The following is a 72,089-nucleotide window of genomic DNA, read 5'->3' on the forward strand; positions in this document are numbered from 1 at the left end:
AATGCAGTGCAGAAGATAGTTGGAGGATTTTTGAATCCTTGAGGCAGTCTAGTCCATGCCAGCTGGTCCTTGTCACAATTTTCTGGATTTTCCCATTGGAAGGCAAAGATTGGTTGACTCAGAGGGGCCAGGCAGATTCAGAAGGAGTCTTTGAGATCCAGGCATGTGAAGAAGGCAGCTTCATTGGGGATAAGGCTCAGAAGAGTGCAGAGTTTAGGGACGACTAGGTGCAGGGTAACGGTGGTTTGGTTTACTGCTCCCAGGTTCTGAACTCACCAGTAGGCATCTGTTTCTTGGTTTCTGAACTGGCAGAAGAGGCATGATCCAAGACAACTGGCAGAGTCAGAGGATTTCATACTTTAGAAGTCTCTCCAAGTGTTTCTGGATCCCAGTTTGTGCCTTGAGAGGAATGCAATATTGTTTATGGTGGGAAATTTTGACCTCTGGACTTAGTTCTACTATAATTTAGGGTATGTTTTAGGCCAGTCTGGGGGAGTTGTCTTCAGCCCTTACTCCAGGGAGCTTGAAGGGAAGCTCAGGTCCCTGTTGTGTCCTCCCTATAAGACTGTAGTGGTGCCATTCTTTTCCTTGGGTTACCATGGGAGTCATGATTTTTGCTCCTGGTTTCCATAGGGTAAGGGCTGCTTGGCCATGGGAGTTGAAAGTTACCTGGGTCTGCAGCTTTCCCAATAAGTCCCAACCAATCAAAGCCACGGGACAGTTGGGGAAGTATAGGAATTCCTGAATGACTTCATGGCCACCTAAATTGTATTATCAAGGCAGTAAGAAAGGACAACAGGTGCAGTCACCATTGGCTCCCACAACAGTGGCTTGTCTTTGTGAGGGGAGCCCAGTTTGGGTCACCACAGAATGTTCTGCCCCATTGTCTACCATAAAGTCAGTGGGCCAGTGCCCTGCTGTCATTCGGACCATGGGTTCATGGGAGCCTAACAAAATGGATCCCAGTCTGTTCTAGTCTTTCTCATAGTTTCCCATGGCAGCCAGACCAACACAACTGTCGTCAGGGACCTTATATGGTCACTGCACTGGTTGGTACCATTCTTGAAAATCACCCAGCCCCTCCCCCTCTGTCCAGGAGTTGGGTAATAATTTTCTGACCCCTGAGGGCACTCATTCTTCCAGTGCCCTTCCTGGAGGCAGTTAGTGCATTGATTTCATCACAATCTCATCTCTGGGTGAGGCAATCCTGTTTGTTGTGTCCTTCTCTGACCTCAGCCCCTGCCCAGTGGGGCACCTCTCCAGGAGTGTCCAGATTGATCCACCACCAGAGCAGCAGGAAGCAGATCTGCCTTCTTCTTCACTTTTGGATCTGCTTCTTGTTGTGCCTCTGGATCTCCGTTGCCAAATGACTTTGATGCAAACTCCAACTTTTGGCTGGCACTCATTTCAGTGAAGTCCTCTACCTTTTATAGCTTACATTGGATATCTCCCTGGGCCTGACCAACAAAGGCTTCCTTAACCATCCATTGATTTTTTGAGGCTTCTGAGTCAAAGGGCATGTAAAGGCAGAATGCTTTGCATAGCCTCTCATAAAATTGGCTTGGCTCTCTTCAGGTCCCTAGAGCACCTCTGAGGTTTTGCTCGTGTCCATAGCCTTTTTCCTTGCATCCTTCATGTCACTTAAAAGAGCCTCTTGGTAGCACTCAAGCATTTTAAATCCCTGGGCATCAATAGGGTTCCATCAGAGATTTTTCTCAGGGAACTCATCCTGGATTTAAGCCTGTGCATTCATTATTCCTGTTGGGGCATGTTCCTCCCACCATTTTAAAGTGCCTTGAGTAATTTGGTGGCACCCTTCAGTGCTGAACAGAGTCAAGATTAGCTGGCAGCAATCAGTAAAGGTGGGCTTATGGGTCTGGATGATGGATTGTGTTAGATCAATCATTGCCTGAGGTTTCTCAGTGAATGAGGGAGTATGGTTCTTCCAGTTCAGGAGATCAGTAGTGGTAAAAGGCTGATATATGAATGTACAGTGGCACCCTTGTACCTGACCATCCTGATCATATTAGCAGGGACCCCAAGTTTCCTCAGTGGCATTTGTGAATCACCTTGGTGTCTATGAGAAAGGAGACTGCCAGAAGAGTCCTCCTGGCACCTCCTGGCCAGAGTATATGGGCTTATGACTGGCTGCTATGGAGTGGCTATGTTTAGGGGCATCTTGGGTGGTTTTGTGGGATCAGTGGCTTCTGGGGTGTGGGTGGCCTCTGGTGGGGTTTTAGTTGTGGCAGGTGCAAGGATTGCCAGCACTAGTGGGGGATACAGTGGTGCATTGGGGAACTTCCTCTGACTCCCCAGGAAGAATGTTCTTCTAGGGCTTTGGTTGGCATTTTGAAAAAACTGTCATTTGGGCCGTCATGATTTTATAATTCTCTTCTATACAGGATTTTAGCCAAGGTGGCTGAGAGAAGACTATGTCTTGCCAACAGTCGATGCAAGGGAATTGGTCAGGGGGGCCTGGTTCCTTCATGATGAATCTAAACACTTTGTGGGGGCCACCCATTTCTTCCTCCAAAAGATGAGAGTCACACACAAGGGAAAAGGAATCAGTAAACAATTGCTTCATCTGTCTCTAGCTCTCCTTACAGAGTTATTTCAGGTGCCTCTTAGCATTGGTGGGACTCTACAAACACCAACATCAGGATCTCTCTGAATATAGCCACCATAATCAGTATGAGGATTGCTACAGAATGTCAGATCGGGACTCCACACTTGCTTCAGCCCTTGGTAGAGTCAGAATTCTCCCATTGTCTGTCTCATTCACTCATATTCACACAACATCTCCAACTCACCACCCAGCACCTTAGAGTCATGGTTTCATCTGCCATGATTACTCAGGCAACTCTGGGAGGTTATCAGACTCCCCTTCTGCCTCTTAGGGGCAGACTTACCAAACTGAACCTGGATGCTTACCAGTCTCATGTGTGGCACTCCCTTGGCTGGTTCCTGGGCCTCACTGGGTTCCTTTGTGCTCCCAGGGTCCTTGTGCTCACATACCAGGAGGTCTAGTCCCCTGTGAATCAATCAGTCCACTGATGCCATGTGAGGTCACTGGTCTTGGCATTTCATGGTTTGCATCCCAGGGACAAGAGAGGTGAAGTCACTGTCTCTGAATCACAGATGAGCCCCTAAAAGGGTTGCAGGATTCTTATACAGAGAGATGAGACACAAAGCCTTTTTGCCAGGAAGCTGCATTTGTTCATGTTGGCACTGGCACAGCAGAGTCTTATCCAAAGGCTGAGCCCTGAATGCAATGGATCACTGTCTTATATACCCTTTATTTTCTTTTTACATTTTGGTCCTTTTGTCCCCCTTATAAGATAACATACATTATGTAAATTCTAGTTGGATAGTCTATTATAAAGTTGCACATGGATACTGACTATGTCTTGCTGAGTTATACATGAACACACAGATGCTGGTTATGCCACATTGCCTTGCCTTTTTTCTGGGAAGGCCCTTACCACAGTAACATAGAAAAAGCCATCGGATGAGATAAAGAAACTAAGTGCATATGGCATTGGAAAAATCATCTATTTCTGTTGAAACCAACTCAAAGCAAGATAATCTCAAATCAGGTAATAACCATACTGTAACACATTAGGGAGCACTACCTCATCTTTGGAGGCTTTGAGGTGGACTAAGTTGACCATTTGATATTGATGTTGTAGAATGACCTCCAGCATAATAAAAAAATAGTCTGGAGATAATATTAAGTTTATTTCCACCACACATCTCACTAAATATCTCATATTATAAATATACCAAAGAAAGGGTGAAAGCTTTTTACAATTTCAGTAATTAAGTAAACATAACTGATGAAGTATGTTATTTGTCTGCAGGAAATATCTAAAATGTGGGGAGAGAAATGTGTGATTAAGTGTAAGAAGGTAATTGGAACAGAAAATCCAGAAATAGGTATAGCAACAATAGCAAAATAAAAATAGAAAATTTTTGAGTCATTAATTGCATTTTGAGTTCTACATTCTCACAGTTATACAAGTTAGGGAAGAACTTGTAGTATTTATTTATTTATTTATTTATTTATTTATTTGTTTGTTTGTTTATTTATTTATTTATTGCTTTTTAGGGACACACCTGCATCATATGGAGGTTCCCAGGCTAGGGGTCAAATCAGAGCTACTGCTGAAGGCCTATGCCACAGCTACAGCAACCTCAGATCCAAGCCATGTCTGTGACATACACCACAGCTCATAGCAACAACACTGGATCTTTAACCCACTGAGAAAGCCCAGGGATCAAACCCACAACCTCATGGTTCCTAGTTGGATTCATTTCTGTTGTGCCACAACAGGAACTCCAGAACATGTAGGTTCCTAATTGCATATGTTTCCTCAAGAGCAGCATGTTAAATAAAACTATATTTATTGAAAAAGTTAGACTGATCAGTCTCGTGATTCCAACTGCCTCTGAAGATACCGAGTCTCATCCTTTGAGATAGAGCCAACTCCTTTTTTGGTCTTCATAACTCAACTGATTTCTTTTTTTTCAAGTTACACATTTTTCATACTCATTCTAAAATTGTGATATAAGTAAATTCTAACTTTTAAAAATAATGTAAAAAGTAGAAACCAAGTGTTTTTAATAACATTATTTTTAGATATTCACTAAGCCTCTTCACATTTCCTCATTTTAACCTGCCATAACCAAAGTTTACTTCTTATTTCTCCAAATCAACTTTTACACATTGTCCACAGGAACCAAGAAAACCAGAGTGTGAAAGTCACTTTTATTATCTTGGGCTTCTCAAAATATCCAGGACTCCACCTGCCACTCTTCCTGGTCTTCCTCACCTTCTACACAATCACTGTACTGGTGAATCTGAATATGATCCTGATTATTAAGCTCCATCCCAGGCTCAACACCCCTGTGTATTTCTTCCTTAGCCACCTGTCCTTTGTTGATTTCTGTTACTCCACAGCGGTTACACCCAAACTCTTATAAAATTTGGTTATAGAGATAGAACAATTTCCTTCACTGGATGCATCATGTAGTTCTTCTTCACCTGCATATTTGTGGTGACAGAAATATTCATGGGTTAGTGATGACCTGTGGCCTACTTGTTGCAGTTGGTAACCCTCTTCCCTACAGAGTTGTCATGTCCCTGAAGCTTTGATCCTTGATGGTGGATGCATCACACTCTTGGAGAATAGCCTGTTCCTTAATATACACAAAATCTTTATTGACATATCCTTTTGTGGGACCAATTTTATAAAAAACTTTGTGAGTATGCCACCATTGTTGCTCTTTCCTGCTCAGCCAGCAGATCATTTTAGTCCATGCCACATTCAATGAAATAAGCAGCCTGATTTATCATTCTTACTTCCTATGTTTTCAATTTTATCAGTGTCATGAAGACGCCTTCAACTGGGGGGATGCCACAAAACTTTCTCCACCTGTCCCTCCCTCATGACCACAATCACCATCTTCCATGGGACCATTCTTTTGCTCTACTGTGTTCCTATCTCCAAAAGTCCATGGCTCATGGTCAAGGCCTCTAACTTTTATGCAGTGGTAATCCCCATGCTGAACCTACTGATCTACAGCCTCAGGAATAAAGATGTGAAAGAATCAGTGAAGAAGTTAATCAATGTTAAATCATTAAATCAATGGTAAGTTGATAAAATATAAAGCTAGACATAATCATTATTTCTTTTTTTGAGTACCGAATGAATTTTTCAATAACAGCGATAGAGGAATCTATGCTAATCTTGCAATTGGCAGTTCAACATCTGTTTACTCTTTTGCTAAAACAACTTTAAATTACATATAATAATATACATAAAAGACTATTTAAGATTTTTGATTCAGACATTGAAATATAATTTTTTTGTTGTTAGTATTCCTGACCTTGTGATTTGTTCTGGTCAAATTTCATTTTATTTATTATTTTATTTTATTTTATTTTATTTTATTTTATTTTATTTTATTTTATTTTATTTTATTTTATTTTTAGGGCAGTACCTGTGGCATATGGAGGTACTGAGGCTAGGGGTTGAATTGGATTTATAGATGCTAGCCTGCACCACAGTCACAGCAATGCCGGATCTGAGCCATATCTGCAACCTACAACACAGCTCACAGCAACACCAGATCCTTAACCCACTGAGTGAGGCCAAGGGTTCAATCTTTTTCCTCATGGATACTAGTCAAATTTGTTTCCACTGAGCCATGATGGAAACTCCTCAAATTTCATTTTAATTCTAGCTATACAATGTATGGGATTTTTGAAACCATCTGAAGAGTTATAGTTTACGATGGAAGTTTACTTAATATAAAAGTGGTTCATTAAGAGCTGTTTAAAATAAAACCTCAAAAATATATTTTAAAATTATATTTAATTCCTTAAGAAACATTTGGCTTTTAAAGACTCTCAGACAAACAAAATAAAGAAGAAATATATCTGCTTGAAAAGGACCAGAATTATTCCTTGGTGCCTGAGAAGGTTAAGGATCCAGAATTGTCACTGCTGTGGCTTGGTTTGTTGCTATGGTGTGGGTTCTTTCCCTGGCCCAGGAACTTACACATTTCTTGGGAGCAGCCAAAAAAATAGTAAAGAATATGAAATTGTTAAGTTAGAATTAGTGATATAACCAAATATAAAATATTTTCTGTGTGCTAGTTCAAGAAAATGATGGTTTTATCCATTTATATCAATGTGATTGTACATTATTTAATTACTGGAGATTTTATTGGGATGATTATATTACATTTTATTTATTTATTTATTTATTTTGGTGGGCTCATGGCATGTGAAAATTTCTGAGCCAGGGATTTAACCTGTGCCCTGGCAGTAACCCAAGCTGATGTAGTGACAACACCAGATCCTTAACCTGCTGCACAAGAAGACAACTCCTGGAATAATTTTAGATTCATTTTAAGCTGCAATATTTTTTACCCAGTTTTACTCATGATAGTACAACATATCAATAAATTGATAATTACATAATATTCAGATCTTATTAAAGCATCGGTTGTTCATGGATGAAAAATAAACAATTACAAACTCCATTAGGATGCAACAATAAATCATTTTAAATTAGTAGCTTTACTGGGGTAGCACTGTTGATACCCACTAGGTCATTGAGCTTCACAGCTGAGCTAAGCAGATCAGCTAACCTTCAGTCTACACACCTATCTGTATGAAATCTTCCTTGGACCACTTGAGTAATGGTCTTTTTGAAAGCAGACGCACAGTAAAGTGTTCCCAAAAACAAAATCATATTGTAAGTGTGGGTCTCATCAGTTAACATTTTATGAGTCACACACACACACACAAACACAAACACACACACAGCATCTGCAGAAGAGGAAGTTCCCTCTAATAGTTTTTGGTTTTTTTGTGGCCCATGACAATAAACTCTATCAGAATTCTCCAGTGTCTGTTAGATATAAAATAAATGACACCATCACAGAGTATAACTTCTAGTTTTGTGTATTCCTCAAGGGTATCTCCAAGCTCCTGTCACAGTTTCTTGACTGTTGCAAAAATATGCCATTTCTTAGTCATTTATTAATTATATTTTGCATGAATCATCAACTTTCTGATTAAAGGACAGGAAACATTTAAACAAAAATTTCAATTTTGAGAGAGGACATGTATGCAGCTTATTAATACTAGCAAGGAAGCCATAAATATATATAAATTGGGAAAATCTGACTTTTGGTAAGTTGATTCAACCTAGGATCATCTTTTCACTATGATCAGAGGGATATTGGAATCCCGCAAGTTTTTGGAGGCAGAAACCTGTGTATGTAAGCTGAATAATACAAACATTAATTTTGTGGTTTATATTCAATAAGCTAAATTCTACTTTTATTATTCACAGGACCATTGTCCTAAAACTGAAAATATGTCTCTAATCATTATGTTAGCTACTTTAGAGGGTAACAGAAGAAACATTAAGTATAAGTCTTATCCTAAAGAAGTGATATTATTCAAGAAAAATGATAATATGCCAACATGCATGCATACACACAGACACATAAATGCATAATAAATAGTTATATGCTAGGCATTGTACAAATATTATGATGATATAAGCAGAAAGAAAATACAGCAAAAGAAACAACATTTAGACTAAGCAGCAAAGTTTTCTTGAAACAGCTATGTAGTAATTTGTGAAGTGATGATGCAATGTGGGGAAAAAATGACATTTTAGAGGTATAAAAATTTGAAGATTGATTAAATGCAAATAACTTGTGTTTGTACAATAAAGATTTAAAATACATCTATGAACAAAGTAGTGTTCTAGTATGTAGTTACTACAGAAATCTAAGTGGAAAAGTTTCAATTTGATTTATTTAGTATAAAATGCCTTCAGAACCACTTATACTACAACTACATTCCAGGCTAAGTGAAAATCAACAAAGTTAATCTTATAGATTAGACTATAGCTTAATAAAAATATGGAAATCTTAAGCTCAGATGATGAGATAGTTGATAAAAATGAAGGTGGCATATTTTGAATATTTCTCCTTTCAAAATTTTTCTCTGATTGCCTTTCACATGGCCAAAAATATGAGATGACCAAAAAAGAGTCAGAAAGAACAAGATGGGATTTGTGAAAAAAGGGGAAATGACTACATATTGATAAATTAGAAAAAGATAAAATTGTGAATCCCAGAATGAAAATACGTGGAAAATCTAAAATTAAAATGATTCCAGGATATAAAACCCTTTTTAAAATAACTTAGACTTGCCTTGCAAAGACACTTTGAAAACTGGGAACTGATTTTGAGCCTTATATATTACCATATGGTGGGTATGAGAGAACACAGTTATTAGTCAAATTTTTGATGAGACAACTTTCAGATTCTCTTAAGTAGATGTTCTATGAGTCTATAATAATGGGACATGCCTAAAATAGTAAACATTTAATATATCAATACATAATTATGAAGGTATGATAATACATTTTACCCCCAAAGAAATTTTCTTTTTTTATGTATTAAAAGTATTTAACTTCCCCAAAGCCTCTTATGACATTATCATAAGAATGCTATAATCCATTCAATGTTTTTTTTTCTGATTTCCCTATATGTTTCCTTTGTTCTCATGTAATTATATTTTATCATGAGAATATACAGTGCTCAAAGTATCATATGCATTTAGGTATCATTTATATAAAATAATACTATTTATAAGTATTATTTTTTCTTATTTACCAGATGAGGAAACAATTCTGAACTATAAATCTAATTTCCCATAATCAAATTTTATTGGAGTTCCCATCATGGCACAGCAGAAATGAACCCAACTAGGAAACATGAGGTCATGGGTTCGATGCCTGGCCTCATTCAGTGAGTTAAGTGAGCTGTGGTGAAGGTTGCAGATGTGGCTTTGATCTTGCATTGCTGTGACTCTGGCATAGGCTGGCAGCAACAGCTCCAATTAGACACCTAGCCTGGGAACCTCCTTATGCCATGAGTGTGGCCCTAAAAAAGGACAAAAGACAAAAAAAAATTATTAAGTCATCAAGTAAGATGCCAAACTGAAGCTTTAGAACACTCATGGGTACACACAAACAACACTGTCATCACTAGTTTAGGCTGATCTGTCCTGGGTTCCTCTTACCCCACTTTCTCACCTTCATTGTTCAACTTTAATTCTATTTATTATTTTTTAATCCAGAGCCGTGGTGCTGAATGAGGGAAATCAGAGTTCTATGACCATGTTCATCCACTTGGATGAATGGAATACCCATGCCTTCAGGGACCTCTCTTCTTGATCTTCTTGATCATCTACACAGTCACTCTTGTGGGGAACCTGGGTATGATTGTAATCATAAGGATTAATCCCAAACTCCACATGCCCATGTACTTTTTCCTTAACCATCTGTCTATTTTGGATATTTGTTATTCCAGTGTATTTATACACAATCTTATGGAAATCTTGATTGTAGAAGATAGAAGTATTTCTTTCAAAGAATGGAGGGTACAGTTTTTCTTTGTTTATGCTTTTATGATTATAGAAATATTCATGTTATTCATGATGACCTATGACCTGTTGTGTCTGTTTGTAAACCCCTGCTCTACACAGTTGCTATGTCTCCTAAGTTTTGTACCCTTCTGGTAGCTGAAACATACACATGGGGTGGGTTCTGTTCCTGGACACTCACATATTCTCTTATGCATCTATCCGTCTGTGGTTCTTATGTTATTAATCACTTTGGCTGTGAGTATTCTGCCATCATCTCTTCTCCTGTTCTGACACCTACTTCAGTCAGAGGACCTGTTTAGACACTTTATATTCAGTGAGGCATGCATCCTCTTCATCATCCTCTCATCCTATGTGTACATATTGTCACAATCATCGAGATGCCATTACATGGGAACTCCAAAAAGCCTTCTTCATCTGTGCCTTCCACCGGACCACCACCACCATCTTCCATGGGATCATCCTTCTTCTTCTCTACTGTGTGCCTAGCTCCAAAAACTCATGGGTCCTGGTCAAAGTGGCCACTGTGTTTTTCTCTGTCATGATTCCCATGCTGTACCCCCTTATCTACATCCTTAGGAACAAAGATGTGAAAAATATAGGAATTTAATAAACATCAGACTGCTTTCTTACTCAATGTAATTCAAATAAATTAATATGCTTATGTTTGAATGATGGCCAATAAGTTATATATATATATATACATATATATATATATATTTCTCTTATGACAGTTTGTATGTATTTTAAGTAAATATATTATTATGTTTTAAATAAATTAAATATTGCCCTTTCCATGTTCTTCAGTAGTCATGAAGCCTTGCAATTACCTCTGGGTTAATAGAGAAATTGTACCTTCTGACTTATTATTTAGGTCAGTCATAATTTATGTTGTGATTTCCAACACTGCTGCAAATACAGATAGTAACGGTTGTTACTAAATTTGCACTCAACTTTTTTTTCTGTCTTTTTAGGGTTGCATTCATGGTATATGAAAATTCCCAGGCTAGGGGTTGAATCTAAGCAGTATCTGCCAGCCTATGCCACAGCCACAGCAACACCAGATCCTTAACCCACTATGCAAGGCCAGTTATCAAACCCACATCTTCAAAGATACTAGTTGTGTTCCTTATTGCTGAGCCACAATGAGGACTCCTTGCACTCAGGTTTTTATAACCAACAGTTTTTATAACTAACACTTTTGACTCAAATACTTCTATAAAATTCAACCTTTTGTTTTTCTCAAAACTTTATTTCATTCCAAGCAAAGGAAGACCATGGCATTTACATTATGAAAAATATTATCTGATTTTAATTAAGAAGATGTTGAAACTATTAAGTAGTCTCTAATTGCATTGCTCATTTTTTGAGTATCAATGTAATATATGATAATTCAACAAAAGGTGTTGCAAATAATATGGAATACTAAGAAAACATTAAATTTATTTCTAAGGAGACATATCGATTGCTGAATATTACTAAAACTAAGATTAGTAAAATGTATTATTTGATCATCCATTATCACACAAAAAAAATTCCCACCTAGCAGTTTTCTCCATATCAGTAAATGACATCAACATCTACTCAGCTGCTTAAGCAAAATAAAGGAGAGAACATTATTTATGCTTCCCAGTAATCCATATTGTTGTTGATGTATTTATAGTGTGATTAATTTTGATTCAATTTAATATTTCATACAATAAATATTTTAGATTTTTTTCATTAATCTACTATGATGGACATTGGAAAGCTCCAATTTAGGTGCATGCATACTATTAGACTGTGCATATTTACTCATGAAGATGGATTTTATACCTAGAACTATTACACATTTATTTAGTTCTAATTTTTTAAAATGATTGTATCAATTTAGACTCCCTAAAAGCAATGTTGAAAGTTCTAAAGTTGTGAGCCACATCTTCACCCATTTTCAGTATTATCAAAATTTATGATTTTGACTACATAATTAAATTAAATATGAGTTTTAATAAAAGAGGTAAACACTGAGGTAGAAAGAATGTTAAATGCAACGGCCATAATATCAGATCTACATTCAATGTGACAATGAAAGAGTTATTTACAAAAAGATAGATGTCTAAATATGAAAACTAAGTGGAAAGACTGAAATTGAACATAATGCACTAACTGTACTATGGCTGGCTTATTGGATTGTGATTGTGATTTTCTCTTTGTGAATTTTGGAAGTCATGTTTTCCCTGATGAATACAAAATATGTCAGATAATAGGTTGATTGCTACAGTTATTTTTCTAAGATCAGAATATCAGCATAATTTAATGTTCCTATATGATTTAACAATTCAAATAAATTACATTCTAAATTAGAAATAAAGGATTTTCTTTAAATTGTCTTGTTTGTAGTTCAGAACAAACACCTCAGTCAAAATTCTCTGTGGTGTGATTCCCCAAAGTCACTCAGGTAGATGCAAATATACAGCATGATCCCTAAATTTAGTTTGAAAGTCTGGCTCACCCTGGAGAGGATCTCTATATTGTCCAAATTTATTGATTTATGAAAAGTTATAATCACCTTGAAGTCTTTACTGGAATACACTTCGGAAGATATTTGATACCCTAGTATTATAAGCTACAATTTTTTAATGAAAGTTGTGTTTTAGAAATAATTTTCAAGAATCTTATTTAAATCAAATATCTCAGTCAATAAATCTAGAAAGAATATCTGTGTTCTGATGAGTTGTTAATACTTTAATTATGATGTATAAAACTGAAATTATCAATATTTTTGGCAGAGAAACACCTTTGTATAGCCAGTATCAGTACAATGCTATATACTTAATTCAGTTAAGAATAAAAATATGAGTTACAGAATTCTATTTCTTACATCTTTAAGATTCTTGGAATGCATTTGTCTTTGAATATTACTCCTGTAACTTATTTGATTGATATTCAAGTAATATTACCTGTTCTCAAATTTGAAAAATATTTAAGGAAAATATCAAAAAGAAACCATAAAACTGTAGAGAATTATGTCAGACCTTGATTTAAAATTTTGAGTTTAAAACCATGTAGGGGGAAACAAGTTTGAGTAGTAAAGCAACTTGGAGTTATGGATTAATCACCAATGCTGTCTGGAAGTGTTTTGCCAGGAATTTGATGTTAAAAGGTAGTGGTGCTTAAAATCTGATGGGAGTAAAGGACAATGTGGTCAATGTGATGAAGATATGAAGTTATAAAAATGTGTTTTATGCAAAAACAATCAAAACTGCTAGTGCAAGTTAAATGAAAAAGTATCAGTTAAAGTGTCTGGGGGATATATAGTGACCTTTGAGATTATGGAAACCCAGACAGAAGGGTTAAGATTTCAATAATTTGTAAGGAGGTAAGTTTGAAAATGTGTAAGGATTTAAGCACAATTCTACAATAAAATTTAATGAAAGATAGTCCTGAAGGGTAGATGTAGGCAGGCTAAATAAATATGATTGCTACCTAAGTAAGTAGATGGTGGTAGCTAGGAATAAATATGGCAGAACATGTTGGAGAATACTTTCATTTATCCTAACTGCCTTTCTCAAAACTTGAACCTGAGAAGAAAAGCAAATCAAAGAAATCCAGATTAAGATAGGGTAGAAAAATGGAGAAAAAGAAAGTTTATTCATGGCTGTCTTGAAATGATAATTGAAAGGCATATCCAAGAATAAAGCATTAGAAAAGAATCAGTTAAAGACAGCTATTTCCTCTATGCCTCTGCAATATTTTTCCAACGTTATATTCTTTATTTTCACTGCTTCATATTTCTAAAGTTTTAACTGGTGCTGCATTCTAGGGTATTTTGCATTCATATATTTGAAATTCAGAGTATACTTCTTTAAAAGCAGAATTAGAAATATAAGAAGAGAAGAAATTAAATTTGAAGTTACATTTATTACATTTCAATTTAATCTTAGATGTTTAAAAAACAGCTATCTATATTTATGCCTTATATAAAATTGTACAATAAAAATAAATGCTTATACTATTATCTTATTTCTGTAGATAAGTGAATGAGTTGCAAGGCAATTAAATAACTTGTCAGGGACACACATTGATAGGTGTCTGAGGCCAAATTTGAACCCAGGTTGACCATATAAAAAAACATATGGTCTTTACAAGATGCTATTCATATTCACTAGAAGATGCAACAAATGACCTATTAATAAGGTTAAGCCAGTTGAGGAAATATTACAATGATGTAAAACTGGGGCTTGTCTGATGGTTAGAGAGGAAAAGTGACAAGAAAAACAGAAAAGTGAGGAAAAGTGAGAGTGAAAGGGCAAACATCTTGGCCAGTTAAAATGTCCAGAGCAAACAGGAATTTGTAGATGTAGCCAATAGTTTTAATTAAATGAATCTATTTAAAGAAATATTCATGTGGAGGGAAGTGGGAAATATCTAAGATGAGCAAATTCAAATGGGTCCATTCCTTGAGCCACCCTTTAAGCTCAAATCATTCTAGTCCATCCTTGCTCTGACCCTCCATCAGGACCCAAACTTACTCCCCCACAAACACCCAAAGACACAGAGTGCAGCCTTCAGGTTACAACTGTGCCCTGTTTGCCTTCCTGGGAAACCCCAGACTCCACTCACCTGTTCCAGGACCCAGCCCAGCTTGAGGAGAAAAAAAATAGCCACTAGCTCTGTCACATTTTGTTGCTCAAGAGGGACTGTGATTTTCTGCAACAGAAACCATAGTGATGGAAAATGGAAATGAAAGTGTTGGAATCACCCTCATACTCCTGGGCTTCTCCAAAAACCACAACTATGGGTGCCCCTCGTCTTGGTCTTCTTGGCCATTTGCACAGTCTCTGTAGTGCAGAACATGGGTATGATTGTGATCATCAAAATCAATCCCAAGTTCCACACACACATGTACTTTTTTCTCAGCCATCTCTCCTTTCTTGATTTCTGTTACTCTTCTGTAACTACACCCAAACACTTAGAGATCTTGGTTGTGGACATAAAGACCACATCTTACATGGGTTGCATGATGGAGTTTTCCTTTGGGTGTACATTTGTGATTATGGATATATTCATGTTAGCCATGATGGCTTATGACTGGTTTGTGGATATTTGTAACTCCCCGCTCTACATGGTTGCTACATCTCCTAATCCTTGTACCCTCCTGGTAGCCTCAGCTTGCTCATGGGATGAGTTATATTCCTTGACACTCATGTATTCTCTTGTGGAACTCTCCTTCTGTGGTTCTAACTTTATAAACCACATTGGCTGTCAGTATTCTGCCATCATCTCTGCTTCCTGCTCTGACATTTATTTCAACCTGATGCTGAGTTTTATCATTTCCATATTCAATGAGGCTTGTAGCCTCCTGATTATCCTCTCTTCCTGTCTTTTCATCATTGTCACAATTATCAAGATGCCATTGACTGGTTGGCTCCAAAAAGCCTTCTCCACCTGTGCTTCCCCCCTGACCACAATTACCATCTTACATGGGACATTTTTTCTTCTTCTGTACCCAGCTCCAAAAGATCATTTCTCTTCATCAAAATAGCCACTGTGTTTTATACAGTGGTGATCTCCATGCTAAACCCCCTTATCTATAGCCTTAGAAATAATGATGTGAAAGTATCAATCAGAAAGTTAATCAATGCTGAACCACTGTTTTCTCACTCAATGTAATTTTGACAAGAAAGAGTAGTTATTTCTTAAGTGTGTATATACTTTTTTTTAACCATTGGGTATAAAATATCTTTTATTTATTTTTTGAATTTATCACATCTGTAGTTGTATAATGATCATTCACAGGATTTCCATCCCATAACCCAAGCACATCCCCCCACCCCCTAAACTGCCTCTTTTGGAGACCATAGTTTTTCAATGTCTGTGAGTCAGCATCTGTTCTGCAAAGAAGTTCAGTCTGTCCTTTTTTCAAATTCCACATGTCTGTGAAAGCATTTGATGTTGGTGTCTCATTGTATGGCTGACTTCACTTAACATGATAATTTCTAGGTCCATCCATGTTGGTAAAAATGCCAGTATTTCCTTCATTTTAATGGCTGAGTAATATTCCATTGTGTATATGGACCACATCTTCTTGATCCACTCCTCTGTCGATGGACATTTAGGTTGTTTCCATGTCTTGGCTATTGAAGACAGTGCTTAAATGAACATCGCAGTACATGTGTCTTTGCGACTCATGGTTTTCTCTGGGTAGATGCCCAGGAGTGGGATTGCTGGATCAAATGGGAGTTCTATTTTTAGTTTTATGAGGAATCCCCCTCCTTTTCCACAGTGGTTGCACCAATTTACAATCCCACCAACAGTGTACTAGGGTTCCTTTTTCTCCACATCCTCTCCAGCACTTTTGTTTGTAGACTTTTTGATGATGGCCATTCTGGCTGGTGTATGGTGGTTCCTCATAGTGGTTTTGACAATAAAACAAAAATAAATAAATGGTATCTAGTCAAACTTTAAAATTTCTGCACAGCAAAGAAAACCCTAAACAAAACAAAAAGACAACCCACAGAATGGGAGAAAATCTTTGCAAGTGAATCAACTGACAAGGGATTCATTTCCAAAATTTATAAACACCTTCTGCAGCTACATACCAAAAAAAAAAAAAAAAACAAAAAACAAAAAAAAAAAAACAAACAAACCCATTGAAAAATGTGCAGAAGATCTAAACAGACAGTTCTCCAAAGAAGACATACAGATGGCCAGAAAACACATGAAAAGATGTTCAACATCACTCATTATTAGAGAAATGAAAAACAAAACCACTATACATTTTTACTTTTAAGTTTTTCTTCTAGTAATGGTATTACAATTTATTTAGAAAATCAGATAATATATGTGTATATATATGATCATTAAATCTCACTGTGCTTTAAAAAATCATCTTCAGTCCATAAGGGAAAAAAAAAGAAACTTCTGTTTATGTATCATTCCCAGAATGTAAGAGGATTAAAAACATTCCTCTAAAGATGTCCATATCCTAATTTCCAGAAGCCTGTAAATTATTACCCTTCTGTGTTATCTTCCCTTCTTTTCTGCTGCCTTGCCTTTCCTATTTCTCTCTCTTTCACATCAGGAAATATGAAAAACAAGCAGAAAAAATTCTGAATAAGGATTCTGTAGGCTACTTTCTCCAAGAAATTAAAGATAAAACACTATCAGCACTTTACATTTCCATATACACTTTCTAGTCATGGTACCTCTCTAATACCAACAGAAGCAAACTGCTTCAATGACTGTGTCATATACAGAACTTTTTCTTTTCAGTTAAAACCCCTGAGAATAGGTTATGAGAGTCTCAAAGTAATCTTTTTGAATCCTTTTGAATTCCACATAAAGTTTTAGAGTAATATGCCCTCATATCTGGCTTACTTGGTTTAGCACTTTGTATTAAAAGAATATGTAAGTGATTGGAGTTCCCGTCATGGCTCAGTGGTTAATGAATCCGACTAGGAACCATGAGGTTTCGGGTTTGATCCCTAGCCTTGCTCAGTGGGTTAAGGATCTGACATTGCCATGAGCTGTGGTGTAGATTGCAGATGCGGCTCAGATCCTGCGTGGCTATGACTGTGGCGTAGGCCGGCGGCTACATCTCTGATTCGACCCCTAGCCTGGGAACCTTCATATGCCGTGGGAGCGGCCCTAGAAAGGGCAAAATGACAAAAAAAAAAAAAGAATATGTAAGTGATTAACTGTAACAGCAGTTCATTGTGTATTGCTAAAGCATGTTCCATAAAATTAATATATCATAATTTTCTTATTCATACTACTACCAATTGAGTTTGGCTAGTTCCTCTTTTATAGTGAAGTACAGGTTATTTACAGTATTATATTAGTTTTAGGTATACAATATAGTCATTCAGTGTTTTTATAAGTTATCCTCCACCAAATATTATTATTATGAAAGGAGTTCTTGTTGTGGCTCAGTGGGTTTAGAACTTGATGCAGTGTCCTTGAGGATGTGGGTTTGATTGCTTGCTTGGCTTAATGGGTTAAGGTTTTGGCATTGCTGCAAGCTGCATTGTAGGATGCATATGTACCTGGGATCTGGCATTCCTGTGGCTGTGTTGTCACTGACAGGTGCAGCTCTGATTGGACCCCTAGTCTAGGAAATTCCTAATGCTGTGGATACAGCCCTATAATGGAAAACAAACAAAATTATTATAAGATCATAGCTATAATTCCTGTGCTATACAATATATTCTTGTTGCTTATCTATTGCATACACAGTATTTTGTGTATTTTAATTCAATATCCCTAAGTTGCCCCATCTCCCTTCCTTCTACAAAATCTACAAATAACCAGTGTTGGAGAGAATGTGAAGAAAAGAGAACACTTTTATACCATTTGTGGGAATGTAAATTGGTGCAGCCATTTACACCCTGTATGGAAAACATCATGGAGGTGTTCCTCCCAAAATTAAAAATAGAACTACTATATGATCCAGCAATTTCTCTCCTGGATATTTCTCTTCTGTCTCTAATGGAAATGTTGCTATGAACATTCTTAACATGAGGATGTGCTGCATTGCACATAAGCTATCATTCTGTGAGATAAGGCCTATGTTGAATGTTCTGCATCAAAGGGAACTAGCTTCTTTTCTTTTACTAGATACCATCATATAATTTCCCAAGTAGTTGTATTAGTTTGCACTCTACACATCTTGCAGCTGAGTTCTAATTATTGCCCATTCTTGCCAACATTTAATATTGTTGCGGGATATGTCCTATTTTCAAGTTGGTGGGTGAGTAGCAATACCTCACTTTATTTTATAATTTAAAGTCCTCATTATTGATGCAGCCATTAAAAAAATACCATTATAATAATTGCTATGTTTGGAGTACATCCTAAAGTTTCTGTGATTTTGTATTTTTTCTTTCATGAAGATGATGGTATTCACTTTTTAAGGTTGTATCCAGGCATATAGAAGTTCCCAGGCTAGGAGTTGAATCAGAGCTGCAGCTGCTGGCCTGTACCACAGCCACAGAAATAGCAGATTTGAGCTGTATTTGTGACCTATACTGCAGCTCACAGCAATGCCTAATACTTAACTCACTGATCAAGGCCAGGGATCAAATATGCATCCTCATGGATACTAGTCAAGTTCTTAACCCACTGAGACACAACAGAAACTTCTGAATCAATACATTTTAATATCAAATTTCTGGCAAGAAAACCTTCCAGAAGATATTGATGAGTAACCCAGCACTCAAAGTTACTTTACTGCTCCAACTTGCTTCCACCATAGTTTTAAACTAAAATTTTCATGCAAAGTCTGACATATTTCTTTACAGTTGTATGTGTTTCTTTCTAACAGCCACAACAGGAACTCTGAGGATGGTGTTTGAAGCCAGACTTCTCCACATACCAATTCTGTGGTCTAGGGAATTAGAACTTTTGTGTCTTGTTTGTTAAATGTGTGTATTAACAGTTAATAGTATGTAGTTTGGATTCACTAAATTAGTTCTTTTTTAGTTATAAGAATTCAAAAATATTACTATCACCAACCACTAACCTTCAACCTTGCCCCAATACACTCACAGCCACAGATATTAAACAAAAAATCTGACAAGGGGAGTAGCAAAATGATTTAAAGTTGGTGGGAAGTATAGGTTGAGAGGTTGCTTATTATTATTACACTATTTCAGTTCAGAGGGGATGGTGTGTTGGCTTAAAGAAGGACTGTTTGTGTTATTAGAGATGCAATAAAATGGGACTATTAAATTATATATTTTTAGAAATAAATTTTCAAATTTTTAATCATTTTTGATTTACAAAATTAGGTGCAAACATAGTGCAGAGAGTTTTCATCACACTTCACTGTACATTGTTAGTATTAAAGAAAATGTGTACCTACTGTGGAAAACAGTATGGAGGTTCCTGACAAATTAAAAATTGAGTTGTACATGATCCAGTAATCCTATTTCTGGATATTTATCAAAAAAAATTCTAATCAAGTTTTCAAGGAGATCTTGGGCTTGCAATATTCATTGCAGACCTTAACAACAGCCAAGATATGGAAACAATCTAAATATCTGTGGACATTTTGATTTAAAAAATGCATTATTTATAAACAATGGAATACATTTTGGCTTTAAAAAAATTGAAATTCAGTAATATGTGACTACATGGATGAACACTGAAAGCATTTTGGTAAGTGCCAGAGAAAGGTAGGTACTATATGATTCCATTTATAGGGCATATATAATGTAATCAAATTCATAAAATTAAAGAGGGAAATGTTAGTTGCCAGAGGCTAGTGGAGGGGGAAATGGGAAGTTACAAATCAATGGGCACAAATTTTCAGTCAAATAAGATGAATAAGATCTATAGATGTGCTGTAAAAAATTACATCTGTAGTCAACAATGCTTTACTGTACACTTGAATATATCTTAAGGAGTTCCTGTTATGATGCAATAGGATCATTAGCATCCCTGTAGTGCCAGGACACAAGTTTGATCCCCAGCCCTGCAGACTGAGTTAAAGCATCCATTGTTGCCACAGTAGATGGTGACTGTGGCTCAGATTTAATACCCCAGTCCAGGAAATCCATAAAAAGAAAAAACAAAAATACCTTAGATTAGACCTCACATTAAGTGTTTTTACCACAGTAAAATAAAATTTAAAAAAATAATGTTGCATTATGATGGCTAAAATCTAAATTTTATTTTGAGTCTATCAGTTTTTTTTCCTTTAATGCTCTTTTTTTTTTTTTTTTTCTGGGATCCAGTCCAGTGGACCACATTGCATTAAGTTGGCATGTCTCCCAAATCACCTCTGTCTGTGATGGGTTTCACTCTTTCCTTGTTTTTCTTGGCTTTGAGGATTCTAAAGAGTATGGTGAGGTCTCCTATAGGATGTTTCCAAATATGGGCTTGTCTAATAATTTATCTCGTAGTAGTCTGGGATTATGCATTTGAGGAAAGCATACCACAGAGGTATAATTTCTGTCCTCACATCATATTAGGGGGAAATTATAAGCACATTATATGACTTGTGAGGGTAAACTTCATCCTTTGATTCCAGTCATGATGGCCAAGTTTCTCTACTCTATTTCTGAATATAGGGTTGGAAGTTCAGTTGCATTCATAACAATTATTACTAAATTGTTCTTTTTTCCTTATTTAAAATGCTTCAGTTCATGTTTTGTCATGTGACATGTTTCTACAATATTTTCTTAGCCTCTTTGCTGAAAACTATCTTCTTCTGCTTTACTTTACCCCATCTTCCTGCTTGAAAAAACAGTCCCAGTGATGGTGAATGACTTAAGCTTAAGAACAAAGACCTAAAGGCATAAGTTATTCATAGGTCAGCTGAATAGGACTTAATGCATTGGTCTAGGCACCCTGCACCTGTGCAGATTGGCATGCCCTTTACACAGCATGATATGTCCTCTTAAGAATAAAAGAGGAGCCCCATAGCCCCAAGGGGTTTATGAGGGGTCTTTAGCTGGATATGCATTAGCAAAGAAGAACAGAGGTGCAAACCTAGGCATGCCATCTGCAGAAGCACAATGGTGATTCTCTAGATGTTATAGATAGCTGATGCCAAGCTTCTTCATATGCTAATGATTGTTCAATGCCTAAAGGTCAGAGTAAAAGCTTAATCAGCAACTGATTATGTGACTTTTAAAATAACTTAAAAAAACCCTATATCCTGCACCTACAACCCTCTTCTCACGTTACATAATCCTAAAAAACACAATAAAAGCAGTGTGGTTTCTTAAGGCAGTGTGCTTGGTCCCTGAGACCCTGAGTCCCCTGGTTCCCATCTTTACTTAAGATAAATGACTCTGTGCCTTGCTTTATCTTAACTTTTTTCCTTAAGTTTCACAGCACCCTTTGTTCACCCCATCCTGCTGAGCTGGTCTCAGCAATGTTTACTTCTTTGACTGTATATTATTTCAATAATTCAAAATCTAAAAGTAGGTAATGAAATAGATGTGGTGGTATAATTGTCTTTAATGATTTAGAAGAAAATGTATCTACCATAGTGACACAAGAGTCAGTGTATCAAATAAGTATATGGTTTTGTGGTCCACTGAGTAGTACTCCAATTATAATTCTCTGTAGTTTTATATAAACTTTATTGTCATGGAGGCAAATATAAGACCCACAATTTATCAAAGTTTAGAAAGAGACCTCCACTTTTAGTTTTTTTCTTTGTCCTGCATATAAAATGCCATTTTACTTGAATTCTCATTGAAATATAATGCCACTATTGTTATAAGCATAAGTCTGTTGATACTTTTTTTTTTTTTTTTGTCTTTTCTGGGGCTGCACCCATGGCATATAGAGGTTCCCAGCTAGGGATCTAATCAGAGTTGTAGCTGCTGGCCTACACCACAGCCACAGCAACACCAGATCCAGGCTGAGTCTGCAACCTACCCCACAGCTCGTGGCAATGCTGGATCCTTAACCCACTGAGCAAGGCCAGGGATCAAACCCCCAACCTCATTGTTCCTAGTCAGATTCATTAACCACTGAGCCAGGGCAGGAACTCCCCTGTTTACATCTTAAAGAATGTTTGATTACTGAGAAGGAAAGTGCCTTCCTAAACCAATCAAGATCTTCTGGGTTCAGGTCAGTTCATGCCTTTTTTGGTTTCTTTCAATTTAGATGAGAAAGATGGAGCTCCAGCTCATATAGCTTATTCCAAAAATTATAGACAGCACTTTTATATGATCAGAGACTATTTTTTCTTTTTAAAGCCACATCTGTAATACATGTAAGTTATGAGGCTAGAGTCAAATCAGAACTGTAACTATGCCACAGCCACAGCAACACCAGGTCTGAGCCACATCTGCAACCTATTCTGGCACTTGTGGTAATGCTAGATCCTTAACCCCCCTAAGCAAGGCCAGGGATTTCACCCACATCCTCAAGGGCACTATGTCAGGTTGTTAACTCACTGAATTACAATGGAAACTCCTGGTCAGAGACATTTTAATTTTCACTAAGACAGCATGAAGTGTTTCTGATAATTAAGTTTTGTATTAAAGAAACCTGCAGTGGTGAGTAATGGAGAAGCTGCAAAAAATTTATAGGATATTTGATTTTTAAATCTCATAGGCCTTGTTTCAATTTGAGAAGAAACCTAATCCTAATGCAGATATTTTTGCCAAAATCATTTGAAAGTGCTAGGGTTGAATACCAAGTCACTTTCTGAGTATCTATTGTTATTAACATAATTGTTCCAATAAATCAGAACAGTAGTATCACTCACCCTAATATACCAGGATTTTTCTAATATTTTCAGATGTTGAATGGGACTAATTTATTTAAATATCCTGAACAGGAAGTTTTTCCATGGTACAGTGGGTTAAAATTCTGTCATTTTCACTGCAGCCGTGGCACAGGTGGTAACTGCAATGCTGGTTGGATCCCTGGCCCAGGAACTTCCACATATCAGCAGGTGCAACTGGATAAATAAATAAATAAATAAGCCTGAATAATAATGGATATCTGCAATTTATCTGCCCAGTCCCATTTGCTATTTAGAAGAATATTCTGAAGGCATATGCTTTATGTCTGGGGTTGTTTATAATGCATGTCAAGTAAGCATTCATGGAGCTGTATCTAGAGACCAACACTTGATCCAAAAAAAAAAAAAACTAGTAAGATGGAATAGAATCATCCATATAATTTTGTGGCAGTTTTATGTTCATATCTTGCAGTCATTTATTCTATGTCCTAACTGCTTTCACCTCCTCATCTTCCTTAAATTTGTTTCATCATAAAGTGGTCTTATTTCTTACTAGCTGAAAAAAATGTAATGTTCATTGTATCGTAGGACATATCTTGTATGAAAACATTGTTGGTAAATTAATACATGTCTGTTCTATTGCTCAAAAGATTACATATATTTTATATTGTATATATTTATTAATATTAAAATATATATCAGAATCGATGACCTAAAAACACATTAATAGTAATTAGTGCAATTAAATTAATTAAATATAATTAAAAATTAAAATGCTAAATAAAATCTCAATGAAAGACCCATAAAATTTCATCAAGAGGCAGTGTACCATTAATGGAGGTTTTGATGGCAACTACATGATCATTTCATAAGTAAGTTTCTGTAATCAACTTTTAAGCACTAGCTGGAAGTCATGGGACTAGATACAATTTTAGATTTATCCAAACTCATACATTCTATGGGTATTTAATTATTTATAATGTCTGAAAAAAATCAAAAACATAAAAATTTATATTAAGATTTATCTGACACCATTTGCAATGTCGTGTGTTGTCTGGATCATTTTGTAGTTCTTCCTTTTCTTTTTTTTTTTTTTTTTTTGTGTGTGTCTTTTTTAGGACTGTGCCTGTGGCCTATGGAAGTTCCCAGGCTTGGGGGTTCAAATAGGAGCTATAGCTTATGGCTTGTGCCATAGTAACACTACATCCAAGCTGCAGCTCATGGCAACATCAAATCCTTAACCCAGGGAATGAGGCCAAGGATTGAACATGCATCCTTATGGATACTAGTTGAGTTCATTACCACTGAGCCACTAGGGGACCTTTGTTAGTGTCATTCTTAGAACAATAACAAGCTACTCTTTGATTCTGTTTTACCTCTTTTGCATTTGTTTTCTATAATTTATTTTTTGTCTAAATTTATATGTCAGTTCTGTAATAAAAATAGTAATAAAGACTGAATTTTAGATAACAGGATAATTAGTACATATTTTAGTGATTCTCATAATTTATCATTCATCAATATCACCTGGAAATCTAGTTAAACCATAAATTGCAGACTCCATTCTAGAGTTTTTGATTTTGGAATTTAGCAATGATACTGGAGAATTTGCATCCCTAACAATTCTTAGGTGCTCCTGCTGCTGCTCTTTTGAGGACCATACTTGGAAAATCACTCTTCTTTTTCTCTCTCTTTGCTTTTTTTTGTGTCTTTTGAGGACCTCACCTGCAGCATATTGAAGTTCCCAGGCTATGGGTTGAATAGGAACTGCAGCTGCCAGCCTATCCACAGCCACAGCAATGCAGGATCCAAGCCACATCTGCAAACTACACTGAAGCTTGTGGCAATACCATTTGCTTAATCCACTAAATGAGGCCAGGGATAGAACCTGCATCCTCATGGATACTACTCAGATTCTTAGCCACTATTAGACACGATAGGAACTCCAAAAATCACTGTTCTCTATTAACATCAATGAGACATATGAAGTTTCCTCCTTCTCTGTTTCTCTTTTGTATTAATGTTTATTTTTTAGGAATAACTTTTCATTCTTTATCCAACAGAGGTCATGATGTTATCAGAAGGAAATCAGAGTATCATACCCACAAATAATCTTCTGGGTTTTTCAGAATATCCAGAAATCCAGGTTCCACTCTTCCTGTTTTTCTTGTCTATCTACACAGTCACTCTGGTGAGGAATCTGGTCATGGTAATCATCTTCAAGATCAATTCAAAAGTCCACATGATCATGTGTTTTCCTTAGTCATTTGTCCTTTGTAGATTTCCATTATTCTATCATAGTTCCACCAAAGTGGTTGGAGAACTTGCTTGTGGAGGACAGAAACATCTCCTTCTCTGGGTGTATTGTGCAATTTTGTTTTGTTTGCATATTTGGAATAACAGAAATTTCATGTTAGCAGTGATGATCTACAATGGTTGTGTGGCCATCTGTAACCCCTTTCTCTATATCACTGCCATATCTCAGAAGCTTTGTGTTCTGCTAGTGGCTGGGTCTTACTTATGGGGTAAGGTGTGTTCCCTGACACTTAGCATATTTTCTTCTTACATTATCTTATCATGAGTCTAACATCGTGAATAATCCTGTCACCACTCTGTAATTTTTCTGTCTCCTGCTCAAAACCGTATATCAGTCAGAGGCTATGTCTTATTATTGACATATTCAATGAATCAAGTAGCCTGATGATTATTCTGACATCATATACACTCATTTTTATCACTGTTATGAGGATGCCTTCTGCAAGTGGACACCATAAAACCTTTTCTACCTGTGCCTCAACCTGACAGCTATCACCATCTTACATGGAAACATCATTTTCCTTTACTGTATCTCTAACCCTAAAACTTCTTGGCCCACAGTTAAAGTGGCTTTTGCATCTTACACAGAGGTGATTCCCATGCTGAACCCCTTGATCTATAGCCTTCAAAATAAAGATGTGAATAACACATTCAGTAAACTGTCACAAATTTACATAGTCACTCAACATAATATTGTGAGATTCATTATATTGTTTCTGAAGATAATGTGATTTCCTATGCTTCATATTGTTCAACTCTTGTAGTAGAATAAGTTATTCAAATTCAAATGTTTTAATCAACAGACTTTTAGTAAATATATCTATAGTAAGACATTTATTGACTATTGATTATTGATTGTTGCACACATGAATGATTAGAAGAATAACTGTAAACAACATATAAACCCAAATATAAAAAAATAAAATTATTTGACTATTATTTGTCATATATATAAATTATTTTAAACACTTTATCATGGACAGTATAATTTTATATGTCTGTTTCCAAAGTAAAGCTGATTCCCAGCTTATCAGATAAGTGAAGGTCTCAGATGATTCTCTGGAATTGTCACCAGAAAACTCATACCCCAGAGATGGCTTTGACAATTATTTCAGGTTACACTTAATGAATCCTTTACTATTTATTTTATAAAAATTGTGTAAGTTAATTTTAACTCAATTAATTATATTACATTTATTGTTGTACAACAATCATCACAACCCAATATTATAGCATTTCAAACACCTAGTGCATCCCCCCAGCCCAAATATTTCTCCTTTGGAAACCATAAGTTTTCCAAATTTTGTGAGTTAGTATCTATTCTGCAAAGAAGTTCATTGTGTCCTTTTTAAAGATTCCACATATAAGTGATAGCATATGATGTTGGTGTCTCACTAACTTCACTTAGCATAATAATTTCTATGTCCATCCGCACTGCTGCAAATGCCATTATTTCTTTCCTTTTAATGACTAATATTCCATTTTGTATATGCACAACATCTTCTTTATCTACTCCTCTATTGATGACCATTTAGGTTCTTTCCATGTCTTGGCTATTGTGTATAGTGCTACAATGGACATTGTAGTACATGTATCTTTTTGAGTCATGTTTTTCTCTGGGTAGATGCCCAGGAGTGGGATTGCTGGATCAAATGATAATTCTGTTTTTAGATTTCTGAGGAATTTCCATACTGTTTTCCACAGTCGTTGCACAAATTTACATTCCCACCAATAGTATATTAGGGTTTCCTTTTCTCCAAATGTTCCCTTTCCAACATTTATTGTTTGTAGATGTTTTGATGATAGCCATTCTGGCTGGTGTAAGCTGGTATCTCATAGTGGTTTTGATTTGCATTTCTCTAATATTTAGTGATGTTGAACATCTTTTCATGTGGTTTTTTTTTGGCAATCAACGAATTGTCTGTTTAGATCTTCCCATTTTGTGATGGGGTTTTTTATTTATTATTGTTGTTATTATTATTTTTGGTATTGAGCTGCAGGAGGTGTTTATAAACTTTGGAGATTAATCCCCTGTCAGTTGCTTCATTGGCAAATATTTTCTCCCATTGCGTGGGTTGTCTTTTCATTTTGTTTAGGGTTCTCTTTGCTTTGCAAAAACATTTAAGTTTAATTAGGTCCTATTTGTTTATTTTTTATTTTATTTTCATTACTATAGAGGGTAGATCTGAGAAGATATTGTTGTAGCTTATGTCGGAGAGTGTTTGGCTATGTTTTCCTCTAAGAGTTTTATAGTGTCTGGTCTTAAATTTAGGTCTTTAATCCATTTTGAGTTTATTTTTGTGTATAGTGTTAGGAAGTGTTCTAATTTCATTCTTTTAAATCTAGCTGTCCAGATTTCCCAGCACCTCTTATTAAATGGACTATCTTTTCTCCATTGTATATTCTTGCCTCCTTTGTCACAGATTAGTTGACTGTAGGTACTTGGGTTTAATCCTGTTCTACTGATGTATATTTCTGTCTTTGTGTGAGTACCATATGGTTTTGATAACTGTAGCTTTGTAGTATAGTCTGAAGTCTGGGAACCTGATTCCTTCAGCTCCATTTTTCTTTCTCAAGATGGCTTTGGCTATTCTCGTTCTTTTGTGTGTCCAAACAAGCTTTAAAATATTTTGTTCTAGTTCTATGGAAATTGTCCTTAGTAAGTCAATAGGGATTGCATTGAATCTGTAAATTGCCTTGTGTAGTAAAGTCATTTTGATAATATTGATACAATAAAAATTGAATTTATGCAAAATGCAATATTGTAAAATAAGCTTCCTAACATCCCAAACCAGAGTCTTCTATTTCTTCCAGAGGCAGTCACTCTAGTCTGTTTCTAAAATTCTTTAAGTAATAATTTTGCAAAAATAAATATATTTACATATATGGGTTTGCCTTTATGACTATTTTTTGCATTCTACTTCTCAACCTCCTGAAAATCTTTACATGCCAGTCTGTGTAGACATAACTCATTCTGTTTCTTCACCTGCTTAACTATTGTACAAAGTCATATTAAGATTGGTGTATCCAGTCCTCTTTATGTTATCCTCAGTCTTTTTCTGGGAGAAATAATTCTGCAAGGAAATCTTTTTGAAATTTTCTAAGGGTGAATTCCTAGAAGTGGAATTGCTGAGTCAATTGGTATATGTATTGAAATTGCCCATGTTCATAGCATTTCCAATATACAGTTCATAACCTTGACCAAACTTACCATTCCCTTCAGCCTGGAAAAAACCTTTTTGACCACATTCTGAACAACACATGCCTAATGAACTTTTATGATACATGAAATTTTGATTAAACAAATTATTTCATTTGTATATTTTAATTACAAATAAATAAATATATATAATTGAATTTTGGCATCTACTTACATGTTTAAAGTGGTATGTATTCCTTTTTCATGAATTATCTAATGATGATTTTATGTATTTTATTTGACTGTTGATCTTTTCCCATATTGATTTTATGATTTAATTACATAATAAATAAATTACACCCATTCTGAGCTGCAGCAATGGCAGTGGAAGCAGTAGCATCAGGGGCTGAGGGGCCAGTGGGAAGGGCATGGAGGATGGGGAGGGGTGTCCGGGGGTGCCCAGGGGACAATGAGTATGGCTTGTAGTCTGAGGAACTGGAGCCTGAGATGCTGCTGCTGGAGTACAAATCAGAGCCTGAGCCCTGAAGAGGAGCCACCCACACCCCATGCCCTCAGGGGGAGCTCCTGGCCTGAGGCCTGACTTAGGAACCCCTGGAAGCCAGAAAGAGGAGCCAGCACTGTTTGAGTGTCACCCAGGGGACCATGGAGCACCCTGAGGTGGAGGTGATCAAAGCTCCAGTCGGGGAGAAGCTGAGAAGCTAAATGAGCTAGAGAAGGAGGTAGAGAAGCAGATGATTATGAGCCCACCTCCAGGCAATACTGGCCTGGTTATCATTTCCATTGAGGAGAAGGTGGAGGCTGATGCTCCATCTGTCTTTGTTGGCAATGTTGACTATGGCACAAAATCCAAAGAGCTGGAAGCACACTTTCTTGGCTCTTGTTCAGTTAACTGTGTTACTATACTCTGTGACAAATTTAGTGGCAATCTCAAAGGGTTTGCATATATAAAATTCTCAAACAAAGAATCAGTGAGGACTTGCCTGGCCTTAGATTAGTCCCTATTCAGAGGAAAACAAATCAAGGTGATCCCAAATGAGCCAATAGGACAGGCATCAGCACTACAGACCCAGGTTTTCCATGAGTGGGATACTGTGCCTCAATCATAAGCTATAAGAATTTTTGCTCTGGACTCTACAGTGGTTTTAACAGCAGGCCACAGGGTCACATCTACAGGGTCTGGGCTAGAGAGATGTCATCATATTCTCCTTACTAAAAAAAAAGTGTGTATTAGGATCTTAGGCTTTGTAATATGGTCAACCTAGGTTCAAATTTGGCCTCAGACACCTATCAATATGTATCTCTGACAAGTAATTTAATCAATCTGCAACACATTCCCTTATCTATTGAAATAATACTACAGTGTAAGCATTTATATTTGTTTTTATTGTACAATTTTATACAAGGCATAAATTTAGATAGCTGTTTTTTAAACATCTAAGATTAAATTGAACATCTAGCAAATGTAACCTCAAATTTAATTTATTCTCTTAAATGTCTAATTCTGTTTTTAAATAAGTATAATTTGAAATTTAAAAATATGATTGCAAAATAATCTAGAATGCAGCACCAGTTGTAACTTTAGAAATATGAAGCAGCAAAAATAGAAAATATGACATAGAAAAGATATTGCAGAGGCGTAGAGGAAATAGCTGTCTTTACCTGATTCTTTTCTAATGCTTTATTCTTGGATACATATGTATACTATCATCTCAAACCAGCCATGCATAAACTTTCTTTTCTCCATTTTTCTACCCTATCTTAATTTGGATTTCTTTGATTTGCTTTTCTTCTCAGGTTCAGGTTTTGAGAAAGGCAGGATAAATGAAAGTATTCTCCAACATGTTCTGCCATATTTATCCCTAGCTACCACCATCTACTCACTTAGGTAGCAGTCATATTTATTTAGCTTGCCTACATCTACCCTTCAGGACTATCTTTCATTAAATTTTATTGTAGAATTGTGCTTAAATCCTTACACATTTTCAAACTTACCTCCTTACAAATTATTGAAATCTTAACCCTTCTGTCTGGGTTTCCATAATCTCAAAGGTCACTATATCACCCAGACTCTAACTGATACTCCTTTTTTTAACTCACACCAGTTATTTTGATTATTTTTGCATAAAACACATTTGTATAACTTCATATCTTCATCACATTGACCACATTGTCCTTTACTCCCATCAGATTTTAAGCACCACTACTTTTTAACATCAAATTCCTGGCAAAACTCTTCCAGACAGCATTGGTAATTAATCCATAACTCCAAGTTACTTTACTGCTCAAACTTGTTTCCCCCTACATGGTTTTAAACTCAAAATTTTAAATCAAGGTCTGACATATTTCTCCACAGTTTTATGAAGTTATTTTTATCATTGTCCTAAAATATTTTTTTAAAATTGAGAGAACAGGTAATATTACTTGAATATCCATCAAGTAAGTTACAGAAGGAACACTCAAAGACAAATGCACTCCAAGAATCTTAAAGATGTAAGAAATAGAATTCTGTAACTCATATTTTTATTCTTAACTGAATTAGTATATAGCATTGTACTGATACTGGATTTGCAAATGTGTTTCTCTACCAAAAGTATTGCTGATTTCAGATTTTCCCACATCAGAATTAAAGTATTACACTTAGTTTAACAACTCACCAGAACACAGATATTCTTTCTAGATTTATTGACTGAGATCTTTGATTTAAATAAGATTCTTGAAAATTATTTCTAAAACACAACTTTAATAACAAAATTTTTGTAGCTTATAATACTAGGGTATCAAAATATCTTCCAAAGTGTATTCCAGTAAAGACTTCAAGATAATTATATTTTTCCCATTAAAACAATAAATTTGGACAACATAGAGTGAACCAGACTTTCAACTAAATTTGGGACCATGCTGAGTGACTTTGCATCTACGTGAGTGACTTTGGGGAATCACACCACAGAGAATTTTGACTGAGGTATTTGTTCTGAACTACAAACAAGACAATTTAAAGAAAATCCTTTATTTCTAATTTAGAATGTAATTTATTTGAATTGTTAAATCATATAGGAACATTAAATTATGCTGATATTCTGATCTTAGAAAAATAACTGTAGCAATCAACCTATTATCTGACATATTTTGTATTCATCAGGGAAAACATGACTTCCAAAATTCACAAAGAGAAAATCACAATCACAATCCAATAAGCCAGCCATAGTACAGTTAGTGCATTATGTTCAATTTCAGTCTTTCCACTTAGTTTTCATATTTAGACATCTATCTTTTTGTAAATAACTCTTTCATTGTCACATTGAATGTAGATCTGATATTATGGCCTTTGCACTTAACATTGTACTTGGACTATCCAAAAAAAAACACCCTCCCAGATATATGCTCCTGGAATTGGCCCTGTTTATTTATAGTCAGATACTTGGCAAAATAAATGTAAACACTCAAAAATAGTTAGAAAAAGAAATTGTTTCTTGATTAACTTTCCAATCACAGGGTTTAGTCAAACCATTTCTTCTTTCCTGGCCTTGGTTTCCATGACTACACATGAAATTGAGCAAGCTAGAATACCATGGTTTCATTAGTTCACATGGAAGGGCCACTAACACCAGAGAAAACTTAGCCTTAAGAAAGGACACTTCCACGTTTATTGGGAAATCATTAATCCTCAGTCTCCATCCCCACTTTCTTTTAAGAATCTTCCACATCTTCTTTAGACCTTAGACAAAAAATTCCCTGAAGGTAAACTAGGAAGGAGAAAACCTATTCACTGTATCCTACACAGGGAAACCATGTGGATACAATTGTTTCCGCTGATTCAAATTACATTAACAGGTGCATAATGATAAAATCAAGCCAGTGGATACTGATTCTTTCATAGGGATCTCTTTTTCCTAAATTGGCATAAAGTGCCTTATCTAAAAAATAAAAATTAAAAAATAAAAAAAACAGTATTTACAAGAATACATTCAGGACTTCCCTTTGAGGCTCAGCAAGTTAAAAACCTTATCTAGCCTCCATGAAGATGCAGGTTTGATCCCTGGCCTTGCTCAGGGCTTAAGTTTCTGGTATTGTTGCAGGCATTGACATAGGTTGCAGATGTGGTTTGGATCTGGAGTTGCTGTGGCTATAGCAAAGGCCTGAAGCTTCAGCTCTGATTTGACCCCCTAGCATGGGAACTCCATATACTGCAGTTGTAGCCATTAAAAAAAGAAATAAAACCTTCATTACAAATAAAATTATTTTTAGTTTTTAAGGTTTCTTTTAAATGCTGAAATAACTAGTCGCAGCTGGCTAAGCAGTACAACAAAAGAGCTGGATGCTCTAAAATTAATTCATGGTCTTACAGGGTGGGTTAGATTCAACTTTTATTTTCCTCAGTGACAAAGTCACTTAAGTGAATGATTTCACACTGTGAAGTCAATAAACTGAATTCTTACTATATATTAGACATTCATTAAAAGAAATTCATATGAAAGTTTACTTTTAATTTCTTAAATTTTTTTTTGTCTTTTTTTGATGGCTGCACCTGCGGCATATGGAAATTCCCAGGCCAGGGGTCAAATCAGAGCTTTTGCTTCTGTAAACCATATCCACAACAATGACAGATCTGAGCCATGTCTGCAACCTACAACTCAGTTCAGGGCAATGCAGGATCATTTGCCCCCTGAGCAAGGCCAGGGATCAAACCCTCATCATCATGGATACTAGTTGTTTTCTTTCATTGTTTTTTTTTTTTTTTTTTACCAGTAAGCCATGACAAGAACTCCTGAAATTTTATTTTCAGAATGAAATAATAACTCCAAAATCATGAACACCAGAAACAGATGTAACATATGTATAGCCTTTTCAATTATCCAAAATCATTACATATGTTATCTGAAATTGTGTCTTATAAGGCTGCATTTTTGAATGAGACATTCATGTAAATGCTTTTGCATAAGGTATTTTTTAAGGCTGACTTCACTTAGCATGATAACTTCTAGGTCCATCCATGTTGCTAAAAATTCCAGTATTTCGTTCTTTTTAATGACTGAGCAATATTCCATTGTGTATATGGACCACATCTTCTTGATCCACTCCTCTGTCAATGGACATTTAGGGTGTTTCCATGTCTTGGCTATTGAAGACAGTGCTTAAATGAACATTGCAGTACATGTGTCTTTGCGAGTCATGGTTTTCTCTGGATAGGTGCCCAGGAGTGGGATTGCTCGATCAAATGGTCATTCTATTTTTAGTTTTCTGAGGAATCTCTATACTGATTTCCACAGTGGTTGCACCAATTTACAATCCCACTAACAGTGTACTAGGTTCCTTCTTGTCCACATCCTCTCCAGCACTTATTGTTTGTAGACTTTTTGATGATGGCCATTCTGGCTGGTGTAAGATGATACCTCAGCGTCGTTTCGATTTGTATTTCTTTAATCATGAGTGATGTTGAACATCTTTTCATGTGTTTCTTGGCCATCTGTATGTCTTCAGAGAACTGTCTGTTTAGATCTTCTGCCCATTTTTGGATGGGGTTGTTTGTTTTTTTGGTATGGAGCTGCAGAAGTCGTTTATAAATTTTGGAGATTAATCCCTTGGCAGTTGACTCACTTGCAAAGATTTTCTCCCATTCAATGGGTTGTCTTTTTGTGTTGTTTAGGGTTTACTTTGCTGTGCAGGAACTTTGAAGTTTGACTAGGTCTCATTTGTTTATTTTTGTTTTTATTGTCATTACTCTAAGAGGTGGATCTGAGAAGATGTTGCTGAAGTTTATGTCAGAGAGTGTTTGGCCTATGTTTTCCTCTAGGAGTTTTATAGTGTCTGGTCTTATATCTAGATCTTTAATCCATTTGGAGTTTATTTTTGTGTATGGTATTAGGGAGTGTTCCAATTTCATTCTTTTCCATGTGGCTGTCCAGTTTTCCCAGCACCACTTATTGAACAAGCTGTCCTTTCTCCATTGTATATCCTTGCCTCCTTTGTCATAAATGAGTTGGCTGTAGCTGCATGGGTTGAATTCTGGGCTTTCTATCCTATTCCACTGCTCTATATGTCTGTCTTTGTGCCAGTGCCATATGGTTTTGATGATTGTTGCTTTGTAGTATAGTCTGAAGTCTGGGAGCCTGATTCCTCCAGCTCCATTTTTTCTTTTTCAGGATGTCTTTGGCTATTCTGGGTCTTCTGTGCTTCCAAGCAAACTTTAAAATATTTTGTTTGAGTTCTGTGAAGAATGTCCTTGGTAATTTGATAGGGATTGCATTGAATCTGTAGATTGCCTTGAGTACTATGGTCATTTTGATAATATTGACCCTTCCAATCCAAGAGCATTGTATGTCTTTCTATCTATATGTGTCATCTTTGATTAATTTCATCAGCATCTTATAGTTTTCAGAGTACAGGTGTTTTGTCTCTTCAGGTAGGTTTACTCATAGGTATTTTATTATTTTGGATGTGATGAGAAATGAGATGGCTTCCTGAATTTCTCTTTCTGCTCTTTCATTGTTAATGTATAGAAATGCCATCAATTTCTGTGTATTAATTTTGTATCTGGAGACTTTGCCAAATTCGTGGATGAGCTGTAACAGTTTTCTGGTAGGGTCTTTAGGATTCTCCAGGTATGGTATCATGTCATCTGCAAATAGAGGTAGTTTTACTTCTTCCTTTCCAATTTGGGTTCCTTTTATTTCTTTTACTTCTCTGATTGCTGTGGCTAGGACTTCCAGAACTATGTTGAAGTGTAGTGGCGAGAGCAGACATCCTTGTCTTGTTCCTGATCTCAGTGGGAATTCTTTCAGCTTTTCACCATTGAGAATGATGTTCGCTCTGTGTTTGTCCTATATAGCTTTTGTCATGTTGAGGTAGGTTCCCACTATGCCCACTTTCTGAAGGGTTTTATCAGAAATGGGTGTTGGATTTTGTCAAAGACCTTTTCCACATATATTGAGAGGTTTTTATTCTTCAGTTTGTTAATGTGGTGTATCATACTGATGGATTTGCAGATATTGAAGTACCTTGTATCCTTGGGATAAATCCCACTTGATCATGATGTACAATCATTGTGATGTATTGTTGGATGCAGTTTGCTAGTATTTCATTGAGGATTTTTGCATCAATGTTCATCAGTGAAATTGGCCTGTAGTTTTCTTTTGTTGTGGTATCTTTGTCTGGTTTTGGTATGAGGGTGATGGTGGCCTCATAGAATGAGTTTGGTAGTGTCCCTTCCTCTGCCATTTTTTGAAATAGTTTCAGAAGGAGAGGTGTTAGCTCTTCTCTAAATGTGTGATAGAATTCGCCTGTGAAGCCATCTGGTCCTGGAATTTTGTTTTGGAAGTTTGTTTGTGTGTTTTTTAATCACAGTTTCAAATTCAGTTCTTGTGATGGGTCCATTCATCTTTTCTATTTCATCTTGGTTTAGTCTTGGGAGATTGTACTTTTCTAAGAATTTGTCCATTTCTTCTAGGGTTTCCATTTTATTGGCGTGTAGTTGCATCTAGTAGTCTCTTATGATCCTTTGCATTTCTGTGATGTCCGTTGTTACTTCTCATTTTTCATTTCTAATTTGATTGATTTGAGTCCTCTCTTTTTCTTGATAAGTCTGGCTAGGGGTTTATCAATTTTGTTGATCTTGTCAAAGAACCAACTTTTTGTTTCACTGATATTTTCTATGGTGTTTGTTTTTTTTGTTTCCATTTCATTCATTTCTGCTCTGATCTTGATGATTTCTTTCCTTCTGCTAAGTATAGGTTTTGTCTGTTCTTCTCTCTCGAGCTGCTTTAGATGTAAAGTTAGCTGGTTGATTTGAGCTTTTTCTTGTTTCCTGAGGTGGGCTTGTATTGCTATAAACTTTCCTCTTAGAACAGCTTTTGCTGCATCCCATAGGTTTTGGAGTGTCCTATCTTTGTTGTCATTTGCTTCTAGGTTTTTTTTCTTTTTTAATTCCTCTTTGATTTCGTCAGTGATCCATCACTTGTTTAGTAGCATGTTGTTTAGTCTCTCGTGTTCATGTTTTTTGCAGTTTTTTTCTTCTTGTTGTTGAGTTTCAGTCTTAGAGCGTTGTGGTGGAAAAGATGCTTGATATGATTTCAATTTTCCTAAAGTTACTGAGGCTTGAATTTTAGCCCAGGATATGATCAATCTTAGAGAATGTTCCATGTGCACTTGAGAAGAATGTGCATTCTATTGCTTTTGGATGGAATGTCCTATAAATATTAAGTCCATCTGATTTAATGCTTCATTCAGGGCCTGTGTTTCCTTATTGATTTTCTGTCTTGTTGATCTGTCCATTGCTGTAAGTGCAGTGTTAATGTCCCCCACTATGATTATGTTATTGTCAATTTCTCCTTTTAAGGTTGTTAGCAGTTGCCTTATATATTGTGGTGAACCTCTGTTGGGTGTGTAGATATTTAAAATTGTCACATCATCTTCTTGGAGTGATCTTTTGATCATTATTAATGACCTTCTTTGTCCCTTAAAATATTCTTCATTTGAAGGTCTATTTTGTCTGATATGGGTATTGCTTCTCCAGCTTTCTTTTTATCCCCATTTGCATGAAATATTTTCTTCCATCCTCTCACTTTCAATTTGTATGTGTCCCTAGATGTGAAGTGGGTCTCTTGAAGACAACATATATATGGGTCTTGTTTTTGTATCCATTCAGCCAGTCTATGTCTTTTGGTTGGAGCGTTTAGTCCATTCACATTTAAGGTAATTATTGATATGTATGTTCTTATTGCCATTTTATTAATTGCTTTGGATTTGTTTTTGCTGCTCTTTTTCCTTTCCTTCTTCTCTTGTTCTTTTCTGCCTATAGAAGTTCCTTTAGTATTTGTTGCAAGGCTGGTTTAGTGTTGCTGAATTCTCTCAGCTTTTGCTTATCTGTGAAGGTGTTGCTTTCTCCTTCCAATCTGAAGGAGAGCTTTGCTGGGTAGAGTAATCTTGGTTGGAGGTTTTTTCCTTTCATCACGTTAAGTATATCATGCCACTCCCTTCTGGCCTGCAGAGTTTCTATTGAAAAATCTGCCAATAACCTTATTGGGGTTCCCTTGTATGTTATTTGTTTCTTTTCCCTAGCTGCTTTCAAGATTTTCTTTTTGTCTTTAATTTTGGTCAGTTTGATTTGTATGTGTCTCGGGGTGTTCCTCCTTGGGTTTATTTTATATGGTACTCGTTATGCTTCCTGGATTTGAGTGAGTGGTTCCTTCCCCATGTTAGGGAAGTTTTCGTCTATTATCTCTTGGAATATTTTTTCTGTCTCTTTCTCTCACTCTTCTCCTTCTGACACACCTATAATATGGGTGTTGTTGCAGTTCACATTGTCCCAGAGATCTCTGAGACTCTCTTCATTTGTTTTCAATATTTTTTATCTTTTCTGGTCTGCATCCATAATTTCCATTAATCTGTCCTCCACCTCACTTATTCATTTTTCTGCATTCTGTATTCTGCTGTTAGCTGCTTCTAGTGAATTTTTTATTTCAGTTATTGTATTTTGCATCTCTTCTTGTTTAAGTTTCATATCTTGTATCTCTTTGGTCAATGTTTCCTGTAAGTTATCCATCTTTGCCTCCAGTTTATTTCCAATGTCTTGCATCATCTTCAGCATCAACTGTCTCAAGTCTTTTTCCTGGAGGCTGAGAATCTCCTCCTCGCTTAGCTGATTTTCTGGGGTTTTTCCTTTCTCCCTTGTCTGAGTTATAGTCCTCTGTCTTTTCATTTTTATAGGTTTTTGGTGTGGTGACCTTTTTATAGATAATAGAGTTGAAGCCTCTCTTACTAGTGATGTCTGCCCCCCTGTGGCTTAAGTCAGTATGGGGGCTTGGTGTAGGCTTCCTGATGTGAGGGGCTAATGCCTGCCCCCTGGTAGGAGGAGCCAATTTTACTCCCTCTGATGGGTGGGGCTTAGCCTTTGGATGGGATTAGAGGCAGCTGTGTGCCTGAGGGCTCTTTAGGAAGCCTGTTTACTGAGGGTTGCGGCCGAGATCCCACCTGGATTGTTGTTTGCCCTGGGACTTTTCAGCAGCTGGCTGAAGGGTGGCACCAGATTTTCCCAAAATGGCCACCTCCAGAGAAAGGCACTGCTGTTGAATATTTCCAAGAACTTCGCTTTCAATGTCCTTCCCTCACAATAAGCCACGTTCACCCCTGTTTTCCAAAGATGTCCTCCAAGAACTGTGCTCAGGTTTGACCCAGATTCCCTTGGAGACTTTGATTTGCCCTGGGACTCAGTGCATGTGAAAGTCTGTGTGTGCCTTTTAAGAAAGGGTTCTCCATTTCCCCCAGTCCCTTGGAGCTCTTGCACACACGCCCCACTGGCCTTCAATGCCAGGTGCTCAGTGGCTCTTTCTCCCAGTGCCAGATCCCCACATGTGAGAGTTTGTTGTGTGGCTCAGAACTCTCACTCCTGTAGATGAGTCTCTGTGAACCAGTTAGTTTCCAGTCTGTGGAGCTTCCCACCCAGGAGGTATGGGGTTGTTTATATTTTGAAATCGCCCCTCCTACCTCTTGATGTATCCTCCTCTTTTTCTTCTGGAGTAGGATATCTTTTTTAAGGTTTCCAGTCCATTTTCGTGAAGAGCACTCAGTCTTTAGTTGTGAATTTTGTTGTTTTTAGGAGAGAAGTTAACTCCAGTCCTATTCCACCATCTTAATCCCATCTCAATGTGTCCCAACTTTTAAACACCACACAATTTTCATAGGCAGCCCACATAACAGTGATTGTAGTTGGCAGACTCCATACTTGGCTCAGCAGTGCTGATGCTGCAGCTGGAAAAGGTGCAGGTGCTGCCTTGGCTGTGATTACTGTGACAACATCAGGGGCTGTAGCTGCAGTGGTGGATGTGGCTGTTGGGTGCTTCCCCCTCCTGGCCTGTAGTGTTTCTGTAGAAAAATCAGCTGATGGGCTTACTGGGATTCCCTTATAATTAAAACTTTGCTTTTTCTCTAGCTGCCTTTAGAATCCTCTCTTTTTCTTTCACTTTGGCCATTTTTATTACAGTATGTCTTGGTGTTGGCTTGTTTGGGTTCACCTTGTTCGGGGCCCTCTGTGCTTCCTGTATTTTGATATCAGTGTCCTTTAGATTTAGAAAGTTTTCAGCCATCATTTCTTCAAATATATTTTCAATGCCTTTTTCCTTTTCTTTTCCTCCTGGAATTCCTATTGTGCATAGATTGGTCTGCTTTATATTATTCAATGGGTCTCTTATATTGCTTTCATTTTTTTTTTCATTTGGTTTTCTGTCTGCTATACTGATTGCATGATTTCCATTATTCCATCTGCCACATCACTAATTCGTTCCTCTGCATTATTCATTCTGGTCTTTATTGCCTTTAGCTCATCTTGCATATCTGCAAATGAATTTTCTAGTTTCTTGCCTCCTCATATTTTCTATTTCCTTTCTAAAGGAATCTGCATTACTGTTCATATTCTCTCTTAATTCCTTCAGTATTTTCACTATCTCCCTTTTGAACTCAATGTCTGTCAGACTACAGAGGTCTGTTTCATTGTTGCCTGCTTTAGGTGAACTCTCCTGTTCCTTTAACTGAGAACAGTTTCTGAGCTTCTTCATCTTGCTTGTGTTTTTCTTTTTCTGTGAGTTTAGTGAACACAAACTATAGTCTTGTAAGGATATTTCTATACAAGTATACCCCTTTGCATTTTTTGGGGGGGATTGCTATTTATTTTTGTTGTGGGAGTTTTAATCTTTGCTGTCTCTTTCTTTGGTGTGAGCAGACTGTTATTCCCTGGATGCTCAGTGTGTTTTCAGGGAGAAGGAGGCAATGGGTAGGGCCAGCAGTCAGTGCCTAGTTGTTGGGCTTTCAATAGCAGCAAGGACCTGCAGGAAGATGGCACAGGCTACTCCTAGTTGCAGGGTCCTTGAAAGTGGTAATGAGCTCTAGCCAGATCTATAAGTTGACCAGAACATTTGGCAGGAGCAGCAGCAGGGTGCATGTGTTCCCAGGGGAGTGAGAACAACAGCTTGTGTTCAATTCCAATTCCCCCCTGAGGTGAAGGAACCACAGGTGGTGGTGCCTGTTCAGGGATGCCTAGTTGGGGCAGCCATGATCATCTCTAGAGTCAGTGATAACTGTGGTTGATTGCCCCCACCACCTGTATACCATACATGAAGCAACCCATCTCACTTACCCAAGAGGATTTATTGGGTTACAATGCCCTCCTCTGTGGTTTTCTTGAGGTGAATGCAGCTGCACCTGGTGTCTGTTTATGGAACTCTGTTTGAGGCAGGCCACTCGCACCTTTGGAGCCAGAGGTAACTGTGATGCCTTGCCCTTGCCAACTGCAGACCATGCAAGATGCATCCTGTCCCACGTAGCCCACACAGGAGGTGCTGCACCAGCTGCTCTTAGTTGTAGGGTCTTGGGAAGGGACAGTGAACAAGTGTCTTGGTGCTGCCCAGAGAATTTGGCAGTGTCAGCTGCAGGGTCAGAGTGGTCCCAGGAGAGTGAGAGCAACAGTGTATGGTGCTTGGCTGAAGTGCCTTCTCTTTTTTCTTTTTGACAACCCCTGATGTGACTGGTGTCACAGTTGGAGCCCACTCACAGGCCCCCAGTTATAGAAAGCCATCCTCCCTCTGGCCTCTGAAATGACCTCTGTGGTCTCTCCCTGACACCTGTAGATCATGCAAAAGGCAACACATCGTACTTAGCCCCCTGATGCCCTTATCCCACACAAGAGGTGCCTGGCTACCAGTAGCCTACACAAGAAGTGCCCAGTCTCCCCTAAACCAGCAAGAAGGTACTTGCCACCCACAGCCTGCACCATAGCCACCACACCCACTGTGAGCCTGCAGGCACTCTTACAGGGAGTTCCTATGGCAGTCCACCCCTCCTTCCCTTGCCCTCCCCAACAATGGCACCTTGCCTTTTCTGTTGGTCCAGACCTTCTCCCAGGTTCCCTTTTCTATGGCATTCCCCTCCTCAGCCTGTGATGTGCCTCTTCCCAGCTGGTGGCCCACTGATCCTTAGCCCCTCAGGCTGTCCCTACACAGCCAGCCCCAGTCCTCTCTCCCTGGGGCTGGCCTTCATACCCTAAGTCTCAGCACCCATCCTGCACCCAAACTTCTTAGTGTGTGGTGTCCAGGATGGTGGTTCAGATGATTTGTGAGGCTCTCACTCTGCTTTGCTGTTCTCTGTCCACCTGCTGTGCTTTTCCTGGCAACTTTGAGGTCCCTCCAACTCAGGTGATCTTTCCATCAGTTAGGTGGCTTCCCAGGATATGGTTTCCTTTTCTCCTTCACAGCTCCTTCTTGGGAATGCTAGTCCCATCCTGACCCCTTTCACTCTCCTTTTTTTTCTTTTGTTCTACCCAGATATGTCAAGAGTTTCTTGTCTTTTTTTGGAGGTTTAAGTTCTTCTGCCAGCATTCAGTTGATGTTCCGTGTGAGTCATTTTACATGTAGATGTGGTTTTTTAATGTATTTGTGGGAGAAGTTGAGCACGACCTCTTATTCCTCTGCCATCTTGCTCCACCAAAAAAAAAATCCAGCATCATTTTTAAACAGTCTGTCTTTAATTGAATTGCCTTTGCATGTTCATGAATAACTAATCACACTTTTGCAAGGTCTACTTCGAGGTTCTCATTCTGTCCCATTGATTGATATGTCTGCCTCACCTCCAGTACCACACATTCTTGATTACTCTAGCTATATAGTAAGTTTTAGCATAAAGTGGTGTTCCTTTTTTTTTTATTCTACACTTTAACTTGTGTTTTGGTTAAGCAAGGTCTTCGGATTTATACACATATATATGTATATGTGTATATATATATATTAGTGTAATCTCATCTCTATCTACAAAATTTCCTGCTGAGATTTTTATTGGCTTTGTATTAAGCCTATATATAATTTTGGAGAGAACCGTTGTATTTAGTCTTCTGATTGTGGACTGAGAGTGTTACCAACACTTTCAGATCTTTTTGATTTTATTAATCAGCACTTTTTAAACTTTAGTATACAGATCTTGTCCATTTTTCCTTAGTTTCACAAAAGTGTTCAATACACTTGGGGGATTTACATGTTTTCTTAGTTTCTACCTGAGTATTTCATTATACTTGGAGTGATTAAAATGGTATGTATTTAGATTGACTTTTATTTGATCTTTTTATATTTTATTTTTTGGCCATGCCCATGTCTCATGAAAATTCCCAGGCCAGGCATCAAAACTGCACCTTAGTTGTTGCCTATACCATAGCTGCATCAGGTACATCAACACTAGATACAACCTACTGAGGGAGGCCAGGGATTGAAGCAATCTGCATCCTCAAGGATACAAGCTGAGTTCTTAACCTACAGGGCCACAATAGGAAATAATAATTTGATTTTTGTTGTTTTTCTTAATTTTTTATTAGAGTTTTTTTTTAACATACAATACTTGGTATTTCTTTTTTCTTTCTTTTTTTTTTTTTATTTTTCCCACTATACAGCAAGGGGATCAAGTTATCCTTACATGTATACATTACAATTACATTTTTCCCCACCCTTTGTTCTGTTGCAACATGAGTATCTAGACAAAGTTCTCAATGCTACTCAGCAGGATCTCCTTGTAAATCTATTCTAGGTTGTGTCTGATAAGCCCAAGCTCCCGATCCTTCCCACTCCCTCCCCCTCCCATCAGGCAGCCACAAGTCTCTTCTCCAAGTCCATGATTTTCTTTTCTGAGGAGATGTTCATTTGTGCTGGATATTAGATTCCAGTTATAAGTGATATCATATGGTATTTGTCTTTGTCTTTCTGGCTCATTTCACTCAGTATGAGATTCTCTAGTTCCATCCATGTTGCTGCAAATGGCATTATGTCATTCTTTTTTATGGCTGAGTGGTATTCCATCATGTATATATACCACATCTTCCGAATTCAATCATCTGTTGATGGACATTTGGGATGTTTCCATGTCCTGGCTATTGTGAATAGGGCTGCGATGAACATATGGGAGCATGTGTCTCTTTTAAGTAGAGTTGTGTCCAGATAGATGCCCAAGAGTGGGATTGTGGGATCATATGGAAGTTCTATGTATAGATTTCTAAGGTATCTCCAAACTGTTTTCCATAGTGGCTGTACCAGTTTACATTCCCACCAACAGTACAGGAGGGTTCCCTTTTCTCCACACCCCCTCCAGCACTTGCCATTTGTGGACTTACTAATGATGACCATTCTGACTGGTGTGAGGTGGTATCTCATGGTAGTTTTGATTTGCATTTCTCTTATAATCAGTGATGTTGAGCATTTTTTCATGTGTTTGTTGGCCATCTGTATATCTTCTTTGGAGAAATGTCTATTCAGGTCTTTTGCCCATTTTTCCATTGATTGATTGGCTTTTTTGCTGTTGAGTTGTATAAGTTGTTTATATATTCTAGAGATTAAGCCCTTGTCAGTTGCATCATTTGAAACTATTTTCTCCCATTCTGTAAGTTGTCTTTTTGTTTTTTTTTTGGGTTTCCTTTGCTGTGCAAAAGCTTTTCAGGTTGATGAGGTCCCATGGGTTTATTTTTGCTCTAGTTTCTATTGCTTTGGGAGACTGACCTGAGAAAATATTCATGATGTTGATGTCAGAGAGTGTTTTGCCTATGTTTTCTTCTAGGAGTTTGATGGTGTCCTGTCGTATATTTAAGTCTTTCAGCCATTTGGAGTTTATTTTTGTGCATGGTGTGAGGGTGTGTTCTAGTTTCATTGCTTTGCATGCAGCTGTCCAGGTTTCCCAGCAATGCTTGCTGAATAGACTTTCTTTTTTCCCATTTTATGTTCTTGACTCCCTTGTCAAAGGTTAATTGACCATAGGTGTCAGGGTTAATTTCCGGATTCTCTATTCTGTTCCATTGGTCTGTCTGTCTGTTTTGATACCAGTACCACACTGTTTTGATGACTGTGGCTTTGTAGTATTTCTTGAAGTCTGGGAGAGTTATGCCTCCTGCTTGGTTTTTGTTTCTCAGGATTGCTTTGGCGATTCTGGGTCTTTTGTGGTTCCATATAAATGTTTGGATTGTTTGTTCTAGTTCTGTGAAAAATGTCATGGGTAATTTGGTCAGGATTGCATTGAATCTGTCAATTGCTTTGGGAAGTATGGCCATTTTTACGAAATTGATTTTTCTAATCCAGGAACATGGAATATCTTTCCATTTCTTTACATCTTCTTTGATTACTTTGGTTAAAGTTTTATACTTCTCGGCGTATAGGTCCTTTACCTCGTTGGTCAGGTGTACTCTGAGGTATTTGATTTTGTGAGGTGCAATTTTAAAAGGTATCATATTTTTATATTCCTTTTCTAACATTTCATTGCTGGTATACAGAAATGCGACTGACTTCTGAATGTTAATCTTACAGCCTGCTACTTTGTTGAATATATTAATCAGTTCAAGTAGCTTTGGGGTTGAGTCCTTAGGGTTTTCTAGGTATAGTATCATGTCATCTGCATACAGTGACAGTTTTATCCCTTCTCTTCCTATATGGATGCCTTTTATTTCTTTTGTTTGTCTAATTGCTGTGGCTAGGACTTCCAAAACTATGTTGAAGAGCAGTGGTGAGAGTGGGCATCCCTGTCTTGTTCCAGATTTGAGTGAGAAGGCTTTCAGTTTTTCCCCATGGAGTATTATATTTGCTGTGGGTTTATCATAAAGGGTTTTGATTATATTCAGGAATGTTCCCTCTATACCCACTTTGGCGAGGGTCTTGATTATGAATGGATGTTGGACTTTGTCAAATGCTTTTTCTGCATCTATTGAGATGATCATATGATTTTTGACTTTTTTTTTGTTAATGTGGTGTATGATGCTGATTGATTTGTGTATGTTGAACCATCCTTGTGAACCTGGGATGAACCCTACCTGGTCATGGTGTATGATTTTTTTGTTATGTTGTTGGATTCAGTTGGCTACGATTTTGTTGAGAATTTTTGCATCTATATTCATCAATGATATTGGCCGATAATTTTCTTTTTTGGTGGTATCTCTGTCTGGTTTTGGAATGAGGGTGATGGTGGCATCATAGAATGTCTTTGGGAGTATTCCTTCTTCTTCAACCTTTTGAAAGAGTTTAAGGGGAATGGGCACCAATTCCTCTTTATATGTTTGATAGAATTCACCTGTGAAGCCATCTGGTCCTGGACTTTTATTTGTAGGGAGTGATTTTATGACCTCTTCAATTTCATTTCTAGTGATTGGTCTGTTCAGTTGGTCTGTTTCTGCTTGATTCAGTTTTGGCAGGCTGTAAGATTCTAGAAAATTGTCCATCTCTTCCAGATTGTCAAACTTGTTGCCGTATAGTTGTTCATAGTATTCTCTTATGGTTTTTTGTATTTCTGCTGTATCCATTGTGATTTCTCCTTTTTCATTTCTACTTTTGGTTATTCGGGTTCTTTCTCTCCTCTTTTTAGTGAGTCTGGCCAGGGGTTTGTCAATTTTGTTCTGCTTTTCAAAGAACCAGCTCTTGGTTTTATTAATTTTCTCTATTGTTTTTTGAGTCTCTATTTTATTGATTTCTTCTTTGATCTTTATAATTTCCTTCCTTCTGCTGACTTTAGGTCTTTTTTGTTCTTCTTTTTCTAATTCATTTAGGTGGAGGGTTAAGTTGTCAATTTGGGATCTTTCTTCTTTTTTGAGAAAGGCCTGTATTGCTATGAATTTCCCTCTGAGCCCTGCTTTCGCAGCATCCCATAGATTGTGAGAGGTTGTGTCTTCATTATCATTTGTTTCAAGGTAGTTTTTAATTTCCTTCTTGATTTCCTCATTGACCCATTGGTTTTTTAGTAGCATATTGCTTAGTCTCCATGTAGTAGGTTTTTTCTCTTTCCTTTTACCCTGGGTGATTTCTAATTTCATGGCATTGTGGTCAGAGAAGATACTTGAGATAATTTCTATGCTCCTAAATTTGTTGAGGTTCGCTTTGTGTCCCAATATGTGGTCGATTCTTGAGAAGGTTCCATGAGCATTTGAGAAGAATGTGTATTCTGATTTTTTTGGATGTAGTGTCCTGAAGATATCAATTAAGTCTAACTTTTCTATTGTTTTCTTTAGGATCTCTGTTGCTTTATTGGTTTTCTGTCTAGAGGATCTGTCCATTGATGTGAGGGGGGTATTAAGGTCTCCTACTATGATTGTATTCTCATCTACATCTCCCTTTATGTCTGTTAATATTTGTTGTATGTATCTGGGTGCTCCTATATTTGGGGCATATATGTTGACGATAGTAACATCCACTTCTTAGATGGATCCCTTAATCATTAAGTAGTGTCCTTCTTTGTCTTCCTTTATGTCTTTTGTTTTAAAGTCTATTTAGTCTGATATGAGCGTTGCGACTCCTGCTTTTCTGTGATGTCTATTGGCGTGAAATATTTTTCCCCACCCTTTCACTTTCAATCTATATGTATCTTTTGTCCTAAGGTGAGTTTCTTGTAGGCAGCATATTGAAGGTTTTTGCCTTTTTATCCACTCAGCCACTATGTGTCTTTTGATTGGGGCATTCAGTCCATTGACATTTAAGGTGATAATTGATAGATGATTATTTATTGCCATTTTGAACCTTGTGTTTCAGTTGATTCTATGGTTCTCCATTTCTCCTTTTTTTTGTTGTTGTTGTATGGTCTCCTGTTATTATCTGCTTGAGTGTATTTTTTTTCATTTTTTGCGAATGCAATATTTGCTTTTGGCTTGTGGTTGCCCTGTTTTTTCAGTATGCTAACTCCTTCCCATAATTGTGTGTTTTAGCCTGATGGTCCTGTAAGTTCAAACACTTCATTTCTATATTAAAATTAAGAAGAGAAACATACAAACAAACAGAAAGGGTTATTTATTTCCTAACATCCCTCGCCCACATTTTATGATTTTGATGACTCTTTTTTATTTTTTCTTTTTAATTTTATTTTGTCTGAAGCATGTTCATGATTAAATCTGTATGCTGGCTTATTTGAGTGACTGCTCTCTGATTGCGGTTTCCTCAGTCCTAGTTCTTCCTCTTCTTCTTCCTTTTTTTTTCTTTTTTCTTCCCTTTCCTTTCTATCTTTTTGGTTTAGAGAAGCCCTTTCAATATTTCCCTTAACCTGGGCTTTGTGTCGCTGTATTCTTTAAGTTTTTGTTTGTTGGGAAAAATTTTTATTTCCCTTTCTATTTTAAATGATATTCTTGCTGGATAGAGTATTCTAGCTTGCATATTTTTTCCTTTTAGGACTTTAAGTATCTCTTGCCCTTCCCCTCTTGCCTGTAGTGTTTCTGTAGAGAAATCAGCTGATAATCTTTTGGGGGTTCCCTTGTAGGTAACAATCTGCTTTTCTCTTGTTGCCTTTAGGATCCTCTGTTTATCACTAACTTTTGCCATTTTTATTATGATGTGTCTTGGTGTGGGTCTATTTGGGTTCAGTTTGTTTGGGGCCCTCTGTGCGTCCTGTATCTTGAGCTCAGTATCCTTTAGATTTGGGAAGTTTCCAGCAATAATCTCTTCAAATATATTTTCCATTCCCTTATCTTTTTCTACTCCTTCTGGAATTCCTATTATGTGTAGATTGGCCTGCTTTATATTATCCCATAGGTCTCTTATATTGCTTTCCTGTTTTTTGATTTGGTTTTCTGTCTGCTGACCTGATTGGGTGATTTCCATTATTCTATCTTCCATATCACTGATTCGTTCTTCTGCATTATTCATTCTGGTTTTTACTGCCCCTAGTTCAGTTTGCATCTCTGCAAATGAATGTTCTAGTTTTTCTTGGCTCCTCCTTATATTTTCTAGTTCCTTTCTGAGGGTATCTGCATTACTGTTCATATCTTCTCTTAATTCCTTCAGTATTTTCACTATTTCTCCTTTGAAATCCAGGTCTGTCAGACTGCAGAGATCTGTTTCATTGTTGACTGCTTTAGGTGAGTTCTCCTGTTGGTTTGACTGGAGGTGGTTTCTCAGCTTCTTCACCTTGCTTGTTGTTTTCTTTTTCTTGCTGTAGTTGTACTCTCCATGACTGGGCAGTGTTTGCCTTGTCACTGCCATGGAATGTTTCCTGAGGGCTGGTGTTGTTGGTCAGTCTTTTTGGAGGCAGTGTGGCTTTTCTGGAGTGTTGATGGGGCTAACAGGGTCTCTTTGAAGCAAAGGCGGACTTCCTGTGGGCAGACAGGACTGGGAGGTCCACACCACGATGGTAGCAGATTTCACTCAGTCAGGTAGATCTTGCTTTGGTGTTTTTAGGATGTGGGGTTCTTGCAGGGGGTTGGCGGTGTTGGGCAGCTGTTCCTCAGGAGTGCAGTACCCCCTGGGGGCTGAAGCAGATATCTGGGTCACTGAGAACCTAAGAGGCTCTTCCCTAGGGCAGCCCAACTCAGAAGGATGGCCTGAGAATGTAGGCGGATCTTTTCACAGTCTGGCCAAGCTTGTTGCAGCTTTTCTGGGCTGCAGGGGCTCTTCCAGGGGGCTGGTGGTGCTAAGCTGCTATTCCGTGGGAGTGGGGCACCCCCTGAGGGCTTGGGTGGCTAGCAGGTCTACAGAAAACCCAAGAGGCTCCTCCCCAGGGCAGCCTCACTCATAAAGTCCGTCTGAGATCTTTTCACAGCTTGGCCAGGCTTGTTGCAGCTTTTCTGGGCTGCAGGGGGTCCTGCCTGGAGCTGGCAGTCCTATGCAGTTGATATGCTGGAGCTCAGCACCCCCTGGTGGTTTGGGCGGGTAGCTGGGCCGCTGGAAACCCAAGAGGCTCCTCCCCAGGGCAGCCCGACTCAGAAAAACCATCTGAGAATTAGGCAGATCTATTCATGGCCTGGCTAGGCTTGTTCTAGCTTTTCTGTCTGCAGGCCTCTTCTCAGGGGCTGGTGGTGTTTGGTGCTGCTCTGCAGAAGTGTAGCCCCTCCAAAGGGCAGGCAGGCCTGTGCAGGGACAGCCCCTGTGGTGGTAGGCTTCAGGCAATTGTTGAGGCCAGCCCTCCCAGATGGCAGGCAGCCCCAGGTCTGGTGAGAGCATAGGAGTTGCCAGGGGTGGGGGGAGGGGGTGCACTGGCAAGCACATCTTTCTGCTAGCTAGTGGGCCTATAAGCTTGCTGTGGCATGGGGAGTATTCTGTGGGGACCCACCCCTTCTTCTCTCCCCTCCCCAACACAGGCGCAGACCAGGCTCTTCACCCAGGTTCCCTCTGATGTGGCTTTCCACTTCCCAGCCCCTAGAGTATTGCTCCCTTCCTCTGCAACAGCTTTGTTTTCTAGTCTCCCAGGCAGTCTCTGCCCCACCAAACTTGACAGACCGGTTTCTAGACCTCCCAAGCAGTCTCTGCTCTGCCCCACACCCCCAGCCCTTTCCCGGGGGCTAACCTCTAGAGCCAAGGACTCGGTGCCCAGCCCTCACCCAGGCATCTCAATTTTTGGTGACTGTGCCAGTGGTTCAGATGGTCCATTCAGTTCTTGATCAGCTTTTCAGTACTCCAACTTACTGCTACACTCTTCTCTGCATCTGGAGATTCCTCCGTTTCATTTGATCTTTCCCCCGAGTAGGTGACTTTCCGGGGTGCGGGATCCCTTTCTCCTCCTCAGTTCCCTTTCAGGAGCGCCTGTCCCACTCGGATTCACCTTCTCTCACTCTCCTCTTTTCTCCTGTTCTGCCCAGTAATGTCACAAACTTCTTGCTGTTATTGGAGTTTAGGTTCCTCTGCCAGCGATTGGTTGCTGTTCTGTGCAAGTCATTTATTCTGTAGATGTGCTTTTTGTTGTTGTGTTTGTGGGAGAGGGTGAGCATGTCCCCTACTCCTCTGCCATCTTGTCTCATCTCTCATAATTTGATTTTTGAATGTTAAACCTAACATAATTTTCTGGGGTAAGATAAACATTTTGCATTAATATTTTTCTATATTGCCAACTTCAATTTTCTGGAATTTTGTTTCAAATTTTGGAATACTTGTTAGGAATTATATTGCTTTTTTTTTTCTTTTTAGGGCCATACTCAAGGCAAACCTAAGTGAAGCCACAGCAGCCAGCCTCACAACACCAAGTAATCCAAGCCATGTCTGTGGCCTACAACAAAGTTCAGAGCAACTCTGTATCCTTAACCCAATGAGCAAGGCCAAGGATTGAATGTGCATCCTCATGGATACTACTTGAGTTCATCATTCACTGAGTCAAAATGGGAAATCCTATTTTCTATAAAACTTTCTCTTACACTTTATACCAGGGAATAACTCTCCAAATAAAATTGGGAAATTCACATTCTCTTTAGTTTTCTGAAAGAATAAGAAGATAGTTACTTCTTTTTCTCTAAACATTATATAGAGTTCTAGTCAAGTCTAGAGTGTGGGGCATAATTATTTTTATTTATTTAGTCTTTTTTTAGGACCACACCCATGGCATATGGGGGTTCCCAGGCTAAGAGTCAAATCATTTCCCACAGCAACTTGGGATATGAGCAGAGTCTCCAACTTACACACAACCCACGGCAATGCTGGATCCTCAACCCACTGAATGAGGCCAGGGATCAATCTTGCATCCACGTGGTTCCTAGTCAGATTCGTTATTGCTGAGCCATGATGGTAACTCCTGGAATTATTTTTAATGCAGTTTGTGATCATCTTCATTCTTGAATTTTTATAGTGTCTTTCTTAGTGTTCATACACATGAATATCTATATACACATATATTTAAATTAAACCCCTTCTTATTAATCTGATTTAAGCACAGAGTGCTATTTTAAAGACAATATTAATGTTGGTTACATTTCTTTTATACTTTTTCTAACTTCTCTTGATTTTTAAACATCATCATTGTAGTATGCATTAAATTTTATTGACATTCAAAATACGTTTCCAGGTTGCCTAGCAGTTAGGTATCCAGCATTGTCACTCATGTGGCTAAGTTTCTATCCCTGGCCTAGGAACATTCACATGTTGAGGGTGTGGAAAAAAATATTTTATAAATGATTTATTTATACACAGGTTCCTTTTCTTAATGTTTTTGTTCTATGGAAAATTACATAACTTCCTTAGATAACTTGTACGGCTAGTTAATAATGACTTAAAAGGAATGAAATAAAGTATAAACACTTGTAATTTTCGATACTTTCTGTTTACTATTTGTACATCGTTTAAGGACTCTCATTTTAAGGTACACAGATTTATTTTTGAAATGAGATATTGGGTTATGTTTAGACATAGTTCTTTTAAATCTGATATTAGAAAATTTTACTTTATTATAAAAATTGTAATTATTTATGGACTATATTTGGGGAAAAACATAAAATATTAAGCATTTTTATAATCTCAGAAGCCATGAAAATATTAACAATTTACTGTACCTCTCTCCAATAAGCTTTTCCAAAAAGCAAAAATAGTTTATTATATTTATATATGCATAGTTCAAACTTATGTATATTACTTTTAGTAATTAAAATCAACTGTAGTATTAATTTTATATGACAATATACTATAATTATTTTATTCCAATATATTTTTATTCAAATATTTGATTACAAAAAAATTAGTCCTTGACAGTTGACAAACTGAAAGGTCCAGTCTCTCTATGATGTAAATAAAGTGACAAGAATGTTAATAATATTAAGAATAAACAAAAATATGGAGGAATTTAGGGAGGGTTTGGAGGAAGTTTATCAAGTCATAACATGCACATCAGTTGCTACATATTGCCCTACAAGTTCAATAGAAATATAGCAATGTCCAAATAATGAGTTACCTCCTTTAACTTTTTAAAAATTTTTATTATGATTGATTTACAGTGTTCTGTCAATTCCTGCTATATGCAAAGTAACCCAGACATACATATATATATATATACTTTTTCTCACATTTTCCTCCATCATGTTTCAGTACAAGTGATTAGATATGTACTTCCCTGTACTATACATCAGGATCTCATTGCCTGTCCACTCCAAATGCAAAAATTTTCGTCCACAACCCCAGACTCCCAATCCATCCTACTCCCTCCTTGTGGCAAATATGAGTCTTTCCAAAATGTCCATGATCTTTTCTGTTTTGTAGGTTGATCATTGGTGCCATATTTTAGACTCCACATATAAGTATGGTGTCTGTCGTTTTCTTTCTGACCCTCAGTATGAGGGTCTCTAATCCCACCTATATTGCTGCAAATGGCATTAATTTGTAGTTTTGATGGCTCAGTAATATTATATTGTATATATGCACCACATCTTCCTAACCCATTCATCTGTCAATGGGCATTTAAGTATTTTCCATGTCTTGGCTATTGTGAATAGTGCTGCAATAAAGATATGGATGCATGTATCTTTTTCAATGAAATTTTTGTTTGCATATATGCACAAGAGTGGTATTTCTGGGTCTTATGGTAGTTCTATATTTAGTTTTCTATGGTATTTCCATACTGTTTCCCATAGTGGTTGTACCAATTTACATTCCCACCAAGGATGGATACCTTTTCTTCACAACCTCTCCAAAATTAGTTGTTTGTTGCCTCGTTAATCATGGCCACTCAAATGGGTGTGAGGTGATTCCTCATTGTAATTTTGATTTGCATTTCTCTAATAATTAATGATGGTGAGCATTTTTTCATGTTCCTGGAATGCGATGGAAGATAATGTGAGAAAAATTATGTAGATATATGTATGACTGTGTCACTTTGCTCTATACGCAAGAATTGACAGAACACTGTAAATCAATCAAAATAAAAATTTTAAAAATAACTGAAAATTGAAAAATAAATGCTTTTGGTACATATCCAGGTATGCTATAAGCTTTTTAGGGTTATACCTGGCTCTGATATGTCATTGTCATTTTCCTGAAGGATGCATTTTTCTTTCAACATGATCTTATTATTTTTAATTGTTCCATGTAATTGCCTATAATCTTTTTCTTCAAATGTTCTGGAGGTATTAAAAATTTAAATTAACACCTTCAAAAAAAAGGACCTCATTTTTTTACACCCTTGTGATTCCTGTGTTAAACCCTCTGATTTACAGCTTATGGAACAATGATGTGAAAGAGGCCCTGGAAAAACTGGAACTCAAAATGTGGTTTTGTGTGTTTATACTACACTTACAGGTACACACTGTATTTAATTTCTTTGTAAAATTATTTTGCATGATACAAGATAAATGATAATGTCTCAAATACTTTAATTGATAAAATGAGTATTTATTGTAAAGCCCAATCTTAAGAAATGTCACAATTCCTCAAATATGTCATACTTCATTATGTGTCTAGAATTTGTATATGTGACTCCTTCTTTGTAGAGGCAAACTTTCTTATGCTGCCAATCTGTTTTGTTTCATTATTTCATTCAATTAATAATTTGATATATTTAAATTTATTGTGTGTTTACTAAATGAACTTGGAACATTTAAGTGCTTTGTATTAAGCACTTAATAAAAAATACATTAAATATTTTCCATACCAATATATCTTATCTATTCATCATGGCATGGAGGTTAATTAGTACCAAATAACTGCTTCTAATCTCAATGTCATCATGAAGTAAAAACAATGGGTATTAAATCTAAGGAATGATTCCAAATCTAGTGCACAAGAAAATCTTCATTGAGTGGAGATTTCATTCTCAAATATAAAAAGATGCATATTGGGATAGGAAAATATAGCAGGTAGAGAATATGACAGTTAGAGAGGTCTGGAGGTGGAAAAGCCTCCATTATGGAGGTGGACATTTTAGAAGTAATGGAATTTTGAGGGAGGAAAAAATTAATTCTAACTCCTAAATTCTGTTGGCTAACCTAAATTAAGTTGGTATGCGATAGATTAACAAAGGAAAAAAAATTTAAATGTACCTAGTAATAATCCCTATAATATGAGAGATTCCAAAGATCAGTAAAATGAGGTATATGTGTTATCTTTCACAAGGGTAGGGTTAAATTAAAAGTGGAGGAAGGAAATTCACAGGAAGACAATATAAACAACTGTTTCATTGCCTGTACATAAACAATGTAGAATAGACAGAAATTGTATTTAATGCTTTTAATTTCCTCCCTATCTATACACCTAGTTCATATTATTCTGTACTTATCTATGGTAATATTTCCCTTCCGGAAAGAGATCCTCTATCTAAACACTTTTAGGCAGTTAAAGAGAAGATAAAAAAGAAAAAAAAAAGATTTTCCAAGTTGCCCACTTCTTAAAAATATTTAACTCAAAATAATCTTCATACCAAGGATGCATATTTTGGTATGGCAAATTTTTCTCCCCTACAAAATCATGGTTGCAAAAACATGGATGGACTTTGAGGGCATTATGCTCAGTGAAATAAGTCAGGAATGTGTAAATTTTAGTGTGTCGTGGGGTTTGGGGTTGTGGTTTACATTACAAGTGTGAGTGTGCCTTTTGAAGTGTGTTGTATTGTGGTGTGTGTGATTGTGTGTGTTTTGGGTTGCAAGGGTACATTTGGTTTGGTGCGGTTGGGTGTGTATTGTTTGGAGTGGTTTATGGGTGCTGTGGGCTGTGTGTTATAGTGGTGAGTGTTTTGTGCTTTGTTGTGGAATATGGTGGGTGTGTGTTTGGGGATTGTGTGTTGTGTTGTGCCTGGTGGGGTGTGTGTGTGGTTTTTGAGCTTTTTGTGGAGTGGGAGTGATGTGTGTGATGGGTTTGAGTGTGTTGTGTGGATTCATGTGGGGTGTCTGGGTTATGATGTGTGATTGTGTGTGGATGCAGTCTCTGTGGGTGTGTGGGGGTGGTGATATTTTGGAGTGTGTATTGTTTAGAGGGTGTTGAGGTTTGTGTGTGTAGGTTTGTGTAGAGTGTGTATTGTGAAATTTGAGCATTTTTGTTTGTTGACTGTGGTTAGGTTGTGAGGGATTTGTGAGCGTTTTCTGTGCTATGTGGGTGGGAAGTGGCCTTGTTTGGGGTGAGGGTGTGTTTTGGGTTTGTGTCTGGAGGGTTTGTAGGGTTTTGTGACAATGGGCATGTGATGTGGTGAGTGTCAGTGGAATGTTTGTGTGTGTGTTTATGCCTGTGTGTTTCAAGTGTGTTTGGATTTGTGTGTGTGTGTGTGTGTGTGTGGCAGGGATTTGTGTGTGTTGTGTGGTTGATCCTGTGTGTGGTGCTTGAGGCATGGGGTTTGATTTTGTCTGTGCGATGTGTGTTATGGGATTGTGTATCTTTTTGGGTGGTGAGTGTGTGTCACATAGTGTGTGAGTGTGTGTGGTGTGATTTTGACTGTGATGTGCCTTGAGTGCTCATTGTGTGTCTTGTGGTCTTTGTGTGCATACTGTGTGTAATTGTGGGAAGCTGAGGAGATGCAAGGACTCAAAAAAAGGACTTTGCCTGATGACAGTAAAACCTGAAGGCAGGTTCCTAACCAAGGAAGGGAGCTCACCTGAATGGTACATGCCGAAGGTGGGCCTCTGGACAGGATAAAAGCTCACCTGAAAAGTATATGCCAAAGGTGGGCTTCTGGATAGGATAAAAAGCCTGCCTGAATGGTGCATGCTGAAGGTTGGCTTCTGGTCAGGATAAAAAGCCTGCCTGCGTGGTACAAGCCAAGGGCAGGCCTCAGTTTACACAACTCTTATTTTGATGTTTATGGGGAAGAATTGGGGCTTTCATGGGAAAGCAATTTCTATGTTTGCACTGGAGAACATGGATTGTTTCTCAGGTGACCTAGTCTTTCCTGCTGCTTTATATGTTATTAAGCTTTCTTCAGTCTTTCCTGATTATTCACTTTTAATTCTTATTTTCCATTCTTATTTTCCTGTGGTGATTTGTGATTTAACAAAGTTACAATAATAATATAATAAAATTTCATCCTGAAGGACATTACCATATTCATATCCAACTTAATTAATATACAGTGTTTATCTACTAACTAGTTACAGTAAACATTAGAGTTAGGATTTTAATGAGGTTTATAGAAGACAGACATATATTATTCTTGATCAAAAGAAACCCAGCTATGAATTTTGTCCTTGACTTTAGAAGCTTCTAAGTGGTAGCTAATTAAGTTGATTTATATTTTCTTATAACATCTTCCTGCCATAACATTAAAGATATACATTAGTCTAAAAACAAGATTTGTAAGTGCCAGATTTTTGTGTCTGTAACCTCTTCAGCTTGTGGAAATTGGATGGCCATGAGATGGATTGTACTGAGTCTCCCATTTCCCCCATGATATGCTACACCTGTATGTCCTTGAATTGTACTCATTAAATTTAGATAAGTTGAAGATTTTAAAAGTGATGTATTGCTACTGTAACATGTGATTAAAAAACAAAGCCTAAGAGTTAACTAATGTACTTCTAATATTATGATGTAAAATGGGGTAAAAAAATTGTCTATATAATCAACCATTTATGCTAATAAAGTTTGAGAAGTACAGCGCCATGAAAGAAGGGACAAATAGGTTGTCTCCATATGTATATTCGCTGACACTGTGCACCTCTCCAATCGGGAAAAAGTGAACACTCATTGGCCGCCAGAGTTGGCCTCAGGCATGTAAAGTTGGTGAGACATGCTGTGAGGCTGTATGTGTGGTGAGATTGTAGTGTGCTATGTTTGAACATGTGAGCAAGTTGTATTTGGTGTGGTTGGGAGAGTGTGCTGTGTTGTGTGAGGTGTGAGTGGTTCTGTGTGTGTCCACTGGCTGTGAAGGTGCTGCGTGTGTGGTGTGTTTGTGAGGGGAATGTGGGTGCTGTTGGCTATGAATGCGTTTGAGTGGGTGGCGTGGGTGATCCTGTGTGTGGTGCTTGAGGCATGGGGCTTGGTTGTGTGTGCGCATGGGGCGTGTTATGGGGTTGTGTGTCTCTTTGGGTGGTGAGTGTGTGTCATATGAGGTGTTTATGTGTGTTGGGGGTGTGGCATGGACTGTGGCGTGGATTGTGTGTTCATTGTGCATGGGGTGGGCTTGCGTGGGTACCATGTTTCTTGGTTAGGATGGTGTTGTGAGGTGGCGTGTGTGTTGTGATTGACAGTTTGAGTGAGTGGTCCCTAGAGGGGTTGTGAGTTTGGGCTGCATTGTGTGAGGCATGTGTGGTTCCCAGTGTAGGTTTGAGGGCTGTGTGTGTGGTGTGGGTGGTGTGCGGATGTGAGCGGGTTTTGTGGGTTGTGGGGCTGTGAAAGGGTGTTTTGTTCCCTTATGGACGTATGTGCTGTGGTGTGTGGTGTCTTGTGGTGTGTTTTGGAGTGTATATGGCATGTGGTGTCGGGCGGGGTGTGTGTTGGTGTTGTGGTGGGAGCGTGTGTTTGGCAGGCTGTAGTGGGATAGGATGTTGTGTTGGTGTGATTGGGAGTATGCAGTAGTGGGTGTGGGGTATGCTCGTGAGTGTTGCGTGTGTGATGGGTGTGAGAGTGTTGTGCGGTTTATGGGGGCATGTGGGGTTGTGGGTGTATGAGGTGGTTGTGTGGTGGTGAGTGTCTTGTTTCTGGCGAAGATATGTGTTGTGTGTTTTGGAGGGTGTGTGTTGTGTGGTTGTGAGTGTTGTTTGGTTGCCTAGTTGTGTGTTTGGTGGTGGTTTGGTTATGTGCCTATGGGTGTTGTGTGGGGTGGTGCATGCGCTTGAGGAGGCGGGAGGCTGTGCGTGGGTGCATGGTTTGGTGGGGTGCGTGTGTGGTTGTGACTGATTCCCTGTGTTCCCTGGTCCATATGTCCATGAGTGTCTTCTAGGCGGTGTGGCTCTGAGTGTGTGCCCTGTGATCTCCTGTGTGCCTGTGCTGTGGGGTGTTGTTTTATGGCTGTGTGTGTTTGGTGGGTGTCACGTGGTTGTGCGTGTTGGTCTTGTGCGGCAAGTCTATGTTGGGCTTGGTATGGAGTGTGGGTGCCATGCATGGCTGGGATGTGTGTGGTCAAGAGTGTGTTTGGGGGGTTTCAGGGTGTTGTTTGTGTTACAATTGTGAGTGATTTGTGTGTGTCCTTTTGTTGAGTGGGTGGTGAAGGGTGTGTGGTTGTGAGGGTGTGTTGTGGGTTTTGAGTGTGTTTGTACATTTTGGGGATAGTGAGGGTGGGGTTGTGTGTCCGTGGTGTGGATTTTATGGTGTTTAGTGCTTGATGCGTGGGGTTTTCCTTGTGTGGTGTGTGTAGGGTTGGTGCAGCTTGGGTGGTGGTGAATGTGTGTTGTGTGGTGTGTGTGATGAGAATGGCTGTGAGGGTGGTGTGGGTTAGTGCTGCGGGGTCTGTGTGCTTGGATGGGTCCGGTATTTCTTGTTGATGAGGGTGTTATCAGTGGTGTATGCGTGTGTGGGGGTGGGTGTGTGGTGAATCTGTGTGCATTGTGTGTTTGAAGGTGTGAGCGAGGGTGGTGTGTGTTTGTGGTGAGTGTGTTTTGTATGGGGCGGGTCTGTGAGGGTGTGTGCTTAGGGTTGTGAGTGTTGTGGTGTGTGTATTAGGTGTGTCTGTGGTGTGTGCCTTCTGGGGGTAATGTGTGTTATGTGGTGTGCATTGTGGATGTGGTGGTGGCAGCATGTGTTTGGTGTGGTTTCCTTGGGGTTGTGCTGTCATGATTGTGTGGTGTGGTGGTGAGGGTTGCTTTTGTGATGGGGGTGAGTGTGTGGTGTGGTTGGTTGGGGTGCGTGTGGTTGGGGTTGTCAGTGCTTTTGGTATGTGTGCCTGGGTGCCTGAGGTCAGGGTGTGGTGCGCGTGTGTGTGGTGTGAGTTGTATAAGATTGTGTACGCTGTGGTGTGTGTGGTCGTGGGTGTGATGAGGTTGTGGGTGTTTACTGAGTTGCATGGGTCTGTGAGGTGGTGAGTGTGAACAGAGGGGGTTGTGTGTTTGATGGTGGTGAGGGTGCTGTTTGTTGTGTGGCTTGGAGGGTGTGGTGTCTGTTCTCATGTGCGTATATGTGGTGCTGTGTGGATTAATTGGCCGTGTGTATTCTGAGTGTGTTTTGCGTGCGTCGCCAGGACACGAGGGTTTGTGTGGTGCTATAAGTGTGCGGGTGGTGTTTCTCAAGATGGGGAGAGTGTGCTGGCATGGGGTTGGGAGTGTGTGGCTGTGCGTGTGTTTAGGAGCAGAGGGGGTGGTGTGTGTGACAATTGGGTTTGTGCTGGGTAGTCTGGGGTTTCTTGTGTTGTGTGTGTTGTGCGGGCTTGGTGTGAGGAGTGTGGTGGTGAGTGTTTTGTGTGTTGAGTGTTTCTGTGTCTGTGTGTTTGGGAGGGTGTCCTTGTGAGGGGGTGGTGTGTGTTTTGTGTCAGGGTGGTGTGTGCGTTGCTTTGCTTACGGTGGTGTGTGGGGAGGTGACGGTGTACCTCGTGATGTGTTGTGGGAGTGAATGTCGTGTTTATTTGGGATGGGTGTGTGCAGATTAGAGGGTGTTTATTGGAGGCGGGCGCTCTGTGGGTTATCCCTGGGGGGGGTGCAATGTGGAAAAATCTGGTGTGTGTGTGTGTGTGTGTGTGTGTGTGTGTGGTGCATTTGTTAGGCTGGGAGTGTCTGCTGTCTGTGCAGGTTGGTGAGGTGTGTTGCTTTCTGAGATGTGTGCAGTGTGGTGTGGAGTGTTCTGCATAGTGTGTGTGGAATTTTGGTGAGTGTAGGTGTGTTCTGAGTGGTTGCTCATGTTGCAGGTTGCTTTGGTGGTGACCGATGCTTGTGTGGCTTATGGGCTGTGTGGTAGTGCCTGTGTGTTGTTTGAGAGAGGGTGACCTTTTGTGTATGCTTGGATGGTGTTGGGGTTTGTGCGGACGGGGTTGTGTGATGGTGAGTGTATGGCATGTGTCTGTTGGGTGCGTTCCTAGGCCCGTGCATGTGTTTTGATCTGTGTGTTTGTGGTTTGTGTTGGTGGTCCTGGTGTTTGTGGACTGTGTGGGGAGCAGGATGCACAGGGATTGGATTGATCTGTGTTGTGTGTTTGTGTGTCTTATCTGAAGGTGAGGGTGTGTGGTGTGGCTGTGTGTGCCGTGTGATTGTATATGTGTTGTGGATTTGTGGAGAATGCGTTTTGCCCTTGTGTGTGTAAAGTCTTTATTGGTTGTGTGTTGTCTGTTGTGTGTCTGTGTGTGTGCCGGATGTGTGGGGAGCTTGGGTAAGCAGTGTGTTTGAACGGTTGAGTGTGGGGTCTTCTGTGGGCTTGTGAGTGTGTGCTCTGTGGTGAGGTGTGTGTGGGTTATGCGTGTAGTGGGGCTGTGTGGGAGGGGTTTGTGAGCTTATGGGGGTATGGGTAGTGGCGTGTGGTTTATGGTGGTGTGTGTGCTTTGAGTGTGTGTTGTGTGTGTGGTTGGGTTTGAGGGGGCTGCGTGTGGGGTAGGGGTGTGTTATGTATGTTGGGGTGGGCGTGTGTGTTGTGTTTGGGGGTGTGCAGTGGTGAGGGTGTGGTGTGGTTGTGAGGATTGTGTATGTGGTGGTTGTGAGGTTGCTGTGTGTTTGATTGGGGGGGTTTGTGGTTGCATGGGGTTTTTGTTTTGTCCTGGAGATTGTATGTTTGCTTTGGTGAATATGTGGGTTGCCTGTTCTGGAGTGTGTGGGCTGCGTGGTTGTGAGTGGGTTGTATGTCTTGTGGATGTGTGTGGGGTGAGTGTGTTGTGTGCATAGGCGTGTTGTGGGTTGTATGGATTAAGAGTGTGTTTTGGGTGGTGAGGAGTGTGCTTAATGGGGTAAGCAGTTGTGAGGGTGTCCTGTGAGGAGTGGAATGTGTGTGTGTGTGTGTGTGTGTGTGTACGGTTTCCTCTGTTAGTCATCCCTGTTGTGTGCGTTCTGGCTGTGAGTGTGCTGTGGGATGCATGGCTCAGAGTGTGTGGTGTGTGTTCCCCTGTTTTCCTGAGCTGTGATGTGTGCTTCAGTGGCGGTGTGGTTTTGGAGGGCATCTGTGGTGTGTAGCTTTTGCGAGAGCAGTTTGGTGCTGCAAGGGTGTGTTGTGTATTGTGGGGGGTGTGTTTGGATGGGTTTGGGAGAGTGAGGTGGGGCGTGTGTTGTGTGGTGGAGGGAGTTGCTGGTATGAGGACTACAAGTCCTTTTCCTCGGAGGTGGATTGTGTGTGGTGTGGTTGTGAGTTTGGAGGGGGTGGCGTGTGGTAGGGAGGGTGTGTCTTGTGCAGTGAGGGTGTGTTTGGTGTTGTGGGGCTTGGAGTTGATGCTGGTGAGTGGGTTGTGCTTGCAGGGTCATGTGCTCTGGTGTTGAGTGTGTGAGGAGTGTTGTGGGTGGGTGTGATTCCTTTTTTGTTTTGTCAGGAATGGGTGCTGTATTTGGTGTGGATTTGAGGGAGTTGTGGGATTTGAGGGTGTGGTGTACGTGGCAAGTGTGAGCGTGTGTTTTGCAGTGTGTTGCATTGTGGTGTGTGTGGTTGTGTGTGTTTGGGGTTGCAAGGGTGCATTTGGTTTGGTGCGGTTGGGCGTGTATGGTGTGGAGTGGTTTTTGGGTGCTGTGGGGTGTGTGTTAGTGTGGTGAGTGTTGTGTGCATTGCTGTGGAATGGGGTGGGTGTGGTTGCGCATGTGCGTTTGGGGATTGGGTGTTGTGTCGTGCCTGGTGGGGTGTGTGTGCAGTCCGGTGCTTTTTGGAGGAGGGTGTGTGTGTGGTGTGTGTGATGGGTTTGAGTGTGTCACGTGGATTCTTGTGGGGTGTGTGGGTTGTGATGCGGTGTGGTTGTGTGTGGATGCAGTCAGTGGGGGTGGGTGAGGGGTGGTGATATTTTGGAGTGGGTATTGTTTAGAGGGTGTCGAGGTTTGTGTGCGTAGGTTTGGTGGCGAGTGTGTCTTGTGGGTTTTGAGCATATGTGTTGGTTGCCTGTGGTTTGGTTGCAAGGGATGAGTGTGAGATTCTGTGCCATGTGGGTGGGATGGGAGCTTGTTTGGTGTGGGGTTGTGTTATGGGTGTGTGCTTGGAGGGTGTGTTTGGTTTGGTGTGGTTGGTCATGTGTGGTTTGGAGTGGGTTTTTCGATGCTGTGATCTCTTTGTAAGGGTGGGGTGTGTGTTGTGCTTTGTTGAAAGTGGTATGTCTGGTTGTGGGTGTTTGGGGATTGTGTGTTGTGTTGTGTCTATTGGGGTATGTGTGTGTTTGCAGCATGTGGATGGCATGTGTGTGGTGTGTGTGTTGGTTTGGAGTGTGTCATATGGTATCTTGTGGGGGGTGTGGGTTGTTATGCGGTGTGGTTGTGTTTGTATGTGGCCTCTGTGGGTCACTGTGTGGTGGTGTTTCTTTTGGAGCGTTTAGGAGGGTAGCGAGGGTCGTGTGTGAGGTTTGGTGGTGAGTGCATATTGATTGTGCGATTAGAGCAGTTGTGTGTGTTTCCTGTTTGGTTGGGATGGAGGTGTGAGAGGTTTCTGTGGTGTGTGGGTGGGACGGTGCATTGTTGGGTGTTAGGTTGTGATTTTGGTTTGAGCTTAGAGGGTGTGTTATGTTTTGTGTTGATGGGAGTGTGTGGTGGTGTGTGACTGTGGAATGTTTTTGTGTGTGTCTATGCTTGTGTGTTTCTGGTGGGTTTGGATCTGTGTGTGTGTGTGTGTGTGTGTGTGTGCTGCTGGGGTTTTTGTGTGTAGTGTGGTGTATGCTGTGGGTGTGGCATGGTGTTCGGTTTTGCCCATGTTGTGTGTGTTGAGGTGTTGTGTGTATTTGGGCTGGCAGGGGTGCGTTGTGTGCATGTGTGTTTGGTGTGATTGTGATGGTGTTGTGGGTCTGTGTTTCCCGAGGTCAGTCTCTGTGGGTGACCTGTGATTATTTTTTGTGAGACCAGGTGGGTGGCTCTGTGTGCCTGTGTGGAGTGTGTGGTGAGGTTGTGTGTATTGTGTGTTTGCAGACTTGGTTGACAGGAGTATTGTGTGTCTGTGGGTGTGTGCTCTGTTGTGTGAGGTGTGTGTGGTTCTGCATGTGTGTGTGATGGCTGTGAGGGTGTGGTGTGTGTGGTGTGTTTGTGAGGGGTTGTGGGTGCTGAGGTCTGTGGATGTGTTTGTATGTGTTGTGTGGTTGAGAGTGGGTGTGGTGCTGGCTGCACGGTGTTTGGTTATGTGTGTGTGGCGTGTGCTATGGTGTGGTGTGTCTTCTGGGGTGGTGAGGGTGTGCCAACGGGTGCATGTGTGTTCCTGGTTATTGTGCCTGTGGTGTGCATTGTGTGTTCACTGTGTGTGTTGTGTGCTTGTGTGGGGACCATGTTTCCCGGTTGGGATGGTGTTGTGAGGCTGTGTGTGTGTGGTGGTTTAAAGGGTGAAGGCATGATCTTTGGTGGGGCTGTGTGTTTGGCTGTGTTGTGTGTGGTGTTTGTGGTTGTAGGTGTAGGTTTGAGGGTTGTGCCGGTGCTGGGTGTCATGCGTGGATCTGAGTGTGTTTTGTGGGTTGTGGGTCTGTGAATGTGGGGTAGGTAAGGTTGTGGAAATATGGGCTGTGGTGTGTGGTCTCCTGTGGTGCATTTTGGAGTGTCTATGGTGTGTGTGGTCTGGGGGTGTGTTAGTGGGGTGGGGGGAGTGTGTGCTTTGCATGTTGGGGTGAGAGGGTGTGCTCTGTGTGGTGTGTCTGGGAGAGTGCAGTAGTGCATGTGGGGCACGTGTGTGAGTGTGTCCTGTGTGATGGTTGGGAGTGTGTTGTGGGGTTTATTGGGGTATGTGTGGTGATGGGTGTATGTGGTTATGGTGTGGTTGTGTTATCTTTCTGCTGAGTATGCATGTTGTGTGTCTCTGCAGTGGGTGTGCTGTGTGGTTGTGAGTGTTGTCAGGTTGTGTCATTGTGTGTGGGAGGCGATGTGTGCCTAGGGGTGTTTAGGGAGGCAGTGGGTGCGTATTGGGTGGTAGGCATCTGTAAGTGTGTCCTTTGGTGTGGTGTTTGTGGTGGGGAAGGTTTACCATTGTGGTGTTCTTTATGGCTGTGAGAGTGCTCTGGGGGGTGTGGCTCTGAGGGTGTGGTATGTGGTCTGAAGTGTGTCGGTGCAGTGACGTATGGTTTATGGGCTGTGTGTATTTGGTGTGTCTCGGGTGGCGGTGAGGATGAGTGCTATAAGGGTAGGTGGTGCCTTGGGTGGTGTGTGTGTGTGTGTGTGTGTCTTGCATGGGTTGGAAGTGTGTGCTTGAGCATGTGTTTGTGGGCTTTGTTTGTGTTGTTTCTCTCCTGGTGGTGAGTGTTTTGTGTGTGTCATTTTGGCGAGTGGGTTGGGAAAGTTGTGTGGTTTTGAGTGTGCATGGTGTGCTTGGAGGTTGCTGTGAGGTGTTGTGGTTGTGAGGGTATGGTGGTGTGTATGTGATGTAGTGTTTTGAGTGTGTGGCGCTTGATGCCTTGTGTTTTGTGTTGTCTGTGTGGTGTGCATTTTGCATTGGTGCCCCTTTGGTTGTGGTGAATGTGCGCTGTGTGTCCTGTGGGGTGAGTGTGTTTGTGAGTGTGTTTTCTGTTTGGATTGTGGGAAGAGTGTGCTTAGGTGTGTGAGGTGGTGATGGTGGATGAGGGTGTTCCGTGTTGTGTGGTCGTGTGTGTGGTGAGTGTGTTGTGGAGGGGTGTTCCTTGTGTGATTGAAAGTGTGAGGGATGGTGGTGTGTGGTGGTGAGTGTGTGGTGGAGCTGGGCCAGTGTTGTGTGTGACTTGAGTGTTGTAAGTGTGGTGGTATGTGTCTTCGGAGGGCCTGTGGTGTGTGTTGCCTGAGGGTAAGGGTGTGTATGAGGTGTGCCTTGTGCATGGGGTGGGAGCCATGTGGGTTTGGTGTGGTTTGCTTGGGGTTGTGCCCTGAGGCATGTGGGGTGTGGTTGGGAGGGTTGTGAGTGGGATGGGTGTGAGGGTGTGGTGTGGTAGGTTGGGGTGGGTGTGGTCGTGGCTGTCAGGGATGTGGGGTTGTGTGTATGTGTGTGGTACCGTGTCTCAAGTTGTGCATGGCATGGTTTGTGTGGTTGTGAGGGTTAATGGACGGTGTTGTGTGTTATGTGGAGGTGCGTGTGCTGACGGTTTTGTGGCTTGGAGTTTATGGTGTGTGTTCTTTGGTGTGTATGTGCTGTGATGTGTGGTTCATGGGGCTGTGCGTTGGGTTTGCATGTGTAGCGTGGATGTGAGCTTTAGTTACCTGCTAGAAGTGTGTGTGTTCTCTGTTGTCAGACAGAGGGTGCGCATGTTGTAGTTGTGGAGTGTGTGGTTGTGTGTGTGTGTTGGATTGGAGGGGGTGGAAGGAGTGACTATTGGGATGGCTTTGCATACTCTGGGGTTGACGGAGTTGTGTGTGCTGTGAGGGTCTGGGATGTGGTGTGTGGTGGGGCGGGTTGTGTGTTTGGAGTGTTTTTGGCTTGGTGTGTTTGGGAGTGTGTGCTTGGGAGGGGGTTGTGTGGTGGTGTGTGTGTTGTGTTATGGTTGTTAGTGTGTTGTTTGGCTTCTTGTGATGAGTGGGGATGTGAGGGTGCGTGTGGTGATGTGTGGTGGGAGTGTGTGTTGTGTCTTGTGGGGTTGGATGTGTGTAGTTGTGAGGGTGGTCCATGGATGTGTGTGCTCAGCATGTTATCCGTGGGTGGGGTATTTTTATGGAATAATCCGTGTGTGTGCATGTGTGCATGCATGCGTGTGCACCTGTGCGTGCATGTGTGTGTGTGTCTGTGTGTGTGTGTATGTGTTGCAGTTGTTTGGTGCTGATTGCTGTCTTTATGGGTTGGTGAGTGGTAGTGATATTTGACATGTGTGCAGTGTGTCTTGGACGGTGCTGTGTGTTGTGTGGGTACCTGTGTGTGAGCAGATGTGTGCTTTGAGTGGTTTCTTGCATTGTGTGTTGTTTGGGTTGTGACAGCTGTGTGTGTGTTTTAGGAGCTGTGTGGTTGTGATGGTGTGCTGTTTTTTAAGAGTGTGTGTGTGTGTGTGGGTGTGTGCTTTGATGGTGTTGGGGTTTGCGTGGATGGGAAAGTGGGATGGTGTGTGCATGGTGTGTCTTGTGTGGGTGTGTTCCTAGGCATGTGCCTGTGTTTGGGTGTGTGTTTGGGGCTTGTGTTGGTGGGTATGTTGTGGTTTGGCCTGTGTGGGGTGCTGGATGCATGGTGTTTGGTGGGATCTGTGTTGTGTGTTTCTGTGTCTATGTTGGTGGTGAATGTGTGTAGGGGGTCTGTGGGTTTCCTTGATTGTATATGTGTAATATCTTTGTGGTGCATATTTTTGGTACTGTGTTTTTTTTTCATTCTTTTATTGGTGGTGTGTTACCTGTTGTGCCTGTGTGTGTGCTGATGGTGTGGTGTGCTGAGTGTATTCTCTGTTTTGGAACGTTTGGTGTGGGGTCTTTTTTTGTCTTGTCTGTGTGGGATGTGTGTTGTTAAGTTTGTTTTTATCTGCGGGTTATTCTCTTTGGTGGCAGTGGTCGTTTTTTTCTGTGTGGATTTTTTGATTTGTTGGTCTCTGAGTGTATTGTTTTCTGCCAAATAATGGTATGTGTTGTGGTGTTCGGTTTATGGTGATATGTGTTATTGTTTTTTATGTTTTGTTTGTGGTTGTATTTGAGTGTGTTTTGGCTTGTGGTTGTTTGCACTATGTATGTTGGGCTGGGCATATTTATTCTTTTTGTGGGTTTGTATTTGTTTTCGTGTGATGTGTGTGTTTATATTTATTGTGGTGATTTTGATTTCATTTTTTGTTTTATTGTGGTGTTTTTGGTTTTGTATCATTTTGGTTGTGTCTTTGTCATTGTATGTTTTTTTGGTGAATTGGTATGTTGCATGTTATTGAAGGTTTTAATTGTGTGATTGAATATTTGTTCTATTTTTTGTGGAAATATTTGTGGTTAGTGCATTGTGTTCATATGTGTTTTTTGTGGTGTATGTAGTAGTCGTTTTCTTTGGGGTGGTCACGAGGATTTTTTATTTGGTGAGCTGTTGTGAGTCTGTCCTCTGTGAAGTGGAATGTGTTTGTAGTTTTGTATGGTTGTTATCCTTGTTGTGTGCTTTCTGGCTGTGAGTGTGCTGTAGATTTTTTGTCTCAGAATGTTTGGTTTTTAAACAAATTTTTGTAGGTGTTTTGATGTGTGTTTTAAGGTAGTGTGTGGGGTTTTTTTACCGTATATTTTGTGTATGTCGGTGTTTGAGTGTGTTTTATGTCTTTGGACATTGTACTATATATGTTCTGGTTGGCCTGTGTTTTGTGTTTGTTGTTGTGCCATCATGCATGTATGGTGTTTTTGTCAGTATTGTGTTTGTTGTGTACTGAGTTTTTGTGTGTTTTATTGTGGTGTTTTTAGTTGTTTGGTTTTGTTTGTTTCCTGGTTTTTGCATGTTTCCTTTGGTGAATTGCTGTGTTTTAATTTATTGAAGGTGTTTTGCATGTTTGTAAGTGGGTTCTATATTTTGTGGATGTGTTTGTCGTGAGTGTGTTTTGTGCTTATTTGGGTTATTTTTATGTATTAATAGTGTATTTTGGTTTATCATATAATTGTTGGTTCCACTATTTGTGATTTTAATAAGCTGAAATTCTTAATATGTTTTAAATTCACTCAAAGAAATACATATGTAATGTTGCCTTTTTTCTTCTATTTTTTTTTTTGAGAACTGAACCCATGGCATATGGAATTTCACAGGCTAGGGGTTTATTTTAGAGCTCTTGTTGATTGGCTACACCACAGCCACAGAAGTACCAGATCTGAGCCATATCTGAAACCTACACCACAGCTTAATGCAATCCTGGGTCATTAACCCACTGAATGAGTCCAGGGTTCATACCCTCATCTTCATGTATACAAATGGGGTTAGTTATCAGTGAGCCATGATGGAAACTCCTGAAATGTGACTTTTCAGAATGAAATAATAATACCTCCTAAGGCACAAACACCAGAAACTGATGTCACATTTGTATAGACCTTCTTAATTTTCCAAAATAATTTCACATATTATTTGGAATTAGTTCTTATAAGGCTGCATTTCTGTATGAGGCATTCATGTAAATGCTTTGGAGTAAAAATTCTTTTAAAAAAATTTAATGGCTGCACTCCACACCCTCAGAATATGTCCATTCCCATGCCAGGGATTGAATCCAAGCTGTAGCTGTGGTAACACCAGATCCTTTAAATTTCTGCACTGAGTGTGGATAGGACCTGCACCTCTGCAGCAACCCAAACCACTGCAGTTGGATTTTTAATCCAGTAAGCCACATTGGTAATTCCTGAACATTTTAATTTTCAAGATAAAATAAATAGTAAAATACTAATGATAATAGGCAAACCTAATTTTATACATTCCTTCACATTTTTTCAAGAGCATTCAATATCTCATATCCTAGAATATGAAACACAAGGACTGATATAGGGGCAACTTTACTCAAAAAAGTACTATCTATAATTTTAAATACATTTTCTTACAATTCACACTCTGTAAAAGAAAAGGCTGACCTCCAAGGACACAGATAAAAGGGCATAGTTTACTATGTGTGAATGTATGGGAGTGGGCCTATTTTATGGAAAATAATAATTTTTATTTTTTTATAGTAATGACCTTCAACTTACTCTAACTAATGTCTACCATATTATACTCTGAACAGTAGCTGGATGTTTAAATGAGAAAAAACTTTCTTAGAATTTTGAGGTAAATTGAGGGTGTGTGTAGATTTGTAGAATCCAAACTAGAAAACATGTACCATATGCACACACCCACAGGTATATATTCTAAAATTAATTGAAACAGAGTAAACCAGATTCCAAATATAGTTAAATGAGAGACATAATTGGTCAATAGGAAATAAGTGATGACTTCATCAATGCAATACCTGATGCTATTCTATCAAATGTCATGTAAAATATCAGAGAAAAAGTTGGGCACTTGTAGCTCCAGTTCCTGAACCTCATCCATAGTATTGGTTATTGTTCAATATTTAGAGAAATCTAGGCTCAACATAAGATCACATATAATTTACCTCCAAGTTCTCAGACAACCACTATCAAATATGTGCTAATTTGAAAAATTTCATATGTTTAGCCTTGGTGTTTGGGGTTTGGAAATGGCTTAAATCATTAGGAAAATAAGTTGTTGGCTACATTGGCATCATGATCATCTTTGATACTTACTAAGATCCTCCCAAGCCAATGCAATGAATTCATCCTTCTAAGGTTTGAGATTTGGTATAGTGCCATGAGCATAGAATGACTACATTCATCCCAACTTTGATGGCAATTTTCAGTTGTCCTTGGTCAAATGTGACCTGCAAACAAATCTCAATGCCCACAATCATGGACAGCTAAGGGTCAAATAGTCAAATCATCAAATGTCTAATGTGATATTGAGTATGATCTAAAAAATGTTGTAATGTCTGTCTACCTCACTCCACCCCCATAAACCAGCACTTATTTGATTTTACTAATTGAATAAATGTATTTTTTTAATTTAATCATGAAATGTTTGTCATTTTGTTCTTAGATATATCATATGAAAACTTAAAGTCCATTTATTCTCACTCTTCATTCTTAGGCTCTTCAGATGTTCAGTTTTTGCTAGAATACCATCCTGAGTCTAACTTTTCTCACAATGAATATTTCCTATCTTTTCTACTACTCTTTATGAAATGTGTTTTCAAATTCCATCATTTTAATATTCACTACATAGTTTCTCATTATTGAAAATCTGCAAGAAAAAAGTGCAGGAAATACAGATTTTTACACTATAAAATCATTTTATTATAACTTTTTCTACTATGACTTAGAGTGCAAATTTGGACAATTACTTAAATTATTCTGGGCAATCTATAATGTGAAACATATGAATCAGAATACTTAAATAAATAAATTCACAGAATGATTAGAGATTAATTGTGAAGTGCTTGGAATACACTAGGCATTTAATATAGACAAATCATCCTAGCTAAGATCCTAATTAAATTTTTTTTGCCACAAGAAAAGGAAACACTCTTTCTGATAAAGATGCTTAAACAATTTCCTGTGTATTAGTCTGCTTTCAACATCACTTCATCTTAAAATCATGGTAGTTTTCACCACCTTTTATTGTGCAGCTGTGTTTATTGTTTTGGTTGCATTTAACCCACCTCACTGTTTTATTTTTACTTGCCTCCCTCCTTTTTTACATTTATCATACCATCTCACTCTATATTTACCTCTTATATTTTCCATTCTATCCTCCAAACATTAGCCCATTCAATATTTCTAAAAATTTTTCTAATGTGCATCCAAAAAGTTAACAAAAATTTTGAACCCATTATTTATTTTAGCATCTTAATTGGCTGAATTATCCCACAATTAAAAGACAATCTAGTGCACAAACACACACACACACACACACCTGAATTTTATTTAGTAGTTTCTTCCACATCACTGAAACGTGTATATTTTTCATAATTTTGTAATTACTATATCAGTAAAAATGTATTTATAGAAGCAAATGATCATCAACAAATTGAACTTAGCACTCTAAAGCATAGCTATATAATTACACTATAGAAATCATAATAATAATGTGAATGGAATTTATTTTAAATAACTCATATTTTCCTTGTAGAGCCTCATATAAGTTAAACAAGGACATATGTAATGATTTTCCCTAAGACTTAGAAAAGGCCAAATATGTGAATTGCACTAATTTGGAAGATAATGCCAGGGCCTTAATCCCCCAGGCATTTCTCTCTGTTTTATGAAATTCAGTGTTCACAGAATTCTTGGGGTATTGCAACCTCAAAGGGCCTGAACCAAATATACACACAAGTCAGGAAACTAAGAAAAAGGACCAGCCCTCCAATCACCACGAGATAGGTAGAGCATTTATGTGTTCTAAAAATGGAATTATAAATGCCTTCCCCAGTTTTCAAAAAACCCTCAGTACATGATTTGAATGGAATGTGAAGAATAATCGCCTGCCTCGGATCCATTCTAATTATTGAGATATGCGAAATACAATTAGACCATTGCCAAGTCAACTCGCTGTCTTGAAATCATTATAGGGTTTATTCCATATTCCCTTAGGTAGCTATGTTTAAAACTTCACATCATTATATAAATTACAAAAGGGAATTTATTTAAAGAAGTTCATTAAGATCTAAGATTATTTACTATAAAAACTGTTGAATTTTGTTAAATCAGAGCAAAAGAGCAGCTATTTGATCCTATTAACGAGCTAATTTTTAGACTCAATGATTAATTTATTGTATATATCTGACTTCATAGCAAAATAAAAATAGTGTGAAAGGCAATCTAATGAAAATTACTACTTAATTGAAAACTAAAGGCATATGAAATCAGTGAAATAAGAAATTTATCACCAAAAAAGTAAATTGTTTTTTTTTAAACTGTCAATGCAAAGTTAATTAAACACAACTAAACCAAAAAGAGAAAATATCCAAAATTTTGCATTAGTCAAAGTCATTTGTCCAGTATGTCAACAAATAGTCAAATCTTTATTTTCCATATTTGTTTTAACTTTGAATAGACAGAAAATATTTAGAGAGTATCTCTGAAGAACCACCCAGTTTTCACGTTTTCTTAATTCTCAGAACTACTTTTTGAGAAAGGTTTATAGACAAAAGTAGGAGTTAAACATGAAGTCACAGTTTAACATGGTAAAAAGTAGTATTTTTTATATCTTGCATTTTGGTAAATCAGACACAATTAAAGCTATATTGTAGCATAATTTGCAGCACTTGAATTGTTATCAAATAACTTACTTTATATCACACTGACAATAAAGGGTAAAATCCAAGTCCAGTCACTCATTATTCAATATCAGGGAAATATT

The 72,089-nt window shown here is 38.8% G+C and overlaps 5 pseudogenes; all 5 read left to right on the plus strand.

Annotated features, from left to right (window-relative positions):
- Positions 1 to 5,448: 5,448 nt before the first annotated feature.
- Positions 5,449 to 10,589, plus strand: LOC146400484 (olfactory receptor 1165-like; annotated as a pseudogene).
- A 4,099-nt stretch (positions 10,590 to 14,688) lies between these two features.
- LOC146400485 (olfactory receptor 1165-like) lies at positions 14,689 to 15,631 on the plus strand (annotated as a pseudogene).
- A 9,611-nt stretch (positions 15,632 to 25,242) lies between these two features.
- Positions 25,243 to 26,218, plus strand: LOC110261957 (olfactory receptor 5D13-like; annotated as a pseudogene).
- A 2,843-nt stretch (positions 26,219 to 29,061) lies between these two features.
- On the plus strand, positions 29,062 to 29,860 carry LOC110261958 (polyadenylate-binding protein 2 pseudogene; annotated as a pseudogene).
- A 27,426-nt stretch (positions 29,861 to 57,286) lies between these two features.
- Positions 57,287 to 72,089, plus strand: part of LOC146400486 (olfactory receptor 5J3-like) — a 17,597-nt pseudogene continuing 2,794 nt past the window's right edge.

Source organism: Sus scrofa, chromosome 8 (assembly GCF_054392235.1).
Source record: "Sus scrofa isolate SSC_HxYL_T2T_F1_AM1 chromosome 8, Sscrofa_HxYL_maternal_Yorkshire_Landrace_v2.0, whole genome shotgun sequence".
Classification (NCBI taxonomy): domain Eukaryota; kingdom Metazoa; phylum Chordata; class Mammalia; order Artiodactyla; family Suidae; genus Sus; species Sus scrofa.